General features: G+C 46.3%; 3 protein-coding genes across 3 annotated transcripts; 2 read left to right on the forward strand and 1 right to left on the reverse strand.

Annotated features, from left to right (window-relative positions):
* Positions 1-26,926: 26,926 nt before the first annotated feature.
* Positions 26,927-35,099, reverse strand: LOC120836042. Its single transcript, XM_040222613.3, has 6 exons — positions 33,219-35,099; positions 32,966-33,103; positions 32,787-32,906; positions 30,771-30,794; positions 29,431-29,691; positions 26,927-28,264 (listed from the first exon to the last, which is right to left on the reverse strand). Exons 1-6 carry the CDS (start codon positions 34,627-34,629, stop codon positions 27,477-27,479), a joined length of 2,742 nt encoding a protein of 913 aa, XP_040078547.2. The 5' UTR covers positions 34,630-35,099; the 3' UTR covers positions 26,927-27,476.
* Positions 35,100-35,746: 647 nt separating this feature from the next.
* Positions 35,747-39,436, forward strand: LOC121836808 (BEN domain-containing protein 5-like). Its single transcript, XM_042292032.1, has 4 exons — positions 35,747-36,300; positions 36,698-36,795; positions 38,773-38,874; positions 39,326-39,436. Exons 1-4 carry the CDS (start codon positions 36,120-36,122, stop codon positions 39,422-39,424), a joined length of 480 nt encoding a protein of 159 aa, XP_042147966.1. The 5' UTR covers positions 35,747-36,119; the 3' UTR covers positions 39,425-39,436.
* Positions 39,424-51,114, forward strand: LOC121832860. Its single transcript, XM_042292031.1, has 7 exons — positions 39,424-39,482; positions 39,580-39,805; positions 41,151-41,231; positions 41,427-41,531; positions 47,793-47,866; positions 48,877-49,096; positions 50,872-51,114. The coding sequence occupies exons 2-7, from the start codon at positions 39,622-39,624 to the stop codon at positions 51,024-51,026; spliced, it is 819 nt and encodes a 272-aa protein (XP_042147965.1). The 5' UTR covers positions 39,424-39,482; positions 39,580-39,621; the 3' UTR covers positions 51,027-51,114.
* The last annotated feature ends 20,101 nt before the right edge of the window (positions 51,115-71,215 follow it).

The raw sequence follows: 71,215 nt of genomic DNA on the forward strand, positions 1-71,215 counted from the left end.
GACATTCCTTCTCGGTCGTTGAATAATTGCGTTCCGCGTTCGACAGCGTCCGGCTAGCGTATGCGATCACGCGCTCCGCACCGTCTTGTCGTTGGACCAGTACCGCTCCGAGTCCTGTATTACTGGCGTCCGTGTGGACCTCCGTTTCGGCTGATTGGTCGAAGTGGCCGAGAATCGGTGGTGACTGGAGCCGTCGCTTTAGTTCGTCGAATGCCTGTTGTTGTTCTTCACCCCAGTCGAAGTTCACGGCGTCTTTCGTAAGGTGCGTTAGCGGCGCAGAAAGCTTGGCGAAACCCTGAACGAATCGCCGGTAGTATGCGCAAAGTCCAAGGAATCTTCGGACGGCAGTTTTGTCGGTGGGCGGTGGAAAGGCCGCTACAGCGCGAGTCTTCTCAGGGTCAGGACTTACACCTTCGTTGCTCACCACGTGGCCCAGGAACTTCAGTTCTCCGTAGGCAAACCGGCACTTCGTCGGCTTGAGGGTGAGTCCTGCGGTCCTGATTGCCTCTAAAACGGCCCGAAGGCGTCGTAAATGCTCGTCGAAGTTGGCCGAGAATACCACGACGTCATCGAGGTAAACGAGACAGCTCTGCCACTTGAGGCCTGCCAGGACGGTGTCCATGACACGTTGGAACGTTGCCGGCGCCGTGCACAGTCCGAAGGGCATTACCTTGAACTCAAACAGCCCGTCGGGCGTGACGAAGGCAGTCTTTTCTCGGTCTCGTTCGTCGACTTCGATCTGCCAGTAGCCACTCTTAAGGTCCATCGACGAAAAGTATCGGGAGTGGCGCAGCCGGTCCAGCGTGTCGTCGATGCGGGGGAGCGGATACACGTCTTTCTTGGTGACCGCGTTGAGCCGCCGGTAGTCAACGCAGAATCGAAGCGTTCCGTCTTTCTTCTTCACAAGCACGACTGGAGAGGCCCACGGGCTGCTCGAAGGCTGAATGATGTCGTCGTTGAGCATCTCCTGTACTTGTTCATGAATGGCCTCTCGTTCCTTTGGGGAGACCCGGTACGGCGGCCGATGCACAGGGAGCGCGTCGTCGTTGGTAATGATGCGGTGTTTCGCAACTGTGGTCTGGCGCACCCTCGAAGTCGTCGCAAAGCAGTCGCCGAACTCAGCGAGGAGGTCTCCGAGCTGTCGTCGTTCCGTGGCGCTGAGCTTGGGGTTGACGTCGAGCTGTGGCGGCACTGTACTGGACGGCTGACATGGCGAGGGCTCGTCGGAGATCGCGGCGATTTCGGCGTCGGCCAGAAGTTCCTCAACGTGTCCTATAGTGGCCCCTTTCGTGAGATGCTGCGCCTCCGGTCGAAAGTTCGTCACGAGGACCACACAACGCCCATCCTGCAGCTCTGCAACGCCCCTTGCGACGCCTATTCCTCTTCCGAGAAGCAGTTGGACGTTGCCTTCCAAAAGGACTTCCCCGCTGGCAACTGCGTTGGTCCCGATGGGCACACGAACACTCGACCGTGGCGGCAGGTTCACGTGGTCCGCAATGACTCGGACGGCGGCTGGCGACGTTTTGGATTCCTCCGGAGGTAGCACGGGCTTTCGCAGCGTCAACCTGTTTGCTCCAAGGTCGATCACTGCACCGTACTCACAGAGGAAGTCCATGCCAAGGATGACGTCTCTCGAACAGTCTTTGAGGACGACGAATTTCACGGGGCAGGTCTCTCCGTGGATGTCCACGCGCGCAGTACACCTTCCCACTGGTGTGATGAGATGTCCGCCGGCGGTTCGTATTTTCGGGCCATCCGACGGCATCATCACCTTCCGTAGGCGGCGAGAGAGCTTCCCACTTAAAACCGAATAGTCTGCTCCGGTGTCGATGAGCGCCTTCGCGTCGTGGCCGTCGATGATTACGTCGAGGTTATTGGACACCGTCTCGTCGCTAGTGGGGGAGCCCTCCGACGTTTGTGGAGGATATTGGCGTCGTTCGTCCTCGGCAATACCACCTCCCGGCATTGCCGCACTTAGTTTTCCCGACGGGAAGCGATGGGTGACGGGCTGTCTCGGCGAGACCGGCGGAAGGGCGATGACGAGCGTCGGGGAGATGGTGAACGGAACCCTCGGCGGCGAGACGACTCAGGTGATGAAGAGCGGCGGAGGTAGTCCTCGATGTCCCGAGGTCGCTCCCCAAGACGTGGTCGAGGGTCGTTGGGCGCAAACCCTCGTAGGCCCAGCTGGCGGTAGGGGCATCGACGGTAGATGTGGTCGGCTTCCCCGCAGTGGTAGCACAACGGGCGTCGATCGGCCGTTCGCCACACGTCGGTCTTCCTGGGCGCCGGTTGCTCTTGCCGGACGTACTGAGGTCGATCGTCGAGACGTCGGGGGTACGGCTGTGCCGGTGCGTCCCGTCGTCGTGGTGTTGGAGGTTGATGGGCAGCAGGTGGCGGTCGTCGGGCCATGGCGGCGTAGCTCACCGTCGGTTGCTCGAGCGGAGCGGGGTTGACAGGAGCCCGTTGTTCGATGGCTCTCTCGAGCTCGTCCCTCACAACTTCGGCAATGGACAGCGACGCCGGGGGGTCGGCAGCAGGCAGCAGTTTCTTGAGTTCTTCGCGAACGACTTGACGGATAATCTCGCGAAGCTCGTCGGTGCTGGTGCTGAACTCGGAGCTTGCCGATGCCAGAGTTGAAACGTCGTTGAGCCGATGGTAGTGCAGCGCTCGGGCCATTAGCGCCCGCTCGATGTTTGTCGCTTCGGCAACAAATTCTTCGACGGTCGTCGGAGGGTTGCGAATAAGTCCCCCGAAGATTTCGCTTTTTACGCCTCTCATAAGGAAGCGCAACTTTTTCTCGTCAGTGGCTTCTGGGTCGGCGCGGTTGCTCAGGCGGAGGATGTCTTCAACGAAACTGGTGACCGTTTCGTTGGGGCCTTGAGTCCTCGCCTGGAGAAGGTCTTCGGCCCGCTGCCTACGATGCTGATTCATGAACGCCCGCTTCAGCTCGGTGACGCAGGCGTCCCACGACGTGAGCGCAGCCTCGTGATTCTCCAACCAGTGCCTCGCAGTACCCTCCAACGAAAAGTAGAGGTTCTGGAGGCACTGCTCCGCAGTCCATCCGTTGTGGCGCGCCACACGCTCGTAGTTCTTGATCCAGTCTTCAACATCTTCGTGGATCTCGCCGTGGAAGGGAGTCGGCGTACGAGGAGCGACGGTAAGGTAGACGACGGCAGGAGCGGTGGGGTTCGGCGACTGGTTGGCCATCGTCGTCTTCGCTTGCCTTGTCCTCGCGGTAAAAGTCCGTATTCCGGGTGTAGCCCTTGGGCTCGGCGACTTGATCGAGTCTCGGTCTGGTCTTCGTTGGGTCCTCGGGAGCTTGCGTTCGGACTTGTAGCGCGGGAACTCGGAGGGCTGCGCTGCACGGACAGGCGGTACCCCGCACTTCCACCAAAAAATGTCACGAATTAAGGCGACGAGAAAGAAAAGAGTAAACTGAAAATAAAGGTTTAATGGGCGAACTTGTGCCAAACAAAAATAAGTAACGGAAGAGCGTCGAGGCAGCAGAAAAGCGGGCGGCGATTCGGCGGCACTACAGAGCGCTAGCGAGACTGAGACTGACTCGACAAGGTCGCGGGCAGTTGCTTATCTACCGTGCGTCACTATCTCGAAAGTTCGGCAAGGAAGGTTCGAGCGTCGCGCTCTCGGGGCGAGGATGAACTGGCACTTTCGAGAATAACAAAGCAGAGGGAAAGTTACGTCTGCTGCGAGAATGACCGGGAATCTTCTAGAAGACCGTGACCGAGCGTTGCCTTCTCGGCTCTGCGGGTGGCAGTATCAAGCGTGGAATCCAATTCAAGGAATCATCTTGGCACGCGATATGAGCAGCAGGGACCGCAGCGCAGTCAGACGCACGCAGTCAAGCGCTACTGTCTCAACCAGGATTTAGATAATTTATCATACGTATTTCGCGTTCGTTTGCAGGTGAAGGCACGGGCCCGAAAGCAGCAATTCTGCACTGTTTTCTTGGCGCGAGCGCGAGCGCATATAACGCATATTTAGCGAAAAGAAGAAAACTGAAATAACGCTTCGGGGAGGACCGGCGGACGGGCTTCGCTAGAATCACCTGTGCGTGCTCAGTGTACTCAACGTGTACCCGACCGCCGCTAAAGTCAGTCTAAATATGTAAAAAGAGAAAAGAAAATGCATCAGTGTGTTCAGAAAGTTGTGATTGCAGAAATTGGTTTTGATAATTAATACAATTAATTAAACAGGCTTCTGTATACTTGAAGTGTAGGCAAGCGAGAAAACGAAACTGTTCAAAATGTGACCTGTAGCAACTATTCAAATTTATTTATAACCTGCAGTTCACTTTTGCAATGGCCCTGCATTAAAGATACGAGCGCTTTCCTAAGGGCAGTAGAGGAAAAGAATATATACGGCTAAATCTTGCACAGTCTTTTCGTATTTATGCAAAATATGACAGTGGTCACCATCGTAATCGGTCACATAAAATACAGCAGTATATAAGCTGGTGGTGTCGACTAGACATGTGTATAGACGCTTTACACACGCGCCAAATTACAGCCGCCATGGCTGACCTTCTCTTGTCTTACCAAGATGCCGAGCAACTGAAACGGTAGTTAACGATTTTCTACAGAAGCCGATGCTTTAGAAAAGGACACAGTTGAATCTAATGTGGCAATAACCTGGCCTGCTATGGTAATGATGAAGTGAAATAAACGAAATAAGAGGAAACAAAATCTGAAGGTCAGTTATGGCGGCGTCCATGCACAGCTGCTGGAAAGCGTCTATAGGAATGTAGAGTGTCAATATGTGATGTTGTATCTTGTGCTGTTTCTGAATGCGTTGATGTATAAAATGCTGTGATGTTTGTGTATCGCGTATGAGTGAAGTGTGGCGTGGGATATGTTCATACGGCATTGTCTTGCGAGGCGCTCAGAGCAAGAATTGCTGGTTTCTTTTTTTCTTTAGTTTGAGCGCTGTCCGTTAGGTGGCGCGTGTCGCCGCCCAATTCAAGGAGTCGCGCGTTTATGTGTCTACTTATTTGAGTGAAAAACATGGACGCGTTCCATGGCTCCACGTAGCAGCCACAAAGGGTACGGTCTGGTTCGGTTCTCGGCCTCTCGTCCAAATGGGATCAGTCCCATAGCCAGTTGAATGGGTGTTCCGTGCGGTGAATAGCGCCAAGTGCGTGCACAGACGCGGTGAGGATTACCAGGGACTTGAAAGTGGATAACGAATGCTAACAGGTGAGCAGGAGCGTTGAACGATCTAAATCGGTGATGCTTCGCCTCGCCGCTGTCAACCAAAAACGCCGGATCACTTCCGGCAAGCACAGCAAGCAGATGCTCTGTTCAATAAAGACATCATTCCATTTGTCGCTATTTTGTTTTCTTCTTTGAATGTCTTCTGGCCGCGAAGTAAATGCAGCCGGCCTCGCGAAAGCAATCGCGGACAAACCCCCTCGAATGCGCCCCCCCTCACATCGTCGCCCCTACTCGTATTAGGTGCGGTGCCGGTGCTTCGAGGCGCGTTTTGGAGAGCTTTGTGCGCACGGAAGGCAGCGAACGGGCGTATAGCACTTGAGAATCGTATTATAGCAAAAAGCAGTCCAGCTCGCTAGGCCTTACTCGTATTGCTCCACTGTCGCTTGCCAGCCGCCATGTTGCTTTTGGGGGTGCTCACTGTGATTACCTGCTGATTGCGTGCCGTGTGACTGCCCATGGGGTTGTTAGTATAACGAAGGGGGGTAGCGATATCTGTGACAGCTTCTGACTACCCCAAGTGTAGTACCCTACGACTACCCTTTTGTTGAGAGTGTAGGCGAGTCGGTGCACACTGTTTAAACGCTTGCAGTATCCACGAGTGGTATCAGAAAAGCGACGTCACAGAGAAGGAGCTCGCGATTCGGCATAATGCAGTGCTACGGGCCCATGTATCTTCAAAGTTCGGGGTGGTGGCAGTATAAAAAAAAAAGATGGATCAGCGCCCCACACCAGTGATCACGAATAACACCGGTCTCAAAATCCCAAGCCCCACCGCTCCACTTGACACCGACACGACATACGACACAACAAACTGCATCAAAGCGCCCCAAAAGTGAAGGCGTCTGCTCCCGTACTGCAACTAGCGGAAATGAAGTGTTGGGCGGATGTCCTTCACAAAAATATATAAAAAAATGCTTTGCACAAGGATCATTTTCATTCATTATTGTATACGTAATAACAAAATCCCAATAATTTGTTTTCCGATCTGATTCAAGCGAGTCGGACTGCTCATAACACTGGTCAAGCAAGAAAATAACAAAAACTTTTTCATGTAGGAAGTGTCGGGCGTAGTGTCGTTGTTGTGTTTGTATAAATGTCGGTTCTATGTAGTACGTGGTACTGGTGTTGCTTCGTTGTATGTAGGGTTGCTGCCTAGTCGTGGTCGTGCGCAGTGTTAACAGACTCGTCTTTTTTTTTAAATACAGGCTGCTAGAAATTTCGATAGGTGGCGCAAGTTACCGCCCAATTCTAAATAGTTTGCTCAAGTTATTTATCCAAGTAAGTTCGGCATTCGTTTTTTTTTTGTTTTTTTTTTTTTTTTTTTTTTTGTCTAGCGGCTTGTTGAAGCTACGGACGCCGCCGACCGCCGACGACGCACGTACGTACCTTTGCACGTAGGTATACGTCCGCCGCTTGGAGACTTTACCGTGTATAAAAGACATCGAACAAGAACTAACGCGCCCTGTGTGCTTTCCATTCGGCTGAAAGGCGTGCGGCTCGCTGGGCTCGTCTCTGGGCTCGTCTCTCGCCTGTTCTCGGACGCTGGCCGCCATGTCTCATAAGGAACACGCTCGAAACGTGTTTTGCGGAAGGCAGACACGGCGTAGCGTGTTAAGGTTACACAGCACCTCATGTGCAGACGAGAAACACAGATGGCTGCGTGTAAAACGAACACGTTTCAACGTGTCCGCTATGGGACAACGGTTTACACGTCTGGGCGTGTTACTTTTGCTAACAGTTCTCGCCTGCAGAGGAGAGTGGCCCAGGTTACGGTCGCGAAAACTAGTGGCGCTGCAGTCGGATCTTGCTTCCCTGTCTCCGCGCGTCGTCTACTACCACCGCGTTAAGAGCTTCATTTTCTTTTTCTTTTCTTCTTTTTTTTTTACTTCTATGTGTATAATAGCAAAAAAAAATGATGAAGATGAAGTGTGATGGACCACAGAGATCAGTCACCGAATTTCGAGTGTTCTTCCTTTGAGTGTTTGAAATTTATTTTTGTGTGCGTCTGTTTCCTTGCGCTGTGAAGTGTTAGTATGAATCAACAACTCGCCCAAGCTCAAGTATTGCTATTCAAACATGGCGGGCTAGACAATTCGGAAGCAAGGCTCGACTGCAGCGCTGCTAGTTCTCGTGACCGCCACTGAGCCCACGTCGCAGGAGGAGCTGTGAAACTGAGCTTGCTCCGGTAACGTTGATCGCGGTCGAATTTGAGCTCGAGTGAAAAACGGCAACAACAAAAAAAGGTCTTAATTTTGAGGCATTTACATAGACTCCTCTATACTCAGTATGGAGGAGGCTATGGTTGGTGCCATTCAAGTGCGATGGCGTACCGTTGGAGAAGACGAAGTTGTACACAGGCTTCTCTAAAGGGCTGTTTATACTCCGATGTTGAGCGCAGTGAAAGCAGCGAAGCGGAGAACGCGCACCTTTGGTTGGCCGGCAACCAGAAACTCGATCTCTGCAACCAATCAGTATCTGTGCGCGCTGCACTACGCCACGCCCGTCGACGTTACGTTGGAGTATGAACGTAGCTTAAGACGATAAAACATCGTAGTGATGCCATGAGAACGTGCAAAGCCTCAACGCCGCGCGCCTCTCTTTCACTTTCAAGACAGGCGCGGCGAGCAACGGCAGCAAGCTATTCGAGCAGAGTAACCCAGTGTTGCAATACAGCTTGCTTTTCATGTCATTTCAGAAACGTGAAGAGTGAACGTGTATAAATTTGAGCCGCGCTCAAGTTGCGCGAGTGCTCGGACGCCAAACGCTTTGGCCATAGCTTCTTATTATACTGGGTGATTCAAAGAGCGGCCAGGCTCTTTAAATCGACCGCAAAATTCGGCTTCTTAACCTATTGCGCTACGACTTTGTGCCGCGTTGCCCACAGACGGTGCATTTTTTTTTTGTGAAACTTGCAAAGAGCGTACTTGCCTGAGGAAAGAGTAAAGAAAGAAAAAGGCTTAGCTGCTATGGAAACACAGCGACGCCGCCGGTCACCTCAAACTCAAAAGCGGAACGAGCTTTTCTTATATTAGTTGCTAATGCATTATTTTATCATCCTTAATTATAAAAAAAAAATATTGAATAGACAGATAATCGATTAAAATATGGTTTGTCGGGATATTTCGACTGTTTTTTTCGGGGTACTGATGTCGCCTGTTTCGCAGTTCCTTGTTGTTACCGCGTCTGTTTTTGTTTCTGCGACAGTCGGCGGCTGCGGAACGCGCGCCGCTTTTGAGTCGAAACGATCGTCTGCTAAAGACGCCGGCTCTCGGCGCTGTATGCTCGTTCGTTGGTAGCAGTTGGCGCCGCGACCGCTTGCGCCATCTTTTTTCTCCCGTGCAAAGCGACGCCGTATTGTTTGAAGACGGGTGGCTTCGCTGAGTTTCCATAAAGGCGAAGCCTTTTCCTTTCTTTGCTTTTTTCTCAGGTAAGTTCGCTCTTTGCAAGTTTTACAAAAAAAGAAATGCACCATCTGTGGGCAAAGCTGAACAAAGTCGTACCGCGATAGGTTAAGAAACCGAATTTTGCGGTCGATTTAAAGAGCCTAGCCGCTCCTTGAATCACCCAGTAGACCAGGGGAGATCTGTGGCCGAGTCGACTAGCGCACACCAGCTCAGAGCACGTAAAGCGAAAGCTCGCGCTGGAAAACCGGGGGTCCTGGGTCGAATTCCCACCCCTGCTTGTTTCGATCTGGATGAGCACTCAACCGGCGTGCGGTCGTGCACACTCTCTCTCTCAAAAAAAGGGTATCATCTTACACCCTTCTGACCGATATAATGCACCGCAAAACTTCATTTCGACGTACAGCGCACTATAGTCGAACAGACGGCCCCAAACTTTACAGGCGGCTTGATAGTGTTGCCATATAACTTATTACACAGCTAAAGAACATATCAAAGACTACAGAATGAACACACTGACGTTTTGCTGTAAAGCCAAGCAAAGCCTCGATTTTTTTTTTTTTTTTGTAGTCAGTAACACGAACATTAGCTATTTTAATAAGTTGTGCAAGACGGCTATCAAGCCTCTCGCGAAAGTTAGTACCGTCAGATCGACGCCAGTGTACTGTACGTCCAACTCAAGTTTCGGGGTGTATTATATGGGACAAAAGGGTGTAAAGTGGTACCCGTTTTTTACAGTGCATCACTACTGCGTGAGGCACGTTAAAGACCCCGTTCTAAGGGTTCTACTGCACTGGCTAAACTTCCCATCTACAGGTGGACGACTCGTCACCGGTTGAGGCAAAAGAAGTTCCAGGCTCCATAAACATACACACAACCGACGTTTTTTTTTGTTTATTATAGATTGTTAGGGGACCGTTTTTTTGCATCCGATATGGTACGCTGCGCCCGCCATTACGCACTGCGCATGTGCGAGGCTTATGCGGTAGCGCATGCGCAGTTGGTAATGGAGAGACCACCGTAGCGTATCGGATGTGAAGAAACGGTTCCCTGAAATTTTTTACTACATATGCTGCATAGAGACAGAAAGTGGTGTCAAGCAAATGGCGCGTGGCACGTGAAGTTAATTTGTCACCGGATGCGGCCGAGATCGGCTTTGCTCAACGAATTTGTCTGAGAACTGCGTGATTTTATTACCGTCTAGAGAATGGTTTTCAGGCGATACATGTAGGACGTAGTGATGCCGTTGACAACGCGCAATGCCTTGTTAGCGCTGCCACGCGCATTAATTTCGCTGTCATAAGTATATGACCATAGCCGATCAGAGTAACTATCACAGTCAATCCAGCACCATGTGTCCTAGAGTTCCGGGAATCGCAAGACAAACACAGACAGTCACATCGCCTCAGTGCTAGGTTGACTTGGATGGCCTGCAGCGTCCGCATTATTCATCTCGGCCATTCACTGGCATATATTTACAGCGGATCTTTTAAGGGCTAGTTTCTTTACGATTGTGTGCGCCAGCAAATAAATGTCGACACAACACTCCGGAGTCGCCCATAGATGTCGGACAGCTACCGACATCTATAAGCAACTGTGGCAACCAGACAACCGGCTTGCCGGTTGCCTGGTTGTCGCCGTTTTTCATGGATGGCGGCAACCTTCCCAGCCTTTTCCCTCTGGCTTGCCGCCTTGCGGCCGGCGATTACTCAATTCCCGCCGTAGTACAGCTTCGTTAGACTTCCTTCTTCACCGGAGTGGAATGGTTGCAAGTTTTTTTTTCTTTATGTGCCTGCTGTTTACACGAACTTTTGCATCCCTCGGCCAGCGCGCTACGTTGGATCCTAACCACCGCAGATGTGCATGCCCGCCGCCATAATTTATACATTCCGTTTTTGTTTAATCTTATTCCTATTAAATAATTTCATCTTTACCACAGCAGGTCAGGTTATTGTTATTTTAGATTCTACTGTGTTCTTCTTCCCCGCAATGGGCCTTCGTGAAGTAAGATCAACGCCCTGTTTCAGTGGCTCGGTATCTCGGTAAGACAAGAGAAAGTCAGCAATGGCGACTCCATCTGGCGTGTCTAAACACAGGGCTCTATTTCACCATAAGTTCAAGCAGAACCGAAAGCACGACAGCAGTGGTTATATGGCCTGCACTGAAGTGGCATCGTTTACCCTTGCGGTGGTCTTGCTGCTGATCCATAGCTCAGCATGTATCTTTAGCAGCGTAAACAATGTACTTTGTTTATTTACAAAAAAAAAAAAAAGTATAATGCACACGGGCAGGGTGCAAGGACGTTACGTGCAAGTGATGCATTGCTCTAATCCGGCCGAATTTGCGTAATCTTTTCTTTTGAGCTACGTGACGCCGTACAACCAATGAGCTTATAGTGTAATGACCACATTCATGACTGTCACGGGATCATCATCAACGCCCACCTTGGTTCGCTCAAACACAAAATATGAAAATCATGGAATTTTTACACGGGTAGGTCATTAAACGCAATATGGCCTGTGCTCTCACGCTGAGATACGCCACCGTGCATTCCTTTATTTTTGGGTATTTAAGATGGGCCAGGAATTGACCGAGATGAAAATCGGGCGATAGAAGTTACGGAAGCCAGATCACCGCATTGAGCTGAAGTTGCTGAATAAAATTCACGCTTGGCTTTTCTCTGAAGTACCGGAAACCACTGTTCCCAAACGCGAGAGACACGTACCACGAAACCACAAGCGAGAGACGTACCGCAGTTCCTTCAGGAGCCGCTCCTTAGCCACTCATTTTAGTGCTGCGACGCCGTGTGCTTTTAAGCGTCGCACAAGGCATGGAGTGGATCGTTGGCGTATTTCATGATTTGATGCCGTTTGGAAGACAAGCAAACACATCAAGGGTCTTTATTAAGGGTGTGTGACCCTTCAAGAATGACCTAGGGACTCGCGGAACTCGAGGTTACGTGGCACGTTCTTACAGCTAGATTGGCTGCGTAGCTGATGGCATGGGCCGGAGTTGCTCTAAAATTGAAAGTGAAAGCACGTCGCGCGGCGGCGAGACACAGCGCGTTGCCATGACATCACTATGTCATACATGCGTCACCTTTTATTGGTGCTATTTGTCTGCTGCACCAGACAAAAATTTTACAGATACCATTTTCTCACAACATGTCAAATCCGATCTCTGCGGTGTCAAGCAAAGGACTCGTGCCATGAGTCGACGTCTGAGCAAGCTCGTGAAAACTGTAACAACAACAAATGCTCTGACTTGGGGCACTCGCTGCTGGTGTCGCCATTTCGTTGAACCCAATGAAAAAAAAATCTAGCGATAATTGCCCCATCAAATTTATGTGCACAAGTACGCAAATACTAAGACATCGAGGCTTTTTCTCAGGGTCTTAAAATTATGATAGGAAACACCGCTTGTACGTTCCACCATTAGTTTTGTCACTTTTATTATCTGAGTAAATTCAATTTCAAACTTGCCTCAAAAACCGCTTAAAACAATCAAAACGGCCATTTTTCTTGAATTTATTAAAAATTGCAAGCACTCTTTGTGTGAGGTAATTCCCCTATCGAATCGGTTTGGCCAACACGAGGGAAGAGGAAGAAGTGAATAAGGGGCTTTTTGCGTGCTTGACTCCATGTTGAAAGCTTGCCCTTTTCCCACATCGAACATGGTGTCAGAAGTCGGATCTGAATACTACCTGTTTTAACCCGTCAGCTCGCGAAGCAACCGGCTCCTCTTCAGGCGCCGAAGCGACCGCTAAAGCAGCTGCTACGGGCAAAATCTCTCCGAGGCCGCAAAACACCGCTTCTTGGAAGGCCAGCTATAGAAAAGCTCAAGGTTCTCCCAGAGATTTGCCAGGTGCGGAGCCTTTGCCCCGAGGAGGAGTTTCCCTGTCCTTTTGAAAGGCTCGGCACTATGAAAGGAAACTACGAGATAAAGCTAGCACCTGATGCAACGGCCTTTGCCCTGACATCGCCTCGCAGGGTGCCCCTGCCTCTTTTTAACAAGACAAAGATGGAGCTGGAGAGAATGCAACAACTCGGAGTAATTTCACCTGTGACAGAACCAGTGGCGTGGTGTGCACCGATGGTAGTGGTTCCTAAGCCCTCAGTAGCCATACGTATCTGCGTTGACTTTACGCAACTGAACAAGTACATCCAGAGGGAATGGCATCCGATTCCATCAATCGAACACACTTTGGGAACGCTCCAGAAAGCAACCGTTTTCTCGAAGATCGACGCCAACTCAGGGTTTTGGCAAATACCTTTAAGCGAGGACAGTAAAACCCTGACGACATTTATAACACCTTTTGGCAGGTTCTTCTTTAAAGGGGCCCTGCAATGAATTTTTACTGTTTTTTAACTTGCACCGAACCTGAGCGCACTGAACGTAGTAACTTAGTGAAACTTTTCTTTCCGCGAAATTCGCTTTATTTTAAAAGTTATAGGCAATTTGGAATTACAAAAACAAGCAAAAAATAACCTCCTTCACGACGTCGTAGGTCCTGGCGTGAGTGACCGTGAACTAGAGGAGGAATGGTGAGCTAGCTCATCGAGCGCTCACGGCCGCCGCACTCCGTGTCAACGGCGCCAGAGGGCGCCACTAAAGCATGCTCTGGATAGGCTGTATGCAGCGGGCAGCCAAAGCGGCTTTCATTGCGTTTGCTGCGCGATTAAACACTAATTCGGCATAACACTTCATTGGCCACAAACGACAGCAAACACGGGGTAAAGATCAGTTCAGAATGGGAGCCACTTCGCGCTGCCATACCGCGAAACGGCCAAACCGCAAGACAAGCCTCTCGCCGAAGGCCTTCGGAACGCTCGGAGCCGGTCGGATCCTCCTGTCCATACGACTGCAGCGCCACCGCGTACATCCGGGATTTTTCCGTGTCGGCGCCTTATCCCACTACTCCTTTCTAGTATGCGCCGCCTTTTCAACCGCTTGCCGGCGGGTATGTCGACGGGTCATTTCTTGTTTCCGTACTTTATAAACTGCATTTCTTTCTTTTTTTCATATATAATAGTGAACAAAAACTACTTTTATAAATAATTGAAACGGTTCGCGCCACTTATATTTTGTATTTCGACCAAAAAGAAGTTTTTGGTGGCTCTGACCAGTAGTAAGCCCAGGACCAGAGACGTCACATTTCGCGCGCTATCGGTACCGCGGGTCGCCCTCGTCGGTGGAGGAGGTTTCCGTGTCGTCCGGTTAAAACATGGCGCACTGATATTTAGCTACTCTTTCCATGCCCGCTGGCTTGCCCGAACCCCGAGAGACGTGGAAACCGCATAAAAGGTAGACGCTTAAATATGACTGCAGGGCCCCTTTAACAGGCTGCCGTTTGGAATTTCTTCGGCACCAGAACATTTTCAAAGGAGGATGGCCGATGTTTGTTTAGAACTAGAAGGAGCTGCATGCCATATGGACGACGTCCTAATCTGGGGGTCCATACAACATCAACACGATGGTCGTCTAAGAACAGTACTGGAGCGCCTCACTCAAGCTGGGATCACGCTAAACAAAGAGAAATGTCTCTTAAGCGTTATGAAGATTTCCTTTTTAGGACACCTGATCGAGAACAATCTGGTTAGTCCGGATCCAGGAAAGCTGTCTGCTAGTCTGCAGATGCCAAGTGCCACATCAAAAAAGGAGTTACACCGCATCATGGGAGTGATTACGTATCTTTCACGTTTTGTCCCCAATGGTGCACAGGTCTTGAAACCACTGTCATCGATTTGAATCACAAAACATGATTTTGTGTGGAACCAATTTCAACAGCTTGCATTTGACCAGTGGAAAGCTATGCTTTCTTCAGACCCAGTTTTGGGTATTGTGGGGATCCGTCCGGCCGCCCCACCCTGGAGTCCCGTCTTTCCCGCATTTCCCCGCTCCTTCGCCGGTTCTACCCGCACCCTGCCAGGGCCGAACATTCCTGCTCACCCGGATCCGTGGACGGAGGAGCGTCACCATAATCCCCGCTCGGCGGTCGTGCGGGGACCGTGGCGGGGGCGTGCCTGTACACGTGCACGAGTCGTGGTGGGCACGTGATCGGTGGGGGGCGAGGATATAAAAAGGGGAACGGACGCAAAGGAATGTCTCTCTGGCTGCCGTCTCTCTTGCTGCCGACTTGGGGATCAACAAGTCACGGAAGCGAGCTCGGACGGCGGTGGACGCTGGCGCGGGGAGTGCGGGCGCTACGTCGAGTGGCGGACTCGACAAACGGACCGGACAGCGACCCTGGACGACCATGTCCCCATGACGCGGTGGGGACGACCACCGCTGGGACTCGGAGCGGCTGCAGTGACAGCGGACTTTCCCCCGGCCTCGCTGATGACCCTTCCCCGATCCTGAAACCCCCCCCCCCCCCCAGGCAATGAGTGAGTAATGAACCCTTTTACCGAGAGCGGAGTATTGAAGTGTCATATTCATCCGGAGACAGGGTTTGTGAGAATCGGAGTTAGAAGACCGCATAAACTGGCGCCCAACGTGGGGCCTGATTTTTGATCAGGCAGGCATTCCGATTCCTAACCTGCTTCCGGTTGAATTGGGACACCGTTTCGCGCTCTTTTTGGGGGTCATCTTTGTCGCGGGAGCGCCGCACGAAGTTTCGTTGCGGGAGCGCCGCACGGAGGCCCTGACATGATCGCCTGCCTGACTAGGAGGCGCGGATTTTTGACCGTTGTTTTAAGAGATTAACCCTTTTCCCCAGCCTGTCAGGAATTTGCTTATCCCCGTTACGAGAAGCGCCTCGAGTATTCACTGTTCAGCGCACCGTTGGATGCTGGCAGGTTGATCCTGCTGCGCAAGAGCGCAGTGTAAGTCGAAATTACCGCACCTCCCGAGCCCTGTAGCGTCGGGCGTCACCCCACCTATGACTCCGACCGTTCACGTCCGCTGGGAAAGATGCCAGCTCACGGTTTGGGGGATGCCATGCGGCTAACCGCCTTTGTTCGCGTATCGATGTAATGGTATGGAACGCTTGTTACTGATCGGACGCGTTAGAGAGGCATCGCTCCGGGTGGAGAACGCACCCATTGCGGATGGCGGTTGCATGGACTGTGTTTGGAAACTATTCCCGCAATGCATTTTGTCCAGGAGGAGCCTAGTGTCTCGGTTTGACCGCATGCTGGCTCCCAGTTGGCCTTGCTTGAGCTGTCAGCGCGGTTTTGAGCTTCGTTAGTTGACAGCGTTTCAAGGTACGGATGCGCTCCTGAGGTTCCGACCAAGATCGCTTTGAACGAGAACCTTGTGGCCAGAGGCTACACTTAGGGGCTAAGCCCCCTAAACGTTGCCGGGTACGCGATGTCTGGCGCGCAGACATCGGAATTCAGAAAACCACAGAGTTTCCGTTTTCACTTTATCAGTGGCTGTGTGTATGTGTAATGCTCCGTGGAGTCCAGTCTGACGCGATGGGCATGACCCCTGCGTATCCGGTTGTAGAGTCGTGAGGTGGATTCCGTTTAATTGTGCGCACAGTTGGTTCCGGTTCCTCACACCGGCATATCGATTGTTGAGCATCGCGGCGGGAGTTACTCTTTCATTTAGTTTTCTCCGCCTCCGGAGCAGCGGCGGCTAGCGCGCGCTGTGCGCTGCCGCCGAATACAGTACGGCTCTCGGCCGTGGTTGGGTTCGCGTTGTGACGCGAGGGCGTAGAGAGCGTAATTGGTCGCGCAGAGACCTGGATTAGAGTGAAATTGTATATTAAAGGGAGAAACGACAGCTAGCAGGGGAAAGAGCTGTACTCGTGCAGTGAAAAGCTGCACGAGGGAAGTGGCGGTCTTGCGAGGATGTGACGAGTTGTTCATAGTTTTATCCTGTACAGATGCGCGGTTGGCCCGGGAAAACGTACGGTTCACGTCGGCGGGTACGTGCCCGGGAAGCCTAGAAATTATGGCAGCGGCATGGCCGTCGGCGGCATATAACTGTTGCGCGTTGAGTCAATCCGTCGCTGTACAAACTGCATCCCTTGCATGAACGGGTAGCGGGTGTTGGAATGCGGCGGTAAATGCGGTAGACACTTCGACGCTGCGGAAACTATTTATGCAGAGCAAATAGAGTTTATGAGCTCGTCCATTTCCGAGACCGGCCGGTTAGATTATTTGGCATTTGGGTGTCGCGCTCCTTGCGCGAAAGTTGAAAGGTGCGCGTGTGGGATACTTATACAATGTTCGAACCCTGCCTGTCTTTACAGTCGCAGGAAGACTTTTCAGTTTTGCGGCGTGTTGACTTGGTTGGGGGCGAGCTTTGTGCGTAGCCTACTGCGTTTGTATGTGAACACGTTGCTCGGATTGAGAACGTCGAAGAGTCGCGAGACGCATTGACGGCGTACTTTTATTGCTCGATCCCGGCCGGCCTTGACATCAGCTGGAAGACTTTTTAGTTATGCGGTGTCGGGGTTTGGCCGGGAGAGGACTCTAACGTGCGTCGATGCGCTTGTCGCGGTTGTCGAGCCCGTGCGGGGTTCGGTGCGGACCGCCGTTACGCGCTCGTCGCTCCTGTTGGGTGGTCACCTCCGTGCGGTAAAGCGGTAACGTCTGGTACATGCCCAGACGTTACGGACATAGCCGTGTAAATAGGCTGTCCAATGAGATATGCTGTTCGCACGATCCAGGTACTGTTCCCTTTGTACTGGTGTTTGTGGTCGGTACCACGGAACACCAGCCTCTCAATAAGGTGATTACCCCTCTGATGATGGCGTGCTGCGTAGCTTGGCTGTAGCGTGTTTGTAGCTCGGGTGTCGCGAACGCCGAGTGCATGAGTGCCCGTCTTGGTTAATTGCTACTGTTGGCAGCGTGTGTTTTTTTCGAGTCGCACCTCGTGAACGGGACAGGATTTGTGGCCGTTTCTGTTTTACGGGAGGTTGTTGTTAGTTTTTGAAGTTTTATACGTTTTTCGAGATTGTGTTAGAGATTAATATTGTTGTCAGAGGTGTGCGGTTCTAACGCCCTGGTAGATTGTTTTCTGTTTTAAAAGAATGCGGTTGACTTTTATAGGAGCAAACGTTGTATAGTGGGCGTAGGCACGATTTGGGTATGCAGTGAGTGCTCATACTTTTTAGTTAAGGAGTGGTTTTCCTCTTATGTACCTCTTGAACGTGTAACGTGACGTTTTTGATGATTGCCTGCCTGTTGGTATTAAAATGAAGAGTTTTGTTTTTATTTTGTGGCATGTTCAACGATCGAAAGATTTTGGTTTCGTCGCGCTGTCTGGTACCTGCCGGTATTCGTTTTTGCGCGATTCGCTGTCCGTTACATTAGGGACGGAAGCTAACTTTAAGAGCCGGCGTGTTGCCTGTGCCTGAGTGCCCGTCCGTGTTGTGAGCTGTGGTGCTCCGGATCAGTTCGTGGACCGTGCTCCGTCGGTCACGAGCTTCCCAGTGAATGGATGTTCACCGCTGACCTGCTTGGTTTGATGCCATCATCATCATCGAGGGTGCTCGTCGTCATCGGTGACATTCAGCCCAGCGAGCTCCCAGCCAAGGGTCCTGGGGACCACGCAACCTCAAGCACCCCGGAGTCCGAGCCTTGAGGGGGGGGGGGGGGGGGGGAGCCCGCAGTATCTACGATCCCATGAAAGAAACCGTTGTAAGTGCAGACGGATCAGCATACGGACTAGGTGCTGTCTTGCGCCAGAAGGAGGGACAACGGTTCAAGGTAATTGCCTTCGCGTCAAGGCTTATGATAGAGACCGAACGTCGATATGCACAAATAGAAAAAGAAGGCTTATCACTCGTGTGGGCCAGTGAAAAGTTTCGAGACTACCTCGTAAAAAGAGTCTTCACTCTCGAAACTGATCACAAGCCTCTCATCTCGCTTTTTGGGCCCAAAGCACTCGATGACTTGACACCAAGGTTACAAAGAATCCGCATGCGACTCATGCGTTTCACGTATGCCATCGTCTATGTTCCCGGCAAGGATCTAACGGCAACCGACGTTCTGTCAAGGTCTCCTATTTCACAATCGGAGCCTTTCCACCTCGAAAATAAGATCGATGGCTACATCAAACACATCGTTTCCTCTATGCCGCTGACATCATACAGTGTTCAGCAGGTCACCAGTGAACACCAGAAAGACGGAGTATGCGCGCGGCTTCGTCAACGCATTCTAACAGGGTGGCCAAGAAGAAGGGATCTCGAGCAAGAGCTGAAACCCTAATGGGAAGATGAAGACAACATCTCACTCGTTGACGACGTAATAGTTCGTACCTCTAGAGTGATAATCCCTGAGAAAATGCGCGACACCGCCCTTCGCCAACTTCATGAAGGTCATTTCGGGATAGACAAATACAATGGACGAGCAAGGGATTCTGTTTTGTGGCCTGGAATTGACTCTGATATTGAGCGGCTCATCGAAAACTGTCACGTATGCCTTAAACAGAGTGCCAACCGCAAAATGCCTCTTCTGCAAACAGAATTCCCACAGCGTCCCTGGGAAAAAATAGCGATGGATTTGTTCTTCTGGGACGGAGCCTGATGGCTAATCATAACTGACTATTTTTCGCGGTACCCAGAACTGGTCCGCCTTGGTTGTCTCTCATCGGGAACTGTGATCACCCATTGCAAGTCTATTTTTGAGAGGCATGGGATACCGGACGTGGTGGTATCCGACAACAGACCCCAGTTCGCTAATCGCGAATTTGATGAATTCGCAAAGGATTATGGTTTTCGCCACATCACTTCCAGTCCAAAATACCCTCAAAGCAATGGAATGCCAGAAGCCGCGGTCAAAATAATAAAGTCGTCTCCGAAGAAAACAGAAGACACGTACAAGACCCTACTCGCTTACAGAACGAGTCCATTGATAAATGGATACAGTCCGGCAGAACTTCTGATGGGCAGGAGGTTACGAACGAATCTCTCAGTCTCGTGTAGCCGCCTCGTTCCCTGCCTTCCAGATCTCAACGGCGTAAGAAAATATGAAATGTCTCAGCGACGAAAACAAAAAGACTTCGACCGCCGGCATGGCGTCCGAGACATAGTCGACTTGTACGAGGGAACTGACGTGTGGGTAGTCGACCTGCAACGACAAGGAGTCGTCCAAAGCAGTGCAAATGAACCCAGATCATACTGGATCGACACTGACGCCGGAGACTCTATCCGCAGAAACAGAACACACCTGATTCCCTTACCCAGTCAGGCTTCTGGATCAGAAGTACAGGTACCCGAGAATGTGCAAGAAGACGATGCTGATTCACCAAAGGCTCGGCCTCATTGCGCCGATGGCGGTCACGCTCACATAAAAAGTGGAAGATGTGTTCGAATACCAAAGAGGTATCAAGAACAATGAACGATGCGTGTGTGGCTTAGAGGGAGAAAGGTGTGAGTGTTTGTTGTGAGAGTTAGGAGGGGAGATGTATGATTGATTGTTGGTGTGAGACTTAGTAGGGGAGAAATGTGAGAGGTAATTCACCTCTCGTATCGGTTTGGCCGACACGAGGGAAGATGAAGAAGTGAATAAAGGGCTTTTTGCGTGCCTGACTCCATGTTGAAAGCTTGCCCTTTTCCCACATCGAACACTCTTAGAGGAAAATTTAAGGGTTGAACGAACTTCATGACATTATACGACCTGCATTACTTTCTTATACTGAACCACAAAAATAATCAATACTCTCGTGCATTCCTGAGATTCTTGTTTATGTAGCGAAGTTTGCCCATTGAGTGTCGAGCGGATGAGTCTCCCTTAAGAAGATAATGAAGTGAACTTTAGATTTTAATTTGATGGCCGTTACATTGGTGGACATCCTCGGGCAAACCTGGCAATGTTCTAATCCAAACACATCGTTACGTTGCTCAAATTACCACACGCAAGTTATTATTTGCTGCGCAGAAAAGATTAATAATAAAACTGTAGTGCTCGTGAGGGTGGTAAAGGTTCAAAAGAAAAATACAAATGCCTAGGAGCGATTAAGTGAACAGAATAAGAATCACATATATTTTTCTCCGCTTTAAAACTTTAAGACAGAATTTTCCTGCAATAATCCTACCAAAACGTTTTTGTTGAAGCTATGGCTCTGCTAAATTAAAATTCCAGTTAAAGCGCTATGCAGGATTGGAAGGTTCAAAGACGCCTATCGATTTCTCCTTGCGTCGCATCCTGCCGACAGCAGCTGCAAAAAAAATTACTCTCACCACCCACGCAACGCGAGCGTAAACTGCCGTAACGCACGCGTCTTTGGCTCTGTTGACTTTGCCTCTGACTTTAGTACCTGTAGGGTTTACCGCAGCTGTGACCTATTTCTCCTGGGCGCATCCACGCGCATCCGGTGTGGCAGCGTTTTTGCCGGATGGGGAGTTGATCGCTCAGCCTCGGTTTAGGCTTGCAGTCTCACGCATGAGATTTTGTACATCTTTCAGCGATACTGCGATTTTCAATCAGAGTCATAGCTTGAGATGTACAGCCTTTAAATTCATACAGTAAAAAAAACGTAAAGCTATGCAAACAAAAGTTGGTCTGCATCTTGCACAGAGTTGCAAAGAAGTCAAAACGCCGAACCCTTATTGGTTGTTTGAAAAAAAAAAAAACGAAAAGCCGGGCATAAAGCAAGGCATAAAGCAATGAGGTCGAAAAGCAATAAGGTCGAAAAGCAGGGCATAAAGCAAGGCATAACGCAATGCGGTCTACACACTACCCTTTCCATCAAAGCCAATCAGAGCTCGGCGTCTTTCTGACGTCATCACAACTCCTCCGCAAGTAGCGGACAACTTGCTCTCTGCATATTGTTAATTGCAGCAGTACAATGGCCATTTGAAGAAAGCTAGAATACCCGTACTTGTAGACCTTACAAATACAAAAAAGTTATAACTCCTTAAATTACTCGAGAATAAGTTCGTATTAATTTCATTTAAAATTACCTTTCCTTGAAAGTAATGTGCCTTTAAAATGCCTGCAAATTTAGCGGCATTACTTTTAACTTGCTTTCCTGGGGTAACATAAAAAAGAGGGCTTTACTACAGTTTATTGTCTAGTCCAGTCACCCCCTCTTTGTCCTTGAGCAACAAATTAGTTTCGGAAGTCGAACGAGCATGCTGCCTGGTTACTTCGTCAAAAAAGTCGATCGACACGCTGAACGCCCTTTCAAGCTAAAAAAGGTCCTGAATCTGATGCACTTTTCTGCGTGCCTCCGACAAAGCGATATAAGTGCTCTCTTCCCTGGAGAGAGTGCAACGCCTTGTCGTTGCAGATGGTGATCAATGCGCTTGGAATGGAGATCCAGTAGACGTGGCACTACATCTGATCAAACCTAGAATAAAAATAAAGTCTGCAAGTTGGGCAAGTTTGTTCTGATTCATACGAGTATTTTACCTGAAAAAACATAAGAACCAAAAATGAAGGATACCAGAGGACCAGACGCCTCGTCATGTGTTACATTACACATTGAGTCTCCCAGGGTTTTTTTGGCGTAAAGCCTCAGAACCTAGAATAAGATTAATATATCTAAATTTTAGTATTTTTACAGCCGTCAGGAATCGCGAGGCGCTTCTTATGTCAAGACATGGCCATAATGTTTGTAAGAAAAGAGAGTAAAACTGTTTAGATATACTAATTAAGAAAACACTACAATGAAAAAAAAATTTTTTTGAAGCGTATTTGGGATATGTGTATTTTTAATAAATTTTGCCTCTTTATTTTATTCTTTATTCTTTATTCATAAGTTACCCCGCATTGCCCGAAGGCGTTACTGCAGGGGGGTTACAAACGTGAAAAAAACAATTCTTCGGTTGCAGAGCACACTTGTTCCTCCGACAGCTTGTTCCATTGTTGGATGGTCTTGACAAAAAAAGAATTAGCGTACATGTTTGTTCTGGCACGGTATTCTCGTATTTTAAAACAGTGATCGGTCCGGCTTGAAATATAGTGCGGTTGCTTTAGGTAATCGTCTTTGTTAATGCCCAGTCGACCATTAAATATTGAAAACAAAAATTTCAGTTTTAATTTGTTCCGTCGGGCTGAGAGTAATTCCCAATTTAATTCTCTTTTCATGTCAGTACAACTATCCTTTTGCCCATATCGTCCCAGAAGAAACCTCGCTGCCCTATTTTGAATTTTTTCTAGTTTTTCAATTAGATACTTCTGCGCAGGGTCCCATACAACACATGCATATTCTAGAATTGGTCTAACACATGTCAGATATGCCGTTTTCTTCAAGTTTGTTTCGGAACATTTTAAATTTCGCTGAATGAAGTTTAATGCCCTGCCGGCCCTTAAGACTACATCATCGACTTGGGCGTTCCATGAACAGTCATTCGATAATATAACACCCAGATATTTGTACGTACATTCTGTTTTGATGAAGTCATTATTTATACTGTACTGAGTATCGATTTTTTTCTTACTCCTAGTAAAACTTAAATGGACACACTTTTTTGGATTCAAATTCATCTTCCAATTACAACACCAGTTTTCAACACGTACCAGGTCACTCTGTAATTGTTCTGCGTCATGCTCACTCGTAATGCTTCTATATAAAACACAATCGTCAGCAAACAGTCGAATACCGGATGTTATTTGGCTAGAAATGTCGTTAATATAAATTAAAAACAAAAGGGGTCCCAAGACGGAGCCCTGGGGGACTCCAGATGTAACATCAACGTAATCAGACTGCTTGCCGTTCAAAACCACACATTGACGCCGCTGGGACAAATAGCTTTCAATCCACCCTATTGGAAAAACCAGCATGAAAATCAAACTGGTCAAGCTGGTAATTAAGGTGGTCAAGCTGGTAATCAAGGTGGTCAAACTGGTCAATGTGGTAATTAAACTGGTTTAGCTGGCAATCAAGCTGGTTTAAGCTGGGCAAGCTGGAATTTAAGCTGGTCAGTCTGGTCTAAGTAAAAACCAGCATCGTCCAACTGGAATCTGGTTTTAGATTCAATCTGGTGTAGCTGGGAGCCAGTCTGGTCCTAACTAGTTAAGCTGGTGTTCCTGCGAGCCAAGGTGGTCAAGCTGGTTTTCCTGGGAGCCAATGTGGTCAAGCTGGTTTTCAGCAGGGAGCCAATGTGGTCAAGCTGGTTTTCCTGGAAGCCAATGTGGTCAAGCCGGTTTTCAGCTGGGAGCCAGTGTGGTCAAGCTGGTTGAATTGGGAACCAATGTGGTCAAGCTGGTTTTCAGCTGGGAGCCAATGTGGTCAAGGTGGTTAAACTGGTCTTCCTGGGAGGCAATGTGGTCAAGCCGGTTTTCAGCTGGGAGCCAGTGTGGTCAAGCTGGTTGAATTGGGAACCAATGTGGTCAAGCTGGTTTTCAGCTGGGAGCCAATGTGGTCAAGGTGGTTAAACTGGTCTTCCTGGGAGGCAATGTGGTCAAGCTGATTTTCAGCTGGGAGCCAATGTGGTCAAGGTTGTTAAACTGGTCTTACTGGGAGGCAATGTGGTCAAGGTGGTTAAACTAGTCCTCCTAGGAGCCAATGGGTCGGCTGGTTAAATTGGTCTTCCTGCGAGCCAGTGGGGTACGTCAAGCCAGTTAAACTGCTCTTCACGCCAGCTTACTTATCACTAAAACAGAGCTGCCTAGCTGGCAGTCCCACTGTCGGCCAACAAAACAAAATATATCCATTTGTAACCTTGCGCGTGTCTTCTTAAGTGACGCAAGCTGTTTTGCCATTTGGTGACTATATTGAAACGGAATAATGACTGCTAACAAGCTGCACTTTCCGTGTCTCTGAGAAGTGTTTTGGTTCGTGCTCTAGTGGGACGAGGCCATAATAGTTATGACCTATACCGACATCAAGCCGTTTAAGAGTCTGAATGAAAAGCAAGGTAGTTTTAATAGAGGAACAAAATATGTGAAGCAGAAACCTAGTGTTTGAAATATGGTGAAATTTTAGTTATAGATCTCACACTGCATTTTTAGGGTGCCGGGGGGCGGGGGGTATATGCCTTTGTTGTAAAGCAATATGGTTCACCTGACATTAAAAAAAAACAAGCACCGACTGCAAAATGAAGAAAAGGTGTATTGTTTAAATGACAAAACCTTTTATTATGCCACTTATACACATTAAACGATCAAATATGAATTTAGGTCGACAACCAAATGTATATACGGCTGATTCCTCCTATAAGCATTGATTGACAAAGTACACGATCAGAAATTCACTATTTAAAACAATAAATGCGTGCACAGCTCTCCCTCAGTGGCGAGTGAAACCCGGTTGCAACTCCAAAACTTCACACGTGACCTTCCCATCGCCGGCAGTAGAAAAACCAAGCTGCTTTCCAGATTGATTGTTATTATCGCTTTCCACCCATCTCACGGTTGAGTACCACAAGGATCTGTATGAGACTAAGTGATTTATTTATTTGCATTAATGGAACCAATGACATGGTGATCTTTACACAAAGCACATTTATTGACCCCAAAAACCACAACAGACCAAAAACCACATAAACTTCTGCACACGCTCAATCATTTTAACTTGTATTAACAACTAATTGAACCCAATTCAAGTACTGAGCGTACAAGGCTACAGAACAGACACACTACAGATATTGGTGAAGTGAAAGAACTTGATAACCAAAGTGATCATTTCCAACTTCTTATCTCTAATCCAAGGATCTTAGAAACGTGTGCAGTGAATTTGTCAATATAGACGCCAAGGTCTCTTACTAGAGATACAGCATCTACCACATTTCCCTCAAGCACATAAGGGTAAAAGAAAACTTCCCACTTTCTCTATAAAGAAATCAATTTAGCTTTTAAGATTGAACGACAAGGCTTTTTTTCTACACCACTCTGAAATTGCACCAATATCAGTTTGCAATAAAGTACAATCAATATGGTCTTTAACATTTAAAAAGAGTTTCATGTCATCAGCAAAAAGAAGTACATTTGAGTGCTTGACGCATGATACTGTATTGTTTACAAACAAAATAAACAACAGTGGTCCCAGGTTTGAACCTTGGTGTACGCCAGAAGTTGATCTAAAACACTTCCAAAAAGTTGCCAACATAAACAGTATTACTATGTAAACTCAGGTAGCTCCTGAACCATTCACAAAGCTTTGGGCACATGACATAAAAAGAAAGTTTGCAAAGGAGTAAAGTATGATCTACACAGTCAAAAGCCTTTGACATGTCAAAATATACAGCATCAATTTCGCCTCTGTGACTATCGGCACAAAGAAATCTAGAAAAGAGCACAAATCTCTTTCAACGGACTTTCCCTTTTAAAAACCATGCTGAAAAAGACTAAATTTTTTTACTGAGGTAATTTGAGATCCAGTTATGCATAACCATTTCGAAAACCTTCGGGAAACCACACAATAACAAAACGGGACGATAGTCACTAATAATGACAGATCACCAGCCTCGAATATGGGCACAACTATAGAAGACTTCCACAAATTAGAGAAAGTACCCCTCATGAGAGGTGCTTTGTATGTTTGAACAATGTTTGCTTCAATGATATAAAATGCCCTTCAAATTTGGAACAGAAATGCACTAGAAGGATATGTATGTTCTACCTAAGCTTCAAGAAAAGTACAAAAATGTTCTAACAAACCAAATACAGGGTTTAAAGGAAAGAAAAAATGAAAGCCAGTTTTTCGGCCCACATGATGAACAAACTGTGCATCGCAAAAAGCGGAAAGTCCACCAAAATGATGCTATCAGTAAGATAGGATGTGATGAGCACTTTCAACGTTAAAGGGATGCAGAAGCGAAATTTTGATTTCAGAAAACAATGCAGAAGCACTAGGCGGGAAGCTACAAACCCGAAAGCGTCACCCATAAATCATTATCTGCAATGGATGGTCGTATTTTTGCGAAAGAAGAGCTCGCTTGAACAAGGCCAAAAATGCCCACGACGTTGCGATTCTTGTTACCTCCTCTCTTCGGTTTGACTCCACGAGGACACAAAGAGGGAAGGAAGCGAGGCCGTTTCCCCTCCTCCTTAACTGTTCTGCAGGAAACAAAATGTCGCAATTCTCACTCAATCGCATCCTTATTTTACAAAAATATGGCCATCCGTTTCGGATATCTCTTTATGAGTGCTGTTTTGGGGTTTGCGGCGCCCCGTCGAACACTCCTGCTACATTATTTTGTGATATCCAAATTTCGCTTCAGCATCCCTTTAAAGGGATACTTCAACGAAATTTGAAATGTATCCGTCGTGTTCAAAAATAGGTTGAATATGATCCACAATATCCGTAAATGACAATCGCACGTTTGTATTTTGAGCCTGGTGGCTGTACTGCCCACTCTGGCAAGCGCTCGGAGAAGGCCCAGCGGAGACTAGTGACATCTAATGCAATCGTGACGTAGGTCGTCTCGGGACGAGCAAGGCTGATGTCGAGAGGATGGCCTAGTCGTTCCAGCAACCAAAGCAGCTGCTTTTGTATGAATTTTGAGTGACGGGTTAATCTTCTACAATCTTGTAGGGAGACAATAGCTACTTCTTGAACGTACAAAAGGGATTCTCGGGAAGAGGGGAGTTCCTCCGTACCCCCTTCTCTCATCGTGGCCGGAGGCGAGACACTGACCGTCACTAGCTGTCAAGGTTCCTAGACGTGCATTACAAACGAGGTGTTAGCGACTCCACCAGGTGCCTTTTGCTAATCATTTAATTTGTTTTAAAATTCCATTTCGTAACTTTTTTAACAAGATATTGGTGTGTTCGATGTGATACTGCTCCTTTGAACACATATAGACCTTAAAATAAGCACCGAAATTTCCTTGTAGTATCCCTTTAAAATCGTAGCACAGCTCCTTTAAATTTGAGCAGTCTTCACGACCACCAACAAAGAATTCGCACAGATTCCCAGCTTTCCGCATTGCCCAGCCCGTCTATGCAAAACACAAAAAAACTGGCATTCATTTTCTCTCACAGACCCTCTAGAGTCAAGGCTAATCACGCTCTATTGTGTTCGGCAAGTCGCAAATGAATGACTTGCTGTCTGTAGGAAAATCAACATAAACGCAACTGCTCTTGAGGTTAGCAGGTTCAATACAGCTCACAGTGTCAACTTCAGAAAGGAAACACTCCTTAATATGTTCTGGTAGATACTGTGATTGCCTCAGCACAACACTCCTGCAAAGAAGGATGCAGTGAGTGCCACTTGAGGACTTTAGTTCCAAGATTTTTAAAATCCTAAAGTAACTATGGTCGTACGTGCACACAAAAGTTGTGTCACTTTTAGTTGCCCTCGTGTAAGCAGTGCTGTGGTAGACTTGGTGGTTCACAACACACCTCTCATACTCCGTCATACAGTTAATCGAAGCTCTACAGTGCTGCTCCAGAGCAACCTTTTCGTCAGTGGTGACACTTGCTGCACGCCCACAGCCAAGCATGGTTGCTTCCTCCACGTGGGAGGCGTTCTGAATGGGCATATAGCCCAGAAAGCCGTGGCAGATTTTTTCTACCCTGTTGGGTAGATGATGGCTGGCAAGCAAGAGCTCCAGCTCCTGCGCCATCACGACCCGCTCCACGACCTGCTGGGGCAGTCCTTTAGCAGCAGATACCAGGTTCACCAGTGTGCCATTGCCACCCTCAAAAACGAAGGCCGAATGGGCCCAGAGTGGTCCAAGGTGGCGCACACAGCCGGCCAGATGGAGCAGCAGGTGCATATTGAAGGTCATGGCCCCTATCCCATAGAGGGCCTCGACGCGACACACGAACGCGTTTAGTAGTTCTTCTGTAAGAGCGGTTTAGACGAAAGGTCAGTGCCAAGCATACCTGGTTCAGATTGCCAATGTCATTTTAATAAGCTATAATGTGAATTCGCAGGTGGATTATCATACCTCTTCTACACATTCCATTAGAAGGCTGCACTAAACAAACACCTGCAGTTTACTGTTCGCAATTTTAAGTGCGCAACAAGGCAGTGGCGCTGCTGCGTGGCTCATAATGATATCTTCTTGCGTGATGCAGCAGCCGCCATCGTCGAGCCGAGCACACGTTGTAGGCAAAGTCCCAAATTATCAGGTCATCACCAGAGTGCCCACCATGAGTACTTCGCTGTGGTACTGCAGCCACAAAACCATGATGAAGCAGATTTGTTCAGTGAAAATTCAGAGAGTGCATGTTTAGAACAGCTGCACAATGCCGAGGGTACTCACTAAAGGCTCGTTCACATTCTTGCAACCGAGTACGACCGAGAGAGACCAGACCGGTTTTTAAGCCTCTTGAGACTTCTTAAGACCGGATGCACTGCAGCGGAGCTCGTCCTAAGAGATCGCAAGAGGCTTAAAAACCGGTCTGGTCTTTCTCGGTCGCAAGTGTGAATAGGCCTTAAGGCTCTCGTGCAGCTAGGAAAGAGGTCATTGTCGCTATGTACTCAGCAAAATACAGGCAAAAAATGGCAAGAAAATCTCAAGCTGAAGCAGTTCAAACCTTGCATGTGAATTTTTGATCCAGCTGTGCCGACCATTCAATTATACCACTTTTTCATCATGCATGTCTGACATTCAATTCACAACAATCAAAATTGGAATGTTATTTAAGCATACTAACAATCTGTATCAAGAGTCCTATAAAATTTGTGTTGCTCATGGCATGCTTGGAGATGGTGTGAGGAGGTTGTCTTACATAGTTTCAAATACTGTGAACGTAATAATTTTTGAGGAAACCTAATGTTCTGAAATCTCAAGATTTGAAAAGTATGACAAAAAAATTTATTGCATGTATACATACATCACCCCCCTCCCTTTCCCCATCAATGCAAAATTTTCTGCCTGCACAATTTTTCCAGAAACCTACACTTTGCAAAATTTGTGAAACAAAGCCCTCGAAAATAAAGCTGTTTAGAAGTGTTGGCTAGATGGCAAGGCTTCAACTAAATGCTTGTTTTTGGGAGCTCACCTGCACGCTTGATGTCACGGAGCGTAAGGCTGTCATGCAGCAAAATGTGTACAGCCTCACAGAGCTTGGAGAGGTGCTTCCAGTAGAGTTGGGGAAGGACATCCAGCAAGCATGGCAGTGCATAAAAAAGGAGCCACTGCTTCCACTCTGACGCCTTCCAGAAGCCACGCTCCTCAATGGAACGAGGCAGCCTTGTTATACAGTGGGGAGGCTTGATGCTTCGTAGTCGCTTGTCTACCTTGACAACAGACTCACGTGTACCTGCAAACCACATTTAAACTCTTCAGTGATTAGAACACCTAGCTTCATAAAGGAGTTCTTAGAAAAATTGATTTCTTAGATCTAGACAGTAAATTTGAATAAAATATATTACGAAAGCACGTTTATGACAAATTTTGCAGCGTTCTATTGAAAATGAAATTCAGCATATCATTGTAGTGCAACAGGTACTGTAGTTCCTCCAGTATTTTATGCTGGGCAATCTAAGGAATTCTATGGTTTTTTACGGGCCTGAAAAAACCTCACAGGCAGCCACCGAACAAGGTAGGTTCTATGAGGAGCAAGTACGTCTGCTCCACAAACGGGGTACAGTGATGCCCTGGCGCCGAGCTCCGATTAAATGACAGGGGTACACATAAACGCTGCGTCGTCTCCTAATCGTACGAATGACTGTCATGTCCTTTTAGCAGCCGTCGAAACTCCATTGGTTCTTTGTGAACAAGGGCTCGTCCTTTGAAGGAGGGGGAGGAGATAGTTCGAAGGGTATACTCATTTTGTCGACTAAGAATGACCAGGTGCACCACAAGGACCACAAAACCCACGGATCAGATGTTTCTTTACCAACCAGATAGAATGCTGTCTAGTGGGCAGAGTTTCGTTGCAATTGTGATCACTCCCTCTTACTTTTTCGTGGCTTTGTAATGTTGAGAGAAGACTCCTTTAGGCTCGTTCACACACTTGTAACCAAGTATGACCGAGAGAGACGAGACCGGTTTTTAAGTCTCTTGCGACATCTTAGGACCGGATGCGCTGCTGCGGAGCTGGTCCAAAGACGTCAGAAAAGGCTTAGAAACCGGTCTGTCTTTCTCAGTCATACTCGGTTGCAAGTGTATGAACGATGTTTTACTATTCCATGCCTTCCCTCTCGCACGCAACGTGACACATTTTCGTTGAATTGCTTACTACACAGCAGATAAACACACTGGTGCTGCAGCAAAAATATTGGGTGAGATTGATGTTGCAACGATTCTCAAAGCCCTGTGTCGTTTAAAGGGATGCTGAACCGATATTTGAAATCTTATAATTAGTGCCCGAGCGGGCTTCACGGAATGGTACTGTACCTAAAAACGATATTGAATCCGACGGATGGGGCCCGAATTATTGTATTTCTTTGAATTAAGAGCGAATCCTCGGCCGGAAGCCGCCGGCGCGAGCGAGTCCTTCTGAGAGCAGGCGTAGCGGAACTGACGTGCGCATTCTCGGCGCCCCCAGCGCCCCTGGCGCCTCCGCGCATTCTCCTCGTTCGTTGGTGCTCGCCTTGATTCTTCGCTCGGCGGCTGTTCTCAAAGCGGCTGGGACTAGTACCACGCGGGCAGAGCAGACAGAGAGAGAGAGGAGGAGTTTGGAAAGGAAGAGATAGTCCTGTAGACTCACTCGAATGGGAGTCGTGCTAACTATCTTTGGGGGGAGGGGGAATGGGAGTGAAAGATGAGCAGAAAGAAATGAGATTAGATAGAGGTCGGGAAGCGGTCTTCCGGATGCGAGAGGGGGGGGGGAGGGGGGGCCGAGGACACAGAATTCACGGGCACACGCGGGCGGGCACGCGGATGGGGCTCCGGCGCGGGGTGCGCGGCGGAGGCACGCGGTCACTGCAGAGTCGGGGCAGAGACATCCGAGTCATTCTCAGGCTCGGCGGACGTCAGGGAGGGCGGCGGAGGTACGCGATCATTCCGGGAGTGGGAAGAGTCAGCCGAGTCGCTCACAGGCACAGCGCATGTCAAGGGGGTGCGGCGGAGGCACATGATCACTCCAGGAGCCCGCGTGGTACTAACAATAACAAACGCCACCCGACTTAGCGCCTGGCTTGGCTTGGCTCAGTCTGTCTTTTGAGGCGAATGAGAATGCGCACGTCACGAAGCGAGTTTTCCACGACGCTCACCAGGGGTCGCGTAAAATTGTATTTTTCGTGTTTATTCAATTTTATACGCCTCCTCGCTCAAAACAACGCCATTTAGAAGTAAAGGACATGCTATGTATGCCATTGCGACCAAGAATTTCCACCCAAAATTTCGGTTCAGCATCCCTTTAACAAAATTAAACATAAAAAAAAAAAGCCGCCTGGTAGCATTGTTTTCTCGGTTACCAAGCGGCGTCGGCAATGAGCAGTAGATCGACGGAAACCTTTCTTAAAGACCGCATTCATGTCTAGGGACACAAATGGACTGCTGATACTGCTAGATGACAGGTTAAATGGGAGTAAGCACGAATGACATTTGAGAAATCTGGAAATCAGCTCGCGATCCCAGTTTGGGGTGTCATGCTTGGCAGCGGCAGGCACTGGTTTGTCTATTATAAACTGTCATTCGGCACAATATTGCCGCGCTGAGGGCCGAGCAAACAACACTCTGTCACATAGTTCTAAAAGATTCCCGTGTATTCTACTCGAGGCGTAACTTTTACCGTTTCATCTTTGTTTCTCGTTCTAGAAAGTGCCTGTTCATTCTCGCCCTGAGCCCGCGACGCTCGAAGCGGCCCACAACCTTGTTGAATCAGTCTTACTTGGCATGTGAGTGGTACGAGGATAAGTACCCTGCACCTCCACCAGAAATGCCACGAATGAAGGTGACGAGAGGACTAACAGAAACGTTCTCAGGGCAAAGAATGCTCTGCCGGGGTGCATCTACTGCTCAACTTTCTCTACAAGTGCGCTCGTTGCCGCGGACGTCATTGCTCAGAATTGAGCGATTGCTTCCAACTTTTCAAACACTCGGCGACCGTGCAAACTACACATCTCTACAAGTGCGCATTGCGCAGTTGCCGAGCGTTTGGAAAATTTCAAGCAATCACTCGATTCTCGGCAATGACGTCCGTGGCAACAAGCGCGCTTGGAGAGGAAGTTCGGCCATTCATTCATTGTGACAATATCATTTGGAATTCCCATGTGAATGAGCTAATAGATGAGGCAAGAATTAAATACCCGGGCATTAACAACCTTGCAAAAGGCTTGCACATCATCTATCAATTTTCCTAGCTGCCAGATGGTGACACATGATTGAATGCTGTTTGACAATGACAAACTCTAAGGTTTTTGTTTCGTGCATGCTATGGCATTGTAACAGACACGTTAAAACGGTTACCGATGTAGTAGGCCTGTCGTGAGCTTGTCGATGAAAAGAGGAGCTCCGTGACTTGTCGCACCACCCCTTGCAGAACACAATGCATGTATTCCACGCTCATGCCAGCAACCAAGTCGAAACCTGAGCAAAAACGATGTCAGGTAGGTTTTGACATGACACATTCCACACACACAAATTACCTTCAAGGTTCATGAGAGGTGATGGACCCTTGATACCATTTACAGGGCTCCCCAGCCTCTGGGCGAGCTCCATGTCTCGAACAACAAGCTCCGATGTCCTCGGAATTGGGGCTTCATCGGCGACATAGCGCACGCATCCTGCAAAAAGAAAGCAAAGTATTTAACTGATCAACCATTGCGACCTGATCAATGATATCTTCCTTGATTAGCAGGCAAAAGTGTATATCTGCAAAAGAATGAAAATTATATGTACCTTCCTCGTGCTCGCCTTTCATCAAGCAATATGGGCAGCCGAAGAACCCATTGAAAGAGACCATGTTTTGCACGGCAGCACGGGCAGGGGTATCAACGCTGCAGCACAGTACAAAGGCTTTTGAAGTGAGCTGCTGATCTCCATGGATCCATGTCACAGGGGCCATAGTGTTGACTTCCTCCACAAACTTGGTCAGAAAAACCGACATGTCTGGATGGCGCTTCCCAAACCAGAGTCCAGCCAATGTAGGGTGGTGCAAGCGCACTGCAGGGGGTAGTTCATTTACTGTAAATTGAATCGGCCACACTGACGTCTTCGAGGATTTGAAGATGGGGCTCCCATCAGTGTTGAACGTGATTGTTAGGTCACTCGGACCTAAGGCAAGCTCTTGGCGCAAGTGCTTGCAAGCTTCGGCTGTTGTAATGTCCGTAATCAAATCAGAGTCATTGAGTGCTAGCATTGACAGCGAATGATGAAGCTCGACACTTGTTTTTCCAATTAGGTGCTTGAGCTGCTTGTGGAGGTCGAGCATCAAGAAATATGACCCACCATGTCTTAGCTTCTCAGTGGACTCCTCAAAATTGCACACATCGCATCGTGCAATCGAATCGCTTGAGTTGAGGACCGTGTCACAGCATGGGCACAGATAATGGTACTTCACCAAGTTTTCCTTTTTTTTCGTCCACAGCTTCCTCAGCTTGTAGATACTTGTCGGCAGAACTGCGCTGCCAAACAAGGCATTCACAAGTGTCAATAGCTTGCCGAGCCCGGCCCACGTCGATCTCTCCGAAACGGCATACGATATAACCATCGCGATGGCGCCAGCTTTCGACGTTGGTGAATGCGGCAGCATACTAGCACCAAACTCTTCCACGCACAGGGTCAAGAGATCTTCGATGGACCCAGGTCCCATCTCCTCGTCGTCGTCGTCTTCAGAGATCACGGCTTCTTCGAGAGACTTCTCTCTCGACACCTCGCCGTCAGGGTGTTCATCATCAGTGCTGTCCCCTCCGTCATCAGCTTGGTCTTGCGATGCATGCTCACTGTCGGTGGAGACATCTCCGACGTCGACTCCATGGCAGTCTTGGGCGTCATCTTCGTCAGTATCTACAGGGTCATCACGGTAGGCTCCGTGGCAGTCTTCGGCGTCATCTTCGTCAGTATCTACAGGGTCATCACGGTAGGCTCCGTGGCAGTCTTGGATGTCGTCTTCGTCAGTACCTAGAGGGTCACTACGGTAACCTCCGTTCTCTCTACCTTCGTCGCCGTCAAGCGGTTCCGTAACTACAGAGGTGCCAGCGTTAGCCCCCTGACCCACAAGCGTCTTCTGGAAACGTAAGGTTGATACCGGGATGAGGTAAGGCTGGTCTGCGTCTAGGTACCGCTTTCGTCGTTTGCCAGGAGTAGCCATGTCATAAATATTTCGGTCGCCAAACGTAGAATACGAAGGATATCAGTCAAGAAGTCTGCCGGACTTACACACAAGCCCACAAGCACAAGGATTGGCTAGATGTTTGATGACCGCTAAATAAAAAAAGATCCCTCCGCCGCAAAGAACGTCGCGACTCGCGAACACCCAATGATTTGAAGTAGTCTTCCGGAGTTCCGGATTTCAGAGAAAAGAGTCAACTACAGTCACCTCCTTCGTTCAAAAAACGCCACCAAAAGATTTCTGTGAGTGCTGACACGTTTAGGAGAAGGGTGACTGGAGGTTACGGTCACGTGCCTTCCCGAAGAGCGCATTGCATTTGTTTTCTTCCTTCGCGACTCGAATGCGTCCCGTTTATTGTTGTCTTGTTCCGCCTTTCTGAAGCACTACGGCCGTCATTAGTAGAAATAAATATTATTTATTGCTATTACTGTCACACTGCTAACAACTTTTTTTTCCTCATTGCTTTTTTTTTATTTTTTTTTTTATGTGGGTTGTTTGGCTTTTACACCTGACGTCAGATTCGATTCGTAGCCTCGTCGGCATGGCCGTGTGCCGTGTTCCAAAATTTACTCGACCTTACTCCAGGCCCCAGGATAAGTGCTTGGTACCTTGGCGTTCCCAAACTTACCCGCATTCAGCGCTTTACAATCTGTGTTGTCACGTGACACGACCCGCCTAAGTAATGCGGATCCAAGACATTGAACGCAGCCCATGTTGGCGCGTCGTCTGCTACGCCGTGTATGCGCGGAGGCAGTGTTTTTCGAGCTCATTCGATTTAGGGTGCCTACATGTGCCCGCCGCACCGGAAACATGTAGGCACCCTTGTGACCCTGAGTTGCAGCCTCATAGAGGATAAGAGCGCAAAAGAAGAACAGGACAGGACAGAGCCTGTCCTGTCCTGTTCTTCTACTTGTCCGTATCTTTTTGCGTTCTTGCAGCCCAGCAGTTAATTCTGTTGCAGCCTTCCTGGCTTCGATCTGCCAGCTTTCGGCCAAGGCAGCGGCTACACCCGAATAACACTTAGGCGTTGGGCTCCGTGTAGCAGCGTCCGAGCAACGCCCGAGTCCACGACCGCTCAAACTCCGGCGCTTTACCAAGACAACGCCGCCACACCAAAACGAAAGCCGCAGGCGCAAGGTGCGTTCGAAAAGTACGTAGCGATGGCGGAACGGCGCTGTGTTGTGACGTCGGTGCAGGGACCCCACCCACTCCGTTCGGATAATGCCAATATCTTTTGTGAGTGTGAGTGGCGGTGCGGGCGGGCGTGACTCAGGAGGGGGTGACTGAGAGTTGCTTTCACGTGCCCTTACTGAGAACGATTACATATGTCTTTCGGCACAAACCGAACGCATCACGTTCGCTGGTTCTGCTTCTGTGTCGTGTATCGATCTCTGCTGCTCTGCTTGCTCTTTCTTCAACGTGTTTCGGTGGTTTGTGTTCTTTTTCTAAGATAGGAGGCTGTAGAGTAGATGCACGCATATGTAAAATTTACGGACGGTTGGCAGCTGATATTGCCAACGTCTTTGATCAGAAGCTTCTCGCCCCGAAATGACGAAGACTTCGACGCCACCCGGATATACGAGGCCTACTGGGTGTCGGACTGCGGCGATGAAGAGGATTATTACGATGCTCACGTGCTCCTTCTGGGCGGTAAGTTTTTTTGTTGTTTTTTTTTCCTAGGGAATGGAGGCATCTTTTGGGGTGCGAGCTTGGTCAGATATGCTTGATCCGCACAACTAAGAGACCCGTTTCGTCACTCGGCTAAGCTACGCCTGTCGGGCCGCGACTGCCAAAAAGAGAAAAAAAAAAAAAAGGCTTACCAGAGTTAGAATTTTTATTGTTTTTTTTTGTCCACTCGTATGACAAGTAAAGTTCTCGCGCTCGGTCCTGCCGCGCTCACGCACAGATCATAGCTTTCCTGGTATTTTGCGACATGTCAACTAAACTGATATTTACAAAATTCGGTTCATATTTATTTTATCTTTTTGGAAAAAAGCATGTTTAAAAAATCAGATTTATGTTTAATATATGTATATATATTCCGCAGAGTCTGTGGATGACCTCCTGAAGAAAATGCAGACAAAACGGTACCCCATTCCAAGGATTGTCGGTGGAACAGCAAAGCTCGTAGGACCAGTAGGAAAGGCAAGTTTTGCCTTGCTGTGCCACTTTTCCTTGAACCAATTGTAAAGATTCATTATCCGATAGAGATAATCCAACACATCCACTCGAAAAACAGTTCAAGCCTTAAAAAAAAGCAATCGCATTTTTAGAGTGGTGTTTTACGGCGCTCCAACCAAGTGTTCAAGTGCTGCCCGACAAGTACTGCTATGGAGCGTTCAAGTGCCTTCGTTTAGCGATTAACATCATATTTTAGTGTAGTTCAGCCGAAATTAGCACGCTTACATGATCTCTTTCTTTCCTGATAAACTAACCATAGTTATTTCGGATTTTATTTTCGTGCATTGAAAATGATATCAGAAACCCCCAAAAATGACATATTTAGCTCGCTGTGGCGGTGCAGTGGTTAGCAGGCTGAGCAAGCAATGTGTTTTACTTTATGGAAGTCCAGGTTCAATATTGCATATCACAAGTAGATTTTTATTTTCAAAAGGATTTTTTTATTTTTGTCTCCAACTTCTGCGGCCCTGCATCGCAATACAAAGAATAATATACCTCACTACCGCAACATTGCTTGATCTGCACCTAATGGTAAGATAAAGCAGTGGTAAGCCTCTGATAGGTCATATATTGCAATAGAAGTGTGGTTTGTGTTGGAAATCGTTCTGACCTTGCCCCTAAATTTCCGCTCATCAGAGCTCTCCGACTGCTAGTGCTTGGAATGTTGACAAAATTTGAATCAGCGAAGTTCAGTCTACAGAGGCAGTGGCCTCTGCAATTCGCAGAATGTGACGGCGCACTGCCCCTGTAAAGACTTTGGGTGCCACTTGAACTATCCTGTGGAGAGCCGTTAGACGGCACTCTAGGCACTGCAAAGAAAGGGGTCAAACTTAACAATTTTATTTATGAATAATTACTATTACACTTTTTTTTAATATTTGCTCATAGTAGCTTGTTGTAGTCAGCATTTTTTTTAACAGTAAAAAACAAATGGCACCTTTTTAATGAAATCAGCTCGGTTTATTATTTTTTGAAGTGGATTATCCTGCGGTCTGCCGGCATAATAACTAGGGGGAAAAAAATACCGGCAGCTGCCCCCTATTGGGTCTCGTATAAAACAAATTATGAAGACTATTTGAAGCTGTAGAGTAGCTCACTGATAAGGTGTCTGTCTCGTACGCAGCAGGACCCTGAGTCAATTGTCAATGAGGGATTATATGATGCTTTTTTTTAGGCATTTGACGATATCTGCAGCATTTCTTTTTTACAATTAACACTGAAAAATCTAATGTTGTCGACGAAACTTCGCTGAGTTAAATGGAATGGGACTGCCTTTCCTGGGGTGAATGGAGGACAGCGATACTTGTACTGCCGGTGGACAGGTGGGCCAATAGTGTTAATATTTTTCTAATGAGCAGCTGCAGACTGTGATACATGCGCCGTTCGAGTGATAAACACGCCGTCCGCTCCCCAGTGATACACGCGCCGTCCGAAACTGGCGGCATTTTTTTTTCCCCGGGCTGTTTTTCATTTACCCCCGGGAAGGGTGCAGTGCTATACCATTTAATTCAGCGAAGTTTCATTTGCAACATTACATTTTTCCTGTGTTAATAAAAAGAAAAGAAAAAAAATGCGGTAAATATTGCAAAAGCCCCCCCCCCCCCCCCCCCACCAAAAAAAAAAAGTTTGAGAAAAAGAAAAAATAAGCCCACACTGCAATTGAACCAGGGTCCCAATATGTGTGAGATGGACACCTTACCAGTAAGCTACTCCACAGCTTCAAATAGCCGTTTTCTCAATTAGTTTTATATGAGACCCAATAGGGGACAACTGCCGGCATTCTTTTCCCAGGTTATTGTGTCCCCTGCCGGCAGAATATCCACTTCCTTTTTTTTTAGCGATTACAAACCTTACTTCCTTACTGAGCGAGCCTTGATATTTTGTCTGGGGCTGTTAGCGGTTGAGTTGTATAAATTTTAGATTCCTTCTCTTTGCATTCAGAAAGTCCAAGACCTCGGTCACAAGGAGAAGAGAAAACAAAAGGAAATCGGAAAGAAAACAAGGCTGCATGACATTGCCGCTGATTTCAGGAAAAAGCAGAAGGTATGAAATTGCGCCAATATAAGTTGGAAGTGTCTAGAGTTCCTTCCAGATGGAACAATAGTCGCCACTGAAGTTCTGTCTGCACTGAAGGAATGATAGCAAACAGTGTAGAGTTCCGTCGAAGCGGAACTATAAACTGAGCAACGGGGGTACTGCTGCCGCAAAGCGGCGTGTAAGGTGGGTCAGGGGAGTTACATTTTTGTAATGAGCCGCCACATACTGTTGCTGCGAAGCAGCGTAAAGAGGTGGACCGGTTAGGTTGACACGCACGTTTCATCGACACTGAATAAAAAGCCCTACGAAGATCACTTCGGAGACTGGACATTGGCAGTTTAGACGGAACTCTAGCGGTGACTATCGTTTTGTCTGGACGGAATTCTAGCCACAGCCATACAGGTTTCATTATTTAGGCAGTTGATTAAAGTCAGCAAACACACACGTTTTTGCCCAGATCAAGCAGACGGAGACACCCAGCCGCTACCAGAGTGACATGGTACCCATCACTGTCCTCAGGGAAAAAGAGGAAGTTATAAAAGAACTAAAAAAATAACTGGCCAAAGAAAGGAGCCACAGTCGGCAGCTGGCTCAGGCCCTGGCCACAAAAATTGGTGTGTATGTTTCCCCCTCTCATAGTTAACGAAAACTTTGAAAGGAAGATAGTTTTTACTGCTTGCCTTCTGGTTCAATTCAAACTTCATTTTTCAGTAGTTGCCGCAGGAGAGAGTAGAGACACAGCCACTACCTCCGATGAGGGGCTTCCCTTTTATGAGTCACCATTCCTTGAGTGGGGTGAGTTGCTTGGTAATGTTGATAGGCCACTCCATTTTTTCTTACATCCATCTGTGCATCTCCTTCTATTTAGAGAATGCACCCTATCCAATGAAGGATGTTCACTGCGGCCCAGTTTCAGTGCCTTCAACTTCTGGCACAGGCAAGTTTTAACTGCTTTTCTTTATTTTGTTTTTGTTTGCCTTGTTCATTGCTAGCCATGGATGGCTCTGAGGAGTGAGAGAAAGAAATGCTCTGCAAAATGTCAGTCTACTGTAGGATAAGTGAAACACATAGATTGCATTCACGGCAGTTTGCAGCCGTGACAAGCTTTTAGCAAGATCAGAAGACTGATGTTGCTACTCAAATTACACCATATAAGCATCTCTGGGAAACGGAGGCTCCCAGAAAGGCTCCTGCAATCGGCACAATTCTCCCCAAATAAAAAAATGGCAGTTGCGTTCGCCAAGCAGGGTGCCTTTCCAGCAGGTCTCTACTTGAGCATAACCCTCCAGTATGCTCAAAGAAAATATACCATGGTTATTCACATAATTATCATCTTTATTTTGCCCGAAAATGAAGCTGCTTCCTGGGGTGCGTGACAGCTATGTGTGGCAACGTTGAAAGATAAACACAGAAATTAGGTATGGTTTGTGAAAGTTCCTGTTACTACCCTTTATGGTAAGGAAAATGACGCTAAGATTTTTCTTACTGTGCTGGGTTCCTAAGTAGCGTCAAATCATTAACAAAGAAGATGTGGACTGAAAATGCAACCGAAACTGCATAAATTTGAAGAACCCCTTGCCTGATGTCATGGCTGTTTGCCGAGATCTTGGGTGTATCCAGAATATTATTTCTTTCCCTTTCTGACTCTGCTGATCACGTATCTGTAACATGACAGCCTGCTTCAGCTACCCTAATCACTTGGGCCGGCTCTGTGAAGCACGTGATTAAAAAGTATGCAGAATGTCTAAATACGGAACACGCCCAGTCACTTTCACGGCTTGGTTGTTCCGCGAGGCATGCCATTGAAGCACATGCTCTCATAGTTGTGCATCTCGGCAACGAGCGAACCTTTGCTCTGTGCATGCTTTCCCCTTCACCCGTGCGTCCTCTGCCTTGCATTGTCTGCTTGTTGTCGGCGACTCTGGGCTTTTGCGTGCCGTGTTCTTGGTAATTTTGAGTCAACGTCTTCTTGCCCAAGCCGACTGGGCACTTTGTCTCGTACTGCTTTCTCTCTAACTTCTTGTTGCTTCCTTTGCATATTCCGGATGCAATAAATACACAGGGAAACAAAAATCAATTCTTTTATATACTCAATTTGAGAGTGCATTCAATACTTCGGTGCATTATAAAAAGGAAGTATTTTACAATATTTGCCTGGCCAGATTATTTCTTTTCAATCTTCTAAATTGAAAAGTGGGTCTCACGTCTCTCAAATACTACCCTACAAGGCAGCGATTGATCATTGTGCTCGCCTGTAACACATCTTTCTTTTATGTCTCCAGGATGCCCATCTACACAGCGTGCGTTGCCTGCTAAAGTACTAGTGGATCAAGCTCTGGTACCGCCAGTTGACCAAGTACTGGGTGAGTGCCACAAATACAGAAAATAAACTGACTTGCAGGGTAGGAGAGGGGCAGTGAAGGATTCTACAGTAAGCATCATTGGATATTGATGAATGGCAGGGAGGTTAAGCCTTTTTATTTGGTGCTGGCATTCTAAAATATGGTGCCTTGTCCCACATACTGTCATTGCAAGTTCCTTGTTTTGTCCATTGCCAGCAAACCAAGTGCCAACATGTCCTGCTGAGAGAGTGCAGACTGTGCCGACTCCTCCCGCAGCTCTCTTGCCAGTGGCTGACGTCCCGCCAGTCGGTCAACAACAAGGTGAGTGCACAAATGAAGAAAGGATGACCTGACTTCTAGGGGGGGGGGGAGGAGGGTAAAGGGTATATCAAAATGCATTTGTGAATACTATAGGAAGACAGTTAACCATTGCACCAAACTACTCCAAGGGGCTAACCTTGCTCCATCCCGCTACATTTTGCCAAAATATGGGTAATCTACACTATGCTTGTACCAAGAAACCAATTTCGGTTGCCTCTCAATACCGAAACTAAACCGAGTACTGTAATTGAGCATGCATGTGTTATATGGCGCAAGCAGATGCCCGACACAAAGCCCCCTGCATCAATTGTCCATCCGGTCTTGCATGGTTTTCCTGCCGTCTCGCGCTCTCGTGGTCTTGTTGGTCTCGTCTCGCCTCTTTTTTTTATAAATATTTTCACGATAGACGCAGGTGTATGCGGACGCTCTGACACTAGCGTGCGTGCTGGGTAGCAGCCATGCCACATGCTGTAAAACAAAACATTTTATTTTTTTTGCGGCGGGAGTTATTTTGTGAGCTGGAGCACTCGTTTATCAAAGCAAGGGTCGTGGGAAAACTATATTTTTCTAACTGCCTTTCAGTCACCGCGGCCGTGCGACGTCGGGTGTTGCCGTCCCCACCTCGCTGCAGATATGACAGCTTCTAAAATGAAATTAAGTGCCGACACATGTTCATCAACATTCCTGTCCTTGTTTAAATATCCGTTACTACTGCTGTGTCAAAGTATTGATTACCTAGGTTTCTGTCGGTGGGCTTTCTTTCGTATAAAATGTACCGCAAAAGAAAGTGGGTGAAGAGAAGTGAGCTAAAGCAAAGAAGGCAAAGTGTGCACGCTGAACCCTCATAGCGCGCTTGTTTGTCGCGAGTTCAGTCGTTGCACAAAACGCTCCGTCTTGACCCTGGCTTGCGAAGTATTGCATCTATGCGCTCAGGTTCTTTTTTTTTGTGTGTGTGTGTGCTTAGCTTGTATTTTGTTTGCCGGCCTGGCAAGCACGTGGCACCTCATTTGCCGGCTTGGCAAGCACGGGCTGCTGGACTGTTCTTTGTCGTATGCTCGACAATTAGATTTTGCATACAATTTTTGGAATCAGTTGGCGACGGAGTGGAGTGGCATGGTTTCGGTTTCGATCGAACAGCTGTTGTCTCCGCTCGCGTGACGAAGCACGCGCACATGCAAGCCTGCCAAGTTGCCCTCACATGCATGTGAACATGATTGCACGACAAAGGCACCAGCCAGGGCACTTGCAATCCATTGTTTTACATTTGGTTACATTTCAAGAAAAACTGGCACGTCGGGAACCAGCAAAAATGGTGGCAAGTGGGTTTTCAGAATTGCTCGGCAATGCCTACAGTACTGTACACTTGTGGGATGTCTCGGCAGTCAAAACACAAGCAGCGAGTGCCGTCACAACACGTCACATGAGAGCACAACACAACACAAAGTGCCCTTTGTTTGTAGAGCACTTAAAACTGAAATATTTTTAGTTTTCTAAGAATATTTGCTCCTAAAGCCACTTTTGCTGCTTCGAAACACTGTCTTGGCTGCTCCAAAAGACGCTTTTGCTGCTCCAAATTACTGTTTCGGTTGCTCCAAAGGCCGCATTTTGCTGCTCCAAAACACTGTATTGGCTGCTCCGAAGGGTGCTCCAAAATGGCTTCGGCCAACCACATCAGTGCATTTCGGATGGTGGTGCAGCAACCGCAGTAGTACGCTGTATCCAACGTTACTAGAAACAACTTCGGCTGTTGCCACTGCAGCACTGGTTGCGCTAACAGAAACTGTGCGGAATCTCGAGATCCGGAACACACTGGTTGCGTGAAGGATGTGATCGAGAGGCGTACAGAATGTCGAATCTGGAACTTACTGCGATCACTCTCGCACTTCTTAAACGACATCATTACAACATTGGCACGGACCCTCTTCCAAGCGTCCAAGATCCACGTCTCAATGGTTGATGGAGAGGCTTTCTGCAGCCTTCGCAGTGATGTGATTTCCTAAACCATTTTGGAGCACCTTTCGGAGCAGCCGAAACAGTGTTTCGGAGCAGCAAATGTGGCATTTGGAGCAACCAATACAGTGTTTTTGAGCAGCAAAAGTGGCTTTTGGAGCAGCCAAGACAGTGTTTCGGAACAGCAAAAGTGGCTTTTGGAGCAGATATTGTTAGAAAAATAAAAATATTGGTTTTTAGTCCTGTACTACCGTGAGCAATATGAGAGGGAGTGGAGCGCGTGCCAAATAGCCTCGAACCCTACCCGTGGCGATACGCTGCTGTAGCTCTTGGAAACAAGGTGGAGAGAGCGGTGCGCTTTCGTCTGCTGCTGGCACCCCTGCCACTGGCGGCTTACTTTTCACATGGTATAGTTCATCGCCGACTTCTAACGGCGATAACGTCTCGTTGCCGTGAGCTTTCTTTGTCAAGTTCGCAAAGCTATCAATGATACGACGTATAAAAGCGACTCGCAATTTTCATCATTATCAGGTGCAGCGCGAGAGGAAAGTCAGCATGGCGGGGGTGCCGACAGCAGACGAAAGCGCACCGCTCTCTCCACCTTCTTTCCAAGAGCTGTCGTAGCGTATCGCCACGGGTAGGGTTCGAGGCTATTTGGCACGTGCTTCACTGTTCCCTCTCATATTGCTCACGATAGTACATACGTGGGGCACTTTGTGATGCGTTGTGTTCTGATGTGGCCTGTTGTGACAGAACTTGCTGCTTGTGTTTTTACTGCTGAGACATCCCACAAGTGTAGAATGCTGTAGGCATGCCAAGCACTTTCGAAAAACCGCTTGCCATCGTTTGACTGGTTCCCGACGTGCCAGATCTTCGTCAAAATTAAGCAAACGTGAAACAATGGATTGCAAGCATCCCGGCTGGTGCTTCTGTCGTGCAATCATGTTCGCATGCACGTCAGGCCAACTTCAGCAGGCTTGAAGTTGCGCGTGCTTAGTCGCGCGAGCCGAGACAACGGCTGTTCGATCGAAAATGAGATCATGTCACTTCGCTCCGTCGCCAACTGATCCCCAAAATTGTATGCAAGATGTAACTGTCGAGCATACGACAATAAGCTAAACATACAAAAAAAGGGAAGGGGAAAAAAGTATTTAAGCTATCGGTGCAAGACACCGCGAGCGAGGGTCAAAATGCTCTTGGAGCGCTTTGTGCAATGACTGAACTCGAGACGAACAAGCGCGCAGTGCAGGTTCAGCGTGCTTTGCTTTAGCTAACTTCTTTTCATCAACCTCCTTTCGCGGCGGATCTTTCAGATACCAGAGTCCCCCTCAAAAGAAAGCCCACCCAAAAAAACCTAGGTAATCAATACGTCGACACAGCAGTCATTGAGTTAGAGGGATTTTTGTAGTAACGTATGATTTAAACAAGAACAGGAATGTTGATGAACATGCGGCGGTACTTACCGTATAAACTCGTGTAAGGGCCGCACTATTTTTTCCCGATTTGAGGGCAAATTTTCAAGGTGCGGCCCATACACGGATAAAAAAAAATACATGTATCCACATTTCGAAATGAATGTACACGAGCGCGCTCGGCTGCACTGGTCGAAAACTGTTGGTACTTGATAGCATGCGCGGAAACTTTCGAGTGAATTCCGTATGACTGTTCAAGTGGTACTTGCCCATAGCTCTCAGATTGCGCGAAAAGGCAGACAAATCGCGATGCTTTCACACGAATCTAAGAACAAAAGGAAACCTTCCCAGACTGTACAGTGGCGCTCGGAAACCTAAGTGCACGCGTGAGCCGAGCCCGCTGAATCCCCATTCCTCGCGCTTGCCACGGAAGCTGACATATCCTTTGTCTTTTCTCAATGTCTTCTGGCCACAACATAAACGCATCCCGACGGTGCGGCCGACCACGATCGAGGTCGGCAGCCATTGTGCCACACGGTGATACGGATGAGTGGAAAGCAAATATCGGGGATGCGGAGACGTGCTGCTACGTGCTCGGGCGGCGGCTAGCGCCACCTAGCGATATATATTCGTAGAAACTTGGCATTACAGTCGTCGCGCCTCAAAAACAAGGGGGTGCGGCGCATACACAAATAATTTCTCTAATTTTTTTTTGCAATGTTTTGTCCTAAATACGGGGGTGCGGCCCTTACACGGGTGCGGCCCTTACACGCATTTATACGGTAGTTTCATTTTAGAAAGCGCCGTATCTGCAGCGACGTGGGGACGGCAACACCCAACGTCGCGCAGCCACAGTGACTGGAAGGGACCAAAAATAGTTTTCCCACGGCCGCTGCTTTCAGAAGAGAGTGCTTCAGCTCACAAAGTAACTCCCGCCGCACAAAAATGTGGTTTTGTTTCACAGCATGACGGCAGGGCTGGTACTTGGCACGTTAGCGTCGGAGCGTCTGCATACACTCGTGTCTATCATAGAAAAAAAAAAGCGCAAGACGAGAGCGTGAAACACAAGACGGCGAGAAAACCACGCAAGATCGGACAATTAATGCAGAGTACTTAGTATCGAATTCAATTGCATATGCTCAATTACGGTATTCAGTTTAGTGTCGGTTTTGAAAGGCGACCAAAATTGGTCCTTTGGCGCAGGCTTGGCGCGGATTACCCCTATTTTGGCAAGATGTAGCAGGGTTAGCCCCTTGGCGCAATTGGCGCAGCAATCACATCACTGTTTCCCCGTCGGCGTCTTCTTCTGGTTGGAATTGCAGGTCCACTCCTCGTACTCTTGCCACAAGTTTTCTTTGAACTGTTTGTTTACGGAGACGTTTAGGGGCTGTAGCAATGACCGCCAGGTCGCAGTTGCTACTGCTCATCTCCGGGGTCAGGTGACCGCAGGACGTATCAAGCTCTCAAGCATGGACTTCGTGCCTTTGGGACCGCCAAGTGATGCTCTCAGCTACTGCTGCCACACAACTCTGATCCAGCCCTGCTTCAGCTGCACTCATCGTCCACCCCTTTTGTACCCTCACGATGACGTCTTCTGGCAACGTCTGATTCTTCGGCATGTTCTTCTTTTTGAGGATGATGTAGAGCGCGAGTTGCCGACCGTCGGCTGTGATGCACAGCATTACGATCAGCCGTTGTTTCTCATACCCAGTTGTACGCACTTTGATTTTTCGAGTGCCTACTTCGGTCGTGGCGCACATCCTTGGCATGTTGATGTACTTTAGGGCTTCATCGGCATTGCTGATCTGCCCGAGTCCATAGCGAGATTCCCGGCACAGCTTCATCACATAGTGTTGAAAGTTGACAAGCCTGTGCTTGGAGTCCGACGGTAGCTCCCGGCAGATAGTGGTGCGGCGTCCCAAAGAGAAGCCATTCGTCTTCATCATGCGCTCCTCCCAGCCTTTGCCTGCACGAAGGCCGAACGGAGAATTTGCACCCATGTGGAGATTTTCATAGTCTTCCTTTAGATGGCATCGGCTGTGAGGGCAAAGCCGTCGCATCGCTCGCTGTGGACAAGCTCGCAGTCCTCCATCTTGAGCTCCAGGTGTTGGCAGCTGCGCGGTTCCGTAAACTTTTTGTGGGTCACGGCACTCTTGAAGATCAGATTCCACCCTCTCCTCCACCAAATCACACCTGCTCTGTCCAGTTTGAAGTGTTCAGCAGTGTCATGATTTCCACTATCCTCCGCATAAGAAATAACCGTTTGCTTCAACTTCATCGTGTATAAAATTCTCTTCACACTGATGGTGGAGGATTTCCGCAAACCACAAATGCGCAGTGAACAGAGTATGATTGCGAGACGAACGCCGACAAACACTGCCATCCATTAAGTAATGTTGAAACCAAGCGCTAGCGACCGTTCGCGACTCCGGCGCTCGAGCTTAATGGATAACAAGATGATACCGGCATCGCCGCTCTCAAATTTCTTGCATGGGATGGGGGTGCTTACATTCGCATACAAACTTTTTTTCAGGCGTCTCGTTTGGAAAAGGTGGGGGGGGGTGGGGGGGGGGGGGGGTGCTTAGAATCGCGAAAATATGGTATTTGGTAAATATGGTAAACCTTCAGTTGAGAGTGCTTCATCTATATCAAATTCGTCCTTATTTATTTTGTGCTTTCCTACTAACAGTATAGTTCAACCCATTTTTTGTCAAAAAAGGAATGGGCATTTCCTTGGTATATTACGATACATATAAAAGTAAGCGCTTGTTAATTATATATCTTATTACTTGAATGGGTGCTCTAATGCAATTGGGGACAATACATAGTGTACTCGGTTATCAAGTGTATCCCACGGTAATGCTGTTCCGTCTTACTTAAGATAACATCTGTGTTACAGGACTTCAGCTGCCAGTGCCTGTTTTGGACAGGGAAGATCCCACACCACCGGCTTTTTCTGAGGAAGATGGCATGGTAGGCAACCACATTGTTCTATTGTTAGCATTTTGTGTTGCATCATTGTAAACTTTTTTATGCCTTTAGAAGCTTCTTGCTGTTACAAAGTACTAAGTTAATGCTATAAAATATTCTCATTCACAGTCACGTTTGAAAGTAAACTGAATGTTCATCAATTGGAGTCGCTGCAAGTGGGTTCACTAGTCACACTGGTCGAGAGTGTTAAGAGCCGTTCACACATTTGCAACCGAGTACGACCGAGAGAGACCAGACCGGTCTTTAATCCTCTTGCGACATCTTAGGACCAGCTCCGCTGTAGCGTATCCTGTTCTAAGACGTCTTACTGGGTCTTACTCGGTCGCAAGAGTGTGAACGGGCCTTTAGGAGTCTCGGGAGGACTAGTGGCATCCGAGAAGAGTGTGTTTACTACGAAATCTGGATTTCGGCTATTCGAACCTGCTGTTGTGTGTACAGTGAAGTCTAGCGGTCTGGTTTGGTGCATATGTGACGTCGGTACGCTCGACTGAATGAGCCTGTTGTGGACCGACAACTCTCCGAAGACAAGCTTCATGGGGATTCACTCCTGCCATTGGCGTACCACTGTCAACATTGAGAAGGAATTTTTTTTTTTTTTTTTTTAATTTTAGTTTGCCAATATTTTTTTTAAATATTGTGATTTTCGGGAAAATTTTGGTTTTATCTTGGTTCCTATGTTTTGTGAGGTCAGTTTTAGTGAAACTTCAATCTTGATCAAGATTTATTGCAAGGCTCCATTAATGCATTCACAATATATATGGAGGAAACAATGAGAAGCTGCAGTGGATAGGTTAAGCATGCCGAAAAAGCTTAAATATAAAAAATATGCTGTACGCGGCAAAGTGCTCAGGTGGCTAAGTTGTCATTATCCAGAATCCCAGAATGACCGAACCGAGCGTGAGCAGATGATGTGCGGGCAAGGAGGGAAGCACGCACAAAACCTTTGAAAGTCGTTAGACTTTCATGACTAAGCGAATGATTTTTCATTGCAGGTACACCTCGGTGGCAAGATAAAGCTTTCGAAGCTAAAGATTGATGATTTAGTAGACAGACTCCCTCCCAAACGATATGTGAAAGATTTGTGCAGGTGTATTTATACTCACGAAGAGATGTGCGCGAGAAGTGTGACCGGTGCCCCCTGCCGGAGTCATTTGAAGGATGGGGCAAAGGGGAAGCTGCCGGTAACCCCAATGAAACTGCTGGCCCTTGCAAGTAAGTGAGAAAGCTTGTCCTTGAACAGCTCATGCAAAGGCGACTGAAGATGCTCCGCAAGATTTGAAATTTGTTTAAAATATTTTTTTGAAATAATTAAGTTCAAGCATGACACTGCTAATGCAAGCAACAGATTACCATATTTTAATTTTTTTTCCTAGGAATTGGGGCTTTGCCCATCATTCTGCTAACGCAAAAAAAGAAAAAAGGATTGCCATAATTTTTTTTAATGAATTTGTGATTTGTGATTGTCATACTGGCATGGTAAAAGGAGCTAATTTGGAGAACTAACCTAAGTGGTAAAGTTTTCTGCCCATCATTCTGCTTTTAACGTAATGGAAAAAGCTGCTGATTCGGTGTTCTCGCTAACAGGGTCATGCAATGTAGTGCATGCACGGTAGTAGATGATTTACAGAAATGGAAGGATTATTTCCATGTCTTGATTATTACGGTATCTCTACTTCCTGGAGATTTCTTATAATTTTAATTTTATACCATTTTTGGTATCCTTTTGAGTTACTTTGCAATTTAAGCGAGTTCAATGAAATACAGTAGAATTGGTTGACGAGATTTTTTAGGGAAAAGTGACAGCCAATTAAGCGTTGGGAGGCTTATAATTGAGAGGAAGCAATTATGACTGCAGCTGGTTTCAGATAGAATTTCACAGCCTTGGTGAAGTTTATGGTTATTGCAATATTTGCCGAGTGTTTGTTTTTCAGAAATGTTATTTAAAGTTAGCAATTAATTTTCAGTTGCAACTTACACATGGCAGCTTTTAATAGTGAGCAAAACTTTAGAGACCATTGAGCTGACCCAGATGTTGACCCCCGTCAAGTACTGCTCCTGGCACATGAGTGCAGAGTAGTGAAGCTCCACATGCATGCTAGTATGAGGGGAACTGTACACTGTGCTTCTGCTTGGTTAAAAAGTTGGGATCACAAGAAAAGTTAAACCAGTAATAGGATGGGAAAGCAAGCAAAACTGAGCGCAGCAGTAAAAAGCTTGCATCGAGCGTCATGGCATAGTCAGTGCAAAGAGGTGAGAAAAGGGGCAGCAGAGCAGAATAAGGGGCAGCAATGATCCAACACATCAAATCGACCGCATAATATTGTACATTTTACTTTAGGGAAAGCAAACAGATTAAATAGAAATTGATACACCTATCACTACGGGAGTTTGGGATCAGTGTTAATTAACATAAAACTGAAACAATGTGTCAATCACTTCCACTATTGCACTTGTGCAATAGGGGAGGGAAGCAGGTAGTGTTTTGACATTGGCCTTTTCACCGACCTCTCTGAAATTTTATTATGTTATGACCTCACCCACAGCTCACTGTCCTTGCCCTTTTGTTTGTATAAGTTATATTTCTGTCGCTCTTGGATCATACTTCCTGAAAAGTAAAACACAAAGTTCTTAATAATTTTGGTAGTTTGAAACACTTGTATGCAGAAAAACTGTACGGTGAACGTGACATACGCACTGTCTTCAGAAACGTTTGATGAGCCAACAAGAGGAAATCTTGGAGCTTACTTTATTTGACTAAAGCACCTCAAAAAGCAGGTGAAAGGGATGGACAGGACCAAGCGCTAACTTATAACAACACAAACATGTTCAATTGTAAGGTAGCACTCCGTGCTGTCCATCCTTCTCTTGTGTCCACGCTTTTTAGGCGCTTTTCCATTCAAATCATGCACTAATTAACTAGCCCACCTAGCCATTTTATTGCTTGTTTTATTGCCCATCTAACACACATCTATTTAAAATTTCCCCAGATGGTCTCATGTACTACGAGGGAGCCAAACCCACCGAAGCTCGGCACACGGGCCCCGAACTTCAGAAGATTGTGCGGGAGGTTTTAAAGGAGTTCCTGCCCGACAACGCAAGACAAGGCACAAGAAGGAGGGAACCACCGGCACCCAAAGAATAAATGTGCATGCTTGGGTGAAACAGCACACAAGATTTACACCCAAGCCTCCATCCTCTCAATAAATGTTCCTCGAGGCATTTAGGCATAACTTGTTTACCTGTGTATTTATTTCAGCTGGTTGAATGGCTAAACTGGTTTGTTCAGCCAATTCCCTCAGCATGACAAATCATTGAACCATCTGGTCATGCTAGGTGATCTACCCAGTGTGACCAGATCACCCACCATGACCAGATCAACCAGCATGACCAGCATGCCAAGCTGGGACCAGCTTGCCAAGCTGGGACCAGCTTGCCAAGCTGGGACCAGCTTGCCAAGCTGGGCATGCTGGGGCAATAACCCAGCTTGAAGCTGGGACCAGCTTAACCAGCTTAAGCTGGTTTTTTCAATAGGGCACCTAATAACAGTTGAATCTAAATTAAATATCTTAAGTTTCTGGAGAAGAAGCGAGTGTGAAACTGTGTCAAATTCTTTACGGAAGTCTGAGAAAATACAATCTGTTTGTCTGCGCTCATCAATACCAGATACTAATTCGTGAAAAAATTCCGCAAGCTGTGTTGTACAAGACAATCCCTTACAAAAACCGTGTTGCTCACTGATAATCAAATTGTTTGCGTTTAAGTGAGACACTATCTGAAAAAACGTGTTCAATAATCTTACATAAAATAGACGTCAATGAAATAGGTCTGTAATTAGAGACATCCTTCTTCGGACCGCCTTTGTGGATAGGTACAACGTGAGCAACTTTCCAGTCATCTGGTAGAACGCTCGTAGCCAGCGACTGGGTATAAATTAAGTATAGATAGGGCGAGATTGCCTGAGCGCACCTTTTTAAAACGCGTGGTGAGATGCCATCGGGACCACTGGCTTTGGTTTCATCGATGTTCTGCAATACGGTTTCAATGCCACTTACACTAAATTCGACTGGTGGCATTTCGGGAACACCGCTAGTGTATCAAATACTTTGGTAACCCGAAGGAAAAATCCATCAATGTAACGCTGTTTGGCAGTCAATGTTTTCTAGTGGACCGCTGACTGTGCCTGACTGTACGTCAAGCATGTCTGATTGGACAACAAGTTACTCTGACCGACAGTCAAACTCCAGTCAGACCCCGCTTGTCGGCTTTCTGATGGTTTCCTGGTGGCAGTCGGCCGCCGCGAAATGCCATCAGGATGTCCTGGTGGTGATTCTGACTGTACATCGATTGTTTCTGACTGTACGTCAGAAAGCTTTGACGTGCAGACAGAAGTACGGTCAAAGGACGTAAAGTTCGTTCGGATACCACTATTTCGTCAAATCTATGAATACGAAAAGTAATGTATGCACGAGAAAACGATTTCGGGACGTGAGCCCATAAAACCGCTGACGTTAGAGATGTGACACGCAACCGACCGACAACCTTGATCAGAAGCCCGCCGAAGCCACCACGACACTTCGCACTTCGCTTCGCCCATGTGGGCTTCGCCGAGCTTCCATGAACGATCGCTCTCGACTCGTTTTGTTTGCCCGCTTTCTCCAACCTGTCGATCCTGCCCGGGGTCTACAATGTCTTACGTTTTAGTAGAATTTCTACTCGACAAGACCCAGCCTGTTGTGAGTTCCGACAATGTAAGGCACTTTAGCGGTGTAGTTGAAGACGACAAGGTGTACTACTGGGCCGGAAACGCTCCAACGAAAGGAGGATTCTACGACGCGAAACTACTGTGCTTGGCAGGTGAGTAGAACTGAAGTACGGCGATTGATGTACGGTTGCTTGGTTTAACGGTTTAACTGCATATGCAGCCGAAGCACTTTTTAGAGCGATGCACTCATTGTCGGAACCTCTCGCTGCAATACTGAAATGCTCTTGACTCGGTCCGAGAGGTTAAGGCAAGAAAGTTTATATCTTTCTATCAGGTGTGCACGGTAAAAACGTTCCGTAAAAAAACGTAGAGCTTCTCATTAAAAGCTACGGAGAAGCATCCGTAATCTGAAATACGATTGACTTGTCCGTAAATCTAAAGTTACGATTCTTTAAACAACTAAAATTGTTTGCGACAAGCTGAAAGTTGTTTTATTTGGTTTAGACTAATAGACAACGGTTCTCACATTTTAAAGAATCATTTATTGCACTGTCAATCAACTAATGATAAACGTTCCGAAACGAGGTGGCGCTAGTTACCGCTCAATTGAAAAGCACGAGGTAAGATTTTTGTCTAGAATAATCACACTGCCGCTATCTCTTCATCTACCCATCTCCGCTCGGTCGTTTTGCTGCCGTTTTACGGCCGTTACTGCCGCGCTTGTTTTGTCGAGGGGTAGAGGTGCGTGGTGGTTTTTGTGCGAGCTTTCCTTGTTGTTATCAAAACGGTGAGTTTGTTCTGCTCTTTTTATTAACATTGATTGGGGACTGTCATATATACGTTCGTATTTTTGACACTTCTTTCCTCGAAAGAAACGAAACCACGGATTTGCGTCGCTTGAAACTTTCGGGTTCAATGACTGTCGCTGCTATCTCAGTTCGTGTTTGACGTTCTTCTCAGAGTTGAAAGCTCAAGTCGGGTGCTCGTTTGAACCTTGTGTCATGTCGTGAGCTCGCTGGGACCAATGAGACGAGCGGTTCGTCGTTTGTAGCGATTGGGAGGCTATTCGCGCGTGCTGGCTCGCAAGAGTTGCAGTAAAGCACGTGACAACCCATCGTCTGAGTGCGTGAGTGCGCTTTACGAGTTTCGCATCGTTGTTCGCGCTTCCTGTAGCCTTCTCATTTCGCCGAGGGGTCCATATCGTTTCGTCGAAATTCGTTTGCGGCAGTACGTTTCGTGGACAACTTTTTATGGACACGTTTCGTCGACACGAACGTTTCATCGACACTCGTTACGCGAATTTCATGCTGCAGTGACGTTTCGCCACTCGTGTATCACTGAAGTGCGCGTAAACCCACACCCCCGCCTGCGTTCACACCACTTCGCGGCGACAGTCTGCGGCTGCTCGTTACAAAAATGTTAACCCACCTAACCGACCCGTACAGGTCGCTTCGCGGCGACAGTCTTATGCAGCTTACCCCCCCCCCCCCCCCCAAAAAAAAAAAAAAAAAAAAGAAAGAAAGAAAAAAGAAGGTTAATTTGAGCTGTCGATGAAACGATCTGTCGAGGAAACGTCGTTCGATGAACCGATTCCCCATTGGTGTATCACCACTGCGTACTTCACGTTCACTCTTTGGTTAGCAGTCATAATGCAGCCGATGAATTTCTCATTTCACAGAACGCACTTGTGTCACTGTACGCTGATTCCCCCCAACCAGATGGTCTAAGATCATCGTATTGATATTCATTTTTATGCTCAGAATATTCTATGTGTATATTAAAGCAATATACCTCCGCTCAATACTTGCACGGCGCCACTCAGGAGGGTACGTAATACCACTGTTCCACGGACTGCAAAATTGTGTGCATTAATCTTGGCTCCTCAGTCAGACTGTTTGTAAGGAACATAGCCACCGTTCCTGCAGTTTCAAATTGTCTGAGATGCAAGCTCACATTTTTTTCAGGAGGCGTCTTCAACGACAATTGCTTCCTTGTCACTGAGCATCGGCCAATGTTTAAAGAGCCTATGCCATTCTTGAAGGCGGTATGCGTGTTGAATTTACCTATTCAACGGAAGCCTTGGCCACTCTCGAGCTTATGCAAATGTGAGAAAATCTTGAAATGCGTCAAGTCCACAGGATGTGTCATAGAATGACATAATCTAGATTACCCTATCATTTATCGTGCCGTAGCGCCCTTTTTCACAACTCGCACAAACATTTGAGCTGTACTAATTTTACAAAGAATTATGCTGCTGCATATTTATAATGAATTGATAACGTGGGAACACTGGTTGTCATTAGGCTGTAACTTTCAAGGCAGGGAAGCATGGTTATCTTGTATAGACCAGCACGCGGCACTGACGTCACGCAGCTGCGGTGGCGCTGTCGGCGGCACAGCGCAGACGCTTCACTTTACGCGACTTTGGTTTTTGCGCACGCACAGTGCTCACACCTGTGTGGGCAAACGCGGACTTGCTTATAAACAGGGTGTCGGTCTATAGAATGTGTGCTTGTTCAGCAGTCATTCAGGTTTAACATGTTCCAACACTACCATAGTCTGACTTGATAGTAGAAAATAAATGGCTTCACCTTCACCAGGCTGAGTATGCTTGAAGCAGGCATGGCATTAATGTTAGATGATGCAATATATCCTCCTAGACCAATCTTCCAAATCAACCTGGAGAAGGGCTTGAAGAGAATGGGAGCAGTGAAGCGAACGACGGCCCAGCTCAAGATTTTAGCGATGCTGAAGGGCTTCAAATGAAGTCTCCACAGAAATCCCTTGAACCTGTATGTTTTTTTATGGTAAGTGCAAATTTGACTTCCTACACATCTAGCATGTACCTAAGAGGAAGACAACTCTAATGTGACTGATGCCAATCTTTTGAGAAGCGTAACAAAGGGCTTTGTGAGTATTCAGAACTTTCAAATATCGAAGCGAATGATGTCATATTTTATTTATACTTTCATCGGATAGGACGGTTCGGCAGTTGTACGAATTTTCAATCTAAGAATGCTCCAGGACACACCATCGTAAAAAAGCAACTGAAACGACTCACAAAAGCCCACACAGAAGTCTGGGAACTGTATGCAAATAAAACTTATTTCAACTCGTTTATTTAAAACGGGAAGGCATCCTGTAATAGTAACCACAGATGGTTGATCTGTAAAATGTTTCAGCCCCCAGAGCCAATACATGATTTGCTCGGTATGCTGCTGTGAACCGGTGATGCATGCATGCAGTGTGAGTGCTACAGTGTCAAGGCAGATGTGGGCGACATGATATGGTATTCATATCCCGTGTTATTAGGAGTCTGCGTCTGTTTAATTACAGCAACCGGCATCCTGCCACTTTACAAATTATCTCCTTGCAACTTTTTTGCCCCTTGCTCTCGCACAAAATAATTATTCGTTTGATATTTAAATGTATTATTAGTAAAGGGGGGGTGCAACGATTTTATGATTAAGAGAATTTGCATCTCGTCATTTTTATGTTTATCACGTCCCGGAGGATACAGAAAACATCTCCTTCATTAAGAATGTTGCGATTCCGCTGCATAATCGCAAAACAAAAGCCAAGCTTTTTCCCCCACCTGCAGTCGCAAGTGGCAGCCGAAGGAACTACTGCTAGAAGATTACGTGCTCTCGCTCGGCTCCAAGCTGCAGCATAACGCCCGCTAATGTCAGCAGAGAGAGGGAGAGGAAGCGTCCTCCGAGATAGCACACGGGAACCTACACGGCACTCCGAATGACGTCACTAGGAGTGCGACCAGGTGCGACCCTGAAGACTGGGAGTGAGTTGAGGGGTGCCCGAAATGCCAATAGCTGTCTTTTTTTTTACGCAACAACTAGGATGCGCAGGCGAAATCGGTTTCCTGTTCTTTACTTCAGAAGTGCCAGAGAGCAACCTCCACAAATATTTGACCGAAGTCCGGAAATCGTTGCACCCCCCTTTAAATAGTAACTTTTAAGCTTTGAACTAAGTGAAGCCTCATGGTTCTTTCTTTTTGTTTTATAGAGGATTTTCAAAGCACAAGTCGGCCGGTCTGCCAGCCACCTGCAGCCATGCTTGCACTGCATGATTACTTAGCATGTCCAGTGCCAACTGCTATTTAAGCTGCTCTAACCTGATTAAATTGACAGTCTGACAATCTTGTCTTGTTTTTCAGAAAATACAGTGTGCACCTCAAGACGTCGAGCTATGTTTGACGATTTAACCATTTGAACCAGTTGAATTACGGAGTCAACTTCGCTTTTGTATTTTTTTATGGTAAGTCTTCAGTCTGAGTTCTTACAGAATGAGCATGTCCCTGAGGGGGAGGCAACGCTGATGTAGCTGATGTCCCTTTTTCGACAACTGTTGTAGCAATATCAGCCACATCTAACATGTTGCCCCTAAAGCCCCAGTTTGAACACGTATCAAGCCTTTTTCTAATGCATATTTTAGCAGATTATGAGTTAACATCAAAATGGAACTGCATGGTTTATTCTTGTTTTGTAGAGGTTTTTCAGGGCACAAGTTGGCTGATCTCTTGCAGCCTCCTGCAGCCATGCTTGGACTGCAGGGTTACTTTGCATGTCCAGTGCCAACTGCGGTTTAAGCTACTCTCACTTGCTTTAACTGGCATTTTGACAGTCTTGTGTATGTCTTGTTTTTCAGAAGATACGAAATGTCGAGCAACGTTTTATGATTTAACTATTTGAACAAGTCGAGTTACGGAGTCAACTTCGCTGGTGTATTTTCATGGTAAGTAAAAAGTGAGTTATTACAGATCGAGCACGACTCTGAGAGGGAGACAACGCTGATCCAGCTGGTGTCACTTCCGACAAGTTTTGTAGTAGTGTCCGTCGCATGTAACATTGTTTTGATCCCAACTGGTGTTACTATTCACTATAGCTAGATTCAAACCTAATATGCTAAATCCATTTGTATCTAGTTACTATAGCTAAATTCAAACATACTAGGTCACCTGCTGCTGGCTTTTTGTAGCCGATGAACTTGCCACGTTTGAATCGCAGGTAGTATTAAGTAGTGACACGTTGCAAGCAACATATTGATGTAACAATTGTTTTCTTGGTAACACTAACTGTCACACTCTAAGTTTGTGGGAAGTAAGTTCTGTATCACGTTATTTTTACTGAATAAAAAAGTGGCAATGTTCTTTTGGAGTTAATTTTCTAATTACAGTTACATTGAGGAGCATTATGTGATGCATACCTTATATCTAGATTGTCATGGATAGACAATGACCAAAAAGATTATGCACTCCGGATTATGGATGACAAGTGCCAATGAAAAAGCGCAGCTGACAATGCAGAGAAAACACTGACAACAGATAAACAAGGAGAATATTTTTTCTCAACTCCCTCCAAAAGTTGTGCTTACAGTGAGGAGCAGTGGTGGAGAAAGGTAACCTCAGAGGCAATGGCTTTGTATATTGTTGAGGTTTTAACCAGGAACAAATCCTTGTGCATGCAAGCCATTCCACCAAGTGTGCCAGTTAAAAGCTTGTTCAGCGATGGAAATGGATGTGCTTGCCTTCAGTAATGCAAAACTTTTGGATGAAAATTTAGAAAAGCAACTGCTGCTTCAGTATAAGATGTAATAACACTGATACAGGCACTTTGTGCAAAAAACTTGAGCATAGCCGGTTCCTAGTTTTCCTTGTTTATTTGTTTAATAAAAGGAATAAAGTAAGATAATGGAATTACCTCTTAGGAGCAACCAATATAGGCTACGTTTTTCTTAACTAGCTTAATTAGGTAGTCTTTTTATATAAAGTATCTTGCCCAAGGCGACAAATATTGTAAGGGTCCTCTAATCGCATAATTTTTTCGCTTAGTTTATGTCGATGCCTACAAGGTCTTGCTCTAAGATTTGAAATCTGTTTTCTTGTATATTCTAACACATTATAAGGTAACCTTTAAGTAAAGGGAACTGCATGGTTCTTAAGTCTTGTTTGTAGGAATTTCTTGGAGCACAAGTCAGTTGATTTCTGGCAGTCTCCTGTGGCCATTGTACTGCAGGATTACCTTGGATGGTTATAGCCAGCTACGATTTAAGCAACTCTCATTTGTATAGATTGTCATTCGTGTTTGTCTTTTTTTTTTTTTCAGGAACTACATTTGGAATTGTACAACGTGGAGCAGTTTTTGACGATTGGTCACTTTGAAAAAGTCATTTTGTGGAGTTGGCTGCACATGTTTTTTGCTGGCAAGTAAATAGTTCAGTTTTTAAAATCTAGCATGGTCTGAGAGAAAAGCAAACTTGATGTGACTGACAGCACCCTTCTGAAAACTGTTTAAACAATATTGATCACATCTAACCAGGGTTTTTCTCACAGTAGGTGGCAGTGGTTTCGCTGCCCACTAGTCCTGCTAGCTGCCCAATTCTTTGAAAAATGTCTTGTGGCCTTCATGTCTTGGCACAGAAATCGCTGTGCTCGGCGGACTTCTGTGCCAAGACATGCAGGTACAGGTCCCCACAACCCAAATTAATACGACTTGGTCGAGGTGCACGCAGAAGAAAGATGCAGCTGCTGCCTGTGTCCCCCTCCCCTCCACAGTCATAGTCGGATGCCTATTTGTCCACAATGTATGGAGAAAAATCTGTGTCTAACATTTATTCTATCCTAACTTGTACAGCTTCGCTAGATCAAAGGCCACAGTTATTAAGAAGGCCTTCCACAAGATTGGCTTTTTCCTCATCTGTGCAGATCCGATATGGTCTCTATAAATTAATTTTATGCGGTTGGCTTCACATATTTATTTCTTGTGGATATAAAATAACTGGTGTAATGAAAGTTTCATGGTACCTTTTTTTTAATGGGTTGCTCGTCTCAGCTTGACCTATTTTCACTTTAAATTCGACAGCATTTGTGGGCGAACATTTTTGTCACTTTTCACCAGTCGGTTGGTCTATTTTATGGTTTGTGTGACCGATTTGACTCTAGCACAGGCAACGGCAGAGGCACATGATGACAGCTTGGTTTGTATGAGCGCTCACGCAGAGAGAAAGCTTTTTAAAATCGTGCATCTGACCCTATGCTTTTTGTCAGCTCCAAATCCAACTTGTAAATTGGAGTATATGGCATGCAGGTACACCAAAATGCATCGTTCGCACACATCGGAACAGTCTCTCAGAGAAAATTATGAAGAAGGGTCCGCCTTTCAACGGGCAACAAAAGAAATGCGCAGCCAGAATGCGCTGACGAGGTGGCCAAGCAAGCTCCTTGAGTGGTAGGCACTTGGGGTAAAGGGAATGGCTAGATCACATTTTGGGGGTAATCAGGTGCACTAAATGTGGAGCTTGCAAACAGACTTGCATGCCATATATAAATACTCTAAATTTTTACCACTCGCTCAACTCAAAAGCGTGTGCACAGGTGTGCTCAAACGTGGGTAGGATGGAGCTCCCAAATTGTAAGATTGGGGACTATGGACTAAGCTACTGCTTAGTCCCCAGTTTTTGATAGCATTTTTTTTGTACACATGCTCTCTTTCACCCGCTCAGTTCTGTGAAAACCTTCAGAGATATCTAAAGAGAAAATCAAGTTTCTATGTTCACACACTCTAAGCACTCGAGGCTGACCACCTGATTCGACAACGAGAAAGAGTGCAACTAGCCCTTCGTTCTAATGGGAGATTTTGAGTGGCTCCCCAAACTTATGAAAGTCTGGGATATGAGCTTAGCCAGTTTTACATAGACTCTTCTGCAACATCTCATGAACCTTAGAAATAAAGCATTACTCAAACTGAATCGAGTTTTCCGGTTGGTTCATCAGTTCTCAAGAAATGCTTCACATTATAAACCAAATCACTATTGCAATTCCGGCCTTGCATTTTTTTCTAAGTTTCAAACGAATTTAGGCTTGAAGTGTATCGGTTTTGACTAAGGAACAGGAGAACAAGACCCTCAAGTCAAACATTGGTTTTAGATATCGGGTCACAGGATGAACAATTAGAGGCAATGTCCATTTGACTTTTGTATAAGATTCATGGCTAATAATTAAATGGACTGAGGGGGCTGCGTTTTATGCACAAGCTCAATTTGCATCTGATATAGATATTTAATTATTTTTTCTCTGTTTTCTCTTTAGCACATCATGCTACATGCAGCATCTGAAAACAAAGGCCAAACACCACGGGTGGCTCTACTTTGGCTCTTCAAGGACCCAGATAAAGTGTTCGAAGGTACTTTTCTTATTTTCTCATTAATTATTCAGGTGACATTGCATGATTGCTGCAAGCAGCATAGGAAAGAGTACTCAGTATTCGTTTAAAGAGATCCTTTTCCAATTCGAAATTCTGTAACTTTTTTTTATAGAAAACCTGGTTGTATCAGCGTCATAATGAACATTACTTTATGTATAGGGCAGCATCACTAAGGGACTGGCTGTTAAATGAACTGGAGAAATCTGTACCTACAAGCATTGAGCTCATTTTCTTACCAAAGGTCTATTTTAGCAGTGAACACCATTGTGACATGTAAAGGCACAGCTCCGTCTCTGTAGAATGTGAAAACAGCATTCTCTTTATTTTCAAGCATGAGTGCCGACGCAGATGAGTGAGAGTGACGTTTGGTGTTGCCGAGAAGGTGCTTTATATCGCTATTTAAAAATGCAATGACTGACTACAGATAATGTTTTGTAATCCCACTACCTTCTATAATTCTGCACATTGATCTGAATGCCAGAACTGACAGAAGAAAAAACAACCGACATTGAGAAAACTTGCTGCAGATGCATTGCTCAGCTGTGTTGCCTGCTTTCCACAACAGGTTGCGGCAGCTCGCGATTGTATACATTGGTGCCCATTGTCAAATTTAAATAATGTAGTTCTATTTTTCACAGACTGGAGTTGCCCCTTAAAAGTTTTCATGGGAATCTGTGTCTCAAAAAGAAAACCTTTGATAAGTTCAACTTGCTAGATGAAGGCATTGATTCTTCTCGCTCATTTTACAGCCCACCTTTCTATTGACACCGCCCTATGCGGAGAGTAAGTCGTCTGCTTCATGCACAGACATTACGGTGATGTCAGAAGGGTGACAATCTCTCATTGGCTTTGATTGGAAGGATATAGTGGGTAGACCACAATGCTAGACACCATGAGGTCTACGCACTATTTTTTTTGTTCAATCAGCCAATAAGAGCTCGGCCTTCTGACATTACCGCAACCCCTGTGCAAGAAGTAGACAAACTTGTGCTCCGCATAGGATTACGGATACTCAAGAGTGCTTTCCGTAATATAAGTTACGGAAAGCCTGATCTGTTTGCCCTTTTACCGACAACGTTTAAGCACTTTTACGGATACTAGAGCGATTTCCGTAATAGGTTTTACGGAATGCATATTCCGTAAAACCGTTGTTTTACGGACAGCTCTTGAATAGCGTTAAGGATAGTAGAGCACTTTCCGTAATCTGTTTTGCGGAATGTCCTTTTATTTACGGATTGTGTATATGTTTAAAAGGATTTTTCCGTTATTAGAATTACGGATGACCTTTCCGCCAGCATAGGTGCCAGAGAATTTCTCCGTAAAAGAGGCAAATTTTTTTACAGATGGGCTATTGGCATTACCGCTATGTTGCAGCTCATTATTATTGTTTCATGAAGAGCGCAGACAAAAAGCATCCGTGAGCGTAGTTCAGGTATGTCTGCTGCTCGTGTTCATCCGTGGAAGCAAGGGACTGCCTGTCGTAGCATGCATGCTTGCTCTCTAGCTTCAGCTGAGTCGCATACGTTTTGTGAATTAAAGTATATGGTCGTCCCGAAAGGTTCAGACATCGAGGGCGTTTCTCTGAAACATGCTTTGGGTGCACGTGGGCCCGTTTGTGAAGGAATGTCCTGTTGCCTAAAAAATCAAATTTCAAAAGTGAAAGAAAAAAACAAGAAATAAGGACGGGTACACACTTATTCCCTTGTTCGAATTCAATATGAGCAGCTGTCACCATTGCCGAGAAACCCTCAGCTCCGGCATTAGGTTCCAAGTTGTTATAGCATTTTTGAACTTCTGCATTGGAAATGACGCAATAACATTGGTAAAATGTTTGCTCCAAAAGTGAGAATGTCTGCCCCAAAACCAGTTTTTGCCTGCTACAAGAGCTCCAAATCACCATTTGTCAGTTCCACCATTGCAGTTACCACTTGCTTTAACTTAATTTATTCTAACTGTGCTGTTTGTTTTACCTTTTCAGATTGAGCATCGCTCAAGGCAGGCGTTTTCTGTGACCTAATAAAGATACAACAGGTTTGATTTTGCATTTTACTTGTCATTTTATTGGCTGTTCTCCTTGAAGTTAACGTGCAGTGATCCTATGGCAGTCGAAATTATGTAATAATTTCTCTGGCAACGCTGCAATCTGGTTAGCCTATCCTATCAGCTCAGCAGTGATCACAATCACACCTTCCGTCAAATATGTTCCATCAAAGACCACCACAATACGTTCCATCAAAGACCACCACAATACGTTCCATCAAAGACCACCACAGTACGTTCCATCAAAGACCACCACATACGTAATTTGGGACATTCCATCAGTGGCAGTCAGACGTCATCTGATGGACCATCAGGGCACGTTCCACCAAGGCTGCTGACTGGCAGTCAGTGTCCCAAATTACGTACCTTGATGGAATTTTCAATAGGGAACTGCATTTAGCCAAAAAAAAAAACGGACTGAAAGTAATTATTTAAACACGTGGCTTTCTCTGCATCATCTGAAATTACCTGGCCATTTTGCACAATTTCGCTGATACCCACGGGATCCGAACCACAATTCTTTATATATTTCCAAAAAAGTTTAGAGTTAGTTTTCATGCAGTCGCTGAGTTTTTCGAAATATTGTGCCTTTGCGCTTCTGACATTCAAATCGTATTCATGTGTTATCTCCGATAACTTCTGCAAGTGCGTATCACTTTTGGTTCTCTTGTACCTAATAAATGCTCGCCTTCTTCTTTTCCTTAATCGAAGAATAGCTGATGTCATCCATGGTTTCTTTCGTTTCTTAAGCCTAGTGGAATCTATGCTTGGGATGTATTTTTCGACAAGGTCAAGCAGCTTACTTTTGAAAAGGCTCCATAATTTGTGGACGTCAGAATCCTCAGCTAGGCACTCAAAAACAGGCAGATGATCCCGGAGCGCCTTAGAGATATTACTGTAATCACCTTTTTCGAATAAAAACACCACCCTTGACGCGTTTGATTTTTGCCTCTTGGTTTTTGTTCTTATACTCGCAACGATAGCATGGTGGTCACTTATGCCTGGGATAGTTACGACAGAGTTAACAAAGCTAGGAGAGCTACAAAACAAAAGGTCCAAGATATTATCATTTCGAGTTGGTTCTTTCACATATTGCGAGAGCCCAAATGTATCCACAATACTTTTCATTTCCAGGTTAGCGCGGCTGTTTACCTTGCATTGGCACATTTCATTTTGCCACATTAATTCCGGCAAATTAAAATCACCAGCAAGTACAAAAGTCTGACCAGAGGCCTCCGAAACTATCTCATGTAGTAATTGTAATGTGTTTAAATTAGAATCTGGTGGTCGGTAGAACACACCGGCTGCAAACGAGGAACTATCTGCTAAGGTGATTTTACACCATATCGATTCGACGTCAACGTGCCCCAGATCTAGTAAGGATGAGTTTAATGAAGAATGAATCAGTAGAAAAACCCCGCCCCCGAGACGAGTCCTATCCTTACGATAAACGCTATAATCTCTCGGAAACACCTCGCTATCAGCGATGTCAGGTCTCAACCACGACTCAGTTCCGAAAATAATATCAGCTTTTACCGATTCGATAAGTCCAGCAAATTTATCAACTTTATTTACAATACTTCTGCAGTTGACTATGACAGCGATTAGTTCATGTCGGATACATTTCTTCGGCTTGATTGGGCGTCAGTAGTTCTTTACTGGAACAACTTCTTCAGTCTCTTTATTCCACGTGAAAGCCTTCCCATTAATGATTAGTTTGTCAAAATTTAGCTTCACTTGGTTAGTACTATCTTTCCTCTTTTCTTTCGCGTATTCCCACAACCTCTTCCGCGTGGCTCGAGTCTCAAAAGCGTAATCCTGGTCAACGCTGTAAGGCGAACCCTTGAATTTTTTTTGGCATTTAACAAAACATTCTGTTTTTCTTTATATGAAGCGAAGTTCACTATGATTGGTCGCTTGAACTTTGGGTTATAACGGCCAACGCGGTGCGCCCTCTCTATGGTTTTAAGTTCAACTCCCAGGTTTTGTTTACAGATTTCTTTGACAATATTCTCTGACTCATTCCATGTTTCGGAGTGACTGTTGTCTTCGATTCCGTAAAAAACTAGATTTTGTCTCCGACTTCTATTTTCAAGGTCAACATTCTTGTTGTGTAACTCCTGGACTTTCTCAGAAAGTTGCCGAATTTGATTCTCTTGAACTGACAGTAATTTATTAACCTTTTCTATCTGGCCCTCGGTTTTGTTAAGTTTATCTTTCATTTCTTTCATCATGGTTTCGTGCTTTGCGAATCTGAGGTGAATGCTATCTAGTTTCTGCATAATAGTTGTTTGACCACTTTGTAGGGATTTTAGTAATTCCATTTCGAATTCTGTGAGGGGACCAGGGTTTAGCTCCATGTCACCGGAGAGCAACAGCAATAAAATGAGGTAAAAAGCAGGGTTTCCAAAAAGGCGAAAACGTCTACGAGACAATACGAGGCGCGTCCGCTTATGTATAAAGTCATCGACACTTGGAGTAGTGGGAGGAGCCGGCAAAGTGCACAACAGTTTTTGCACTTGGGTAGGGTAGTAAGGACTAACCTGCAGCATTAGGAGCAGCGTTAACTGCATGTCGGAGAGTGTGCCGGCTCCGAATCCCACGAAGCCAAAGTCGCCAGCCCTTATGTAGCTTTGGGTCGGATCACGTGGGTCACGTTGGTTAAAGGCGATTTGTAGATCCGTAGCGAATGGCTTGTCCGGGCATGGGTTATCAGCAGCGATGACTGTCGCTCCGTCGTGGCTTGCCGACACATGCAGTCCTGGTGACGTGGTTGAAGATGGCTTGGGCAAGTAAGGGAGTACTGCCTCCGCAGATCCCGCGTCGAACAATGCGGCTGATCCATGCACGGTCAAGACCTGCAGCATTAGGAGCAGCGTTAACTGCATGTCGGAGAGTGTGCCGGCTCCGAATCCCCAAGAAAAAAGAGTTTTTCTCGTGCATTCATTACGCCGTTAGACACAATTTAGGTGGAGGTCATGGCCCGCTGTAAGACCCGCCCACAAATCAGTGGCCCACCCTTAATATTGGTGGGTGATTCCACGTCAGTTCATGCAACGATGGTCGAGGTCATAATTTAGATCTTTTTTGTTAAAAATATATATGAAAGCCGTGTTCTTGGGAGGAACATTCAGCTATATATGAACGCCGTAACATCTTTTTCGCTAAGACATAAAATAGAGAAGCTCGAGGCGCGGAAATTGAGAAAATTTCACGATGCTAATTCGCACAGTCACCATTTCCTCATCGAAGCTTTTACGTCACTGTAACTTTTTTAATGCATTTATAAAATGTATCAAATACATGCACTAACAGTTAAAATAACCATAAAACATTTCTATGCAAACAAAAAATCAAACATGCTATAAAAACGCGTTTTAGACACATATTCCGAATTTTTTTTAAATAAACGATATTTCATAATACTTCACAAAAATATCAAAATGCGCATCTTCAAATATTCTTTACGGATATATAAAGATAATCTGTCCACCCTTAACTGTCTTCTTGTTATTAACGCGGAAATGCAACTGATTTCTCAAAATGTGGCAAGATCGGGCGTCAATATTTAAAAAGAACTACATCTTTTATGTTTAATAAACATCCCTTGGCACTTTGCAGTGACCTGAACTAACTTGTGATGGCAAAACATTGAGTAACATATCACCTCCAAACGGGGAGATCTACGACAAACCTTCGCTCGGAGCGAGCCGACGTCTTCGTCATAGCGGCTTTGTCGCACAGTACCAAACATTTTGAGCGTAAGTTATGGCATGTATTTTCTATTTTGCAATTTTTTTTTTTCAAAAGGAATGAGTATAACTTACGCTAAAAAGTACTTCAGCTGGACTACCATTAATTAACTTACAATTCACAAAAACAAAACGGTCCCACTCTACAAATTTGCTAACTATGCATGCATAAGCTTAAACACACAGTTCCGCAAGTGGCCTTGTATACATCCGGCTTTTCCAACTGCACTCAGCGAAGTGCGGTTGGAAAAGCTACTTGTTCCAGGAAAAGTGAAGGAATCTCGCCTTTTATGCCAGCATTGCTACAAATACCTCAAGAATGAGATTGCTTCTTTTCACAACGTGAGGACATCAAACTCTTCCTTCCGGGACTCTGATAAAATTCTGGCTGAAGTGAGTCAAGACTTGTGTGCTGCTAGTCGGTCGGCAACCCAATTTAAACCCCGTAAAACCATTTAAAAAAAGGCGCGAGCTTATTTGAAGAAAAAACTTGCTCAAATGAGTTCTTCGATGAGGAGAACGCTGTCAAGTGTTTGACGCGAAAACCGGCGAAGACAGTATTGAGCACAAAACGGAGTGGTTCGACGCGTTCCGCGAAGCGCTGAAGGCTTGCAGTTTCCACCTGGAACGCAAACGATTGTAAAGGATTCTGCCACCAAGCTTCCCGAAGCAAGAAATGTTTCGTCTGGTGCCGGAAGCGACTGCCAACATGATTGATCAAACAAGAAAACTGAAGCGTAAAGGTGATGTATGGGTAACCCTTGATCCTTAGATAGGGAAAAAGGCAAATGACGAAGGTGCGAGGGCCGCACTTGAGTACTACACACGCGACGACCTCGCAAGCTCTGTTCAAAGCTTCAACAAAAATGACGTAGTCAAAGCCTGGATGCCATAATCAACGACGCGACCAATGTCGTAAGAAAAGGTTTATGACCCGCTCTGTTAAGGGAGTGTACCAGCTATTAAGGAAAGACCATCAACATTGAGAACTAGGCATCTCCAAATTTTATTCCCTACGACAGAAATAAGTGAAAAAGAGTCCCGAGCACGAGGTGTGCGCAAGCATATATTGCGTCAACTTTCAGTTGCATTTAACGGCAATAACAAATGCCTCGAAGAAGACGTTTACTGAAGACGACCTCAACCGCATCTACCTGTGTTGCGCTCCACAGAACGATTGCTTCTTGCGCCGCTGCGAAAAGTGCCCGAAAATGCAGAGCATCTCACTGCAGTCGCTCCATCTCGACGAAAACGAAGATATGTGTTTTGCGTTAAGGTACGCCGGCGAACTCGCCAAAAAGGTTATGGACAATTCCGCCTTGCTGCGGGAATTGGAGTCATGGAGCGAAAAGTATACGAGGCATCCTTACTGAAGTAAATTCGGAAGTCAAAATGAAGGAGTCATGTCAGCCTAGCTGGTTGCCACAAGACTGAACGTTTATTCGTCGTCGTCGTTGTTTGCCTTATTTTTCGGCGCGGCCGATCTTGATAGATCGGCCGTTTAAAGTAAAAGAAGAAAACAAAACAACTTCGGTCAGCCGCGTGCAGCGTCATTCGCTCCCCAACACTCCTTTCCCCTTGTAGAAGAGACGTGATGGCGACCGACGACTCGCGTTGATCGTCGCGGAGTTTAAGACACTGGAGCCGGAGCCACGGATGTTGGTACCGCCTCAGGTGGGACGGTCTCGGGAGCGGGATCTGGCGCGGAAGCCGCCTCAGGTGGGACAGTCTCGGAAGCGGGTGCTGGCGCGGGAGGCTCAGTAGCTGCGTCACCGGGATCACGACGGTGAAGCTGGTCGGCGTGGTGCCGGTGGTCCTTGCCATCGCCTGGAGACTGAACTTGTACCAGGCGGGAACCAGTGGTTGCCTTTACGATTCCGGGGCTCCATTTGTCGCCAGGACCGTAGTTTCGGAACTACACTGGCTGACCTGGGCAAAAGGGACTAGCTTCTGATTGACTGCAAGTAGTGGGTAATGGAGGCAAGGCGGCGCCCAGACGTGAATGTATATCGTAGCCGAGTAAACGCTGAGATGGTGAACAACCGTCTTTGCCGGGTGTGCGACGAGACTCATGCAGAAAGCGCGCTAGTCGTGTCACCATACTGCCCCTCCTCAGCCGTTGGAGCCCTTCTTTTACAATGCGGACGGCTCGCTCCGCTTGATTGGGGGAAATAGGGAGGCGAGAAAATGTGTCGAATATTGTTCCGCTCGCAAAATCATTTGAACTCGGCGCTTACGAACTGGGTCCCATCATCGGAGACCACAGTCCGTGGTATTCCGAATAGGCTGAAGATAGAGCGTAACGTGGACGTGGTTGCTTCCCCTGACGTGCACTTGAGTGGAACTGCTTCAATCCACTTGCTGTGAGAGTCAGCGAGAACAACATGAAACCGTATATTGGGCCGGCAAAGTCCACGTGCACTCTCGACCATTTCTCGTTCGTCTCCGGCCATGGCACAGGATTTCTGGCCGGTGGGGCTGGAGAAACTTGGGCACATTTCGGGCACTGACTGACCATACGCTCCAGATCTTGGTCCATTCCGGGGTACCATATAATGGACCGAGCTAACGCCTTCATGGCCGATGCGGCGCCGTGGCTCGCATGCAGGAGAGCAAGTACAGTCTTCCGAGCACTCTGCTGTATTACGACTCGCGATCCCCAGTATGCCAAGCCGTGCGAGGTGGTTAGTTCGCTCCGCCTATCCAGGAATGGCTTTAGGGTCATTTTCCGGTTATGATTCTTCAAATTCAAATTCAAATTCAAATTCTTTATTGATCCCTGAAACAGAGAAAGGAGGCAGAGAAAAAAAGCAACTGACACGCTGCTTGACTAGCCTCTGCCCCCCATAGCTGCCCAGGGAAGAACAAACATAAACGTAAAGACACTAGCATTTGACATATTCATTATAGCATGGAAAAGACAACATCATCTATATTGCGAAACAGAGAATGTAAACAAAAAGGGGGAGAAGAAGAAACGAAAAAGTATGTAAAAAAAATAACAACACGCGCAAAACGCATACAATCGTGTTATACTGAACTTTTTTTTTTTCTTACATGGAAGTAACTATTAGACAAAAAGTGAACATATTTGTTTGTCGGACATACTGAAGATATCTATATCAAGTTCATAAAAACGATTAAGAAGACGGGGGAGGGTACATTTTAACATCTGATCCCCATAGTTTGTTCTTGATTGTGGCACTATCCATATCTCAGCATTACGAGTTGGATAATTTGCTTGTCTAAGTGCAAGTTGGAAAATTGATAGATACATATTTTCGCTCTGTCTAAAAGACCTTTTGTAGGAAAGTGCAAGTTTATAACTATAGTGATTCGGAATTTGCACTATATTAAATTTATGAAATAATGGCACGGTATGACTATCGTATGCTGCATGACATAAACCTCGATTTGCTTTTTTTTGAAGAGTATGTATTATTTTAAGATTTGTAGCAGTCGTATTACCCCATACTAGAAAGCAATAGTTGTAGTATGTGTAAAAAAGAGACTTATATATAAGTAGCATAACAGAGGTGGGAATCATATTTCGGTATTTATATATAACCCCAACAACTTTCGATAGCTTATTACTTATCTGTTGCACAGTTTCGTCCCAACACAGGTATTCGTTAAATATTATTCCTAGTACGTTTACATGTTCTACTATATCTATTTCATTTCCACCAAGTGAAGGGGTAGTCATGAAGGTACATATTGTATTACGTGACCTGAATAGAATGGCTTTAGTTTTATTTACATTTATTTCTAAGGAACTTAATATCGTCCAAGCATTTAGCTTTTCAAGATATCGATTTGCCTTTTGAATAATTTGGTCAGCGTCGTTCCCTGAGAAAAAGAGAGAGGTGTCATCTGCATATATGATGTAACTAACTGTATCATCAATACGTACTATATCATTGATATATAAATCAAAAAGAAGTGGCCCGAGTATACTGCCTTGAGGCACGCCTGCTGTTAATTTCCTGAGATCTGATCTATTTTTATTGATTTCTACACATTGATAGCGGTTTTCAAAGTAACTTTTAATCATTTCAAGAGCGACACCGCGAACACCTAACATGTATAACTTTTGAATTAACGTTTCGTGATTAAGGCGATCGAATGCTTTCGAAAAATCTATAAACACTCCGAGTGTAACCAGTTTATTTTCAATATTGTTTAAAATTAATTCTTTTTGCTTTAACAGCGCGAGTTCAGTGGAGCGACCTTTTCTGAACCCGAACTGACAGGGTGTCAGGATTGAAAATTTGTCACAAAAAGAGTATAATCGTTTATGTAAAATTTTTTCTAGACCTTTCGAAAATATTGGTAATACGGAAATAGGCCTGTAATTTCCTAAGTTATTTTTATCTCCAGCTTTATGTAAAACTGAAACTTTTGCCACCTGCATTTTCTTAGGAAAAACCCCTGTTTGCAACGCTAGGTTAAAAATATGTGTCAAACACGGAACAATAGACCGTAGTACATGCTTAATAGGTTTAATTTGAAGCTGATAAAAATCACCGCTCCTGCTATTTTTTAGGTCTTGAAAAACTGAGTATACTTCATCTTCATCAGTTGGATGAAGAAACAAACTGTCATGCACGCTGATCATATA

Source organism: Ixodes scapularis, unplaced genomic scaffold (genome assembly GCF_016920785.2).
Source record: "Ixodes scapularis isolate PalLabHiFi unplaced genomic scaffold, ASM1692078v2 PGA_scaffold2__306_contigs__length_199485367, whole genome shotgun sequence".
In the NCBI taxonomy this organism is placed as follows: domain Eukaryota; kingdom Metazoa; phylum Arthropoda; class Arachnida; order Ixodida; family Ixodidae; genus Ixodes; species Ixodes scapularis.

Coding starts and splice junctions, on each gene's coding strand:
- LOC120836042 (XM_040222613.3), bottom strand. CDS start 34,629: ATGGCTACTCCTGGCAAACGACGAAAGCGGTACCTAGACGCAGACCAG. Junction 29,692..30,770: donor GGATTCAATATCGTTTTTAG/GTACAGTACCAT, acceptor TGTGGTTTGCAG/GTACACGTGAGTCTGTTGTC. Junction 28,265..29,430: donor CCGTGACATCAAGCGTGCAG/GTGAGCTCCCAA, acceptor CCGCTCTTACAG/AAGAACTACTAAACGCGTTC.
- LOC121836808 (XM_042292032.1), top strand. CDS start 36,120: ATGCACGCATATGTAAAATTTACGGACGGTTGGCAGCTGATATTGCCA. Junction 36,301..36,697: donor TCACGTGCTCCTTCTGGGCG/GTAAGTTTTTTT, acceptor TATATTCCGCAG/AGTCTGTGGATGACCTCCTG. Junction 38,875..39,325: donor ATTTCAGGAAAAAGCAGAAG/GTATGAAATTGC, acceptor GTTTTTGCCCAG/ATCAAGCAGACGGAGACACC.
- LOC121832860 (XM_042292031.1), top strand. CDS start 39,622: ATGAGGGGCTTCCCTTTTATGAGTCACCATTCCTTGAGTGGGGTGAGT. Junction 41,232..41,426: donor GCCAGTTGACCAAGTACTGG/GTGAGTGCCACA, acceptor GTCCATTGCCAG/CAAACCAAGTGCCAACATGT. Junction 47,867..48,876: donor TTTCTGAGGAAGATGGCATG/GTAGGCAACCAC, acceptor TTTTCATTGCAG/GTACACCTCGGTGGCAAGAT.